Here is a 63,657-nt window from a genome sequence, read left to right as displayed (position 1 = left end):
ATGGAAGAGGAGTTGCTGCAAATGGAAAGGGCAGCCTGCAAATAGGGAGCAACACATGGAACAGGGGAGCTGCGGCTCAAGGGAGCTGTACATGAAATAGAGGGGCTGTTACATATGGAAGTGGGGCTGACATACCATAGAATGAATAGGAGAAGCTGCACATGTAGGAGTGCCGCAAGAAAGTTGGTCGAGCACACTACATGGACAGGACTTCTGCCACGTCTGCAGGTATAACCAGAGATAGAAGGAAGAGGTCATAAAACAATCTTCTGTTCAGACTGCTGATAATAGTAATCATTTAAGGACAGTGCACTCCTATAATAATATCAAACAGAAGGCTGTAAAAGGTCATGAAATACATCTCTTATTCATCAAAGGCCATTAAGCACATCAGAATCAACAAAGGACAGTGACGTAGATCTATAGATAGTCAGTTCTAGGGAAAATTCTCAGGCCTGTACAAATATGGGCCCATTCAATAGAAGAGTTTATTTGTGGGTGAGCTAGTTAGTATCTCTGGCTTCAAAGGAATTTAAAATAAGAGGGATATAGAGACTGCCATATTTATTTCCTTTTAAACAATACCAGTTACCTGGCACCCTGCTGATCATTCTGGCATCAGTAGTGTCTAAATCGCACACCTGAAACAAGCATGTAGCTAAACTTGTCAAACTTTAGTCAGAAACTCCTGATCTGCTGCATGCTTGTTCAGGGTCTATGGCTACTAGTATCAGAGGCAGAGGATCAGCAGGATGCTATGCAACTTGTATTAACCACTTCACAGCTCCAGTACAGTATATCTACTCCCCTGCAGACTTCATTTAACCGCCCAGGGGAGTAAATATACGTACTCCCGCTGCTACCACTGCTGAATGCGCTCCCGCTTATTTGTGCGCTCGTTCATGTTGCCATCTGCCCGCCAGGAGATCAATGAATGAGAAAGCAATTCCTAATCATTGATCTAAGTCCCCGTAGCAATTATCGGCGCCTTTTATGAGAAGCTGCATGATCATTCTAATAAATAAAAGTTTCCCATCTTCAGTACACTTCCTGTAAGCATACATATTTCGCTTACAGGACATATAACAAAAAAAGACTGAGGCCATCTTGTGGCCAAATAGTAAAACTACATCTAAAAGTACTTTTTATAATGCAAAGACCTGTTTTTACATTTTAAATTAACCCCTTAACTCCCACACTCCCTAATAGTTACCAACATTTATTTTTTTTGTAAGAAAATACAATGAAATAAATTTACAATAATAAAAAATGCATTAATAGTTTTCTTAGGGACTGAACTTTTTTAATATGTATGTCAAGACGGTATAATACTGTTACTTTATAAATTATGGGCTTTTTATTAATGATGGATGCAAAACTGAAAAAAATGCAACATTATTTCCTAATAAAATATTGGCACCAGAGATTGTGATAGGGACATCATTTAAATGGTGTAATAACCGGTACAAATGGGCACATTAGTTACGTGGATTTTAATTACGGTAGCATGCATTATTTAAAAATTATAATGGCCGAAAACTGAAAAATAAGGATTTTTTTCCAATTTTTTTTTTATTTTCCTATTAAAAAACATTTAGAATAAAAAAATTCTTGGCATAATGTACCACCCAAAGTAAGCCTAATTAGTGATAAAAAAAAACACATTTAACACATTTCATTCTGATAAGTAGAGATAAAGTTATTGTCAAATGAATGGAAGGAGCTGAAAGGTGAAAATTGCTTGGATGCTGAAGGGGTAAAACCCCTCAGTTGTGAAGTGGTTAAGGCCAGTTTTACACTTGCAGAAGTCCGGCTGTAATGCGCTGTTTCCCCTGCGTCAGCTCGGAGGCAGATCAGCCACTTCCAGCGTGATGTGACACATTGTGCTCTAGGACCTATTGCCTTGCATTGCCGTTGTGTTACCCTGCGGAAAAACTGGGTAACACAATGCAGGTTTTCAGTGCAAGTATAAAAAGGGGCCAAAAAGGAAATAATAGATATGGCAGCCTCCATATCGCTCCCACTTCAGGTTCCCTTTAAGTGATTTTCCATTTCTAGGTTATAGTTTACCATAGAGCTACTGCTGGACATTTCTCGTCAATTTGCAGAGCGCAGTGAGTGATATAGTCTCACCAGCTCCTAACGTCCTTTCCGTCCATTCTCGTCACTGGCCGCTCACTCACCACTTCCTGTTCTCTGCATGTTGCGTGATTACACAGGACATGCAGAGAAAGCAGGCAGTGAGCAGCCGGCTGGTGATAAAACTGGATGGAGAGGACATCGGGAGTCGGTGAGACTATATCACTCAAGCCATTTGCTTTATTATGCGACTGAACTCGCTAGAATTAAGAAATTTTGCTATCAGTGGTTCGGTATCTGGAAAAATATATACAGGTGGTCCCCTACTTACAAACAGGTTACGGCTAATCATTATGCCACCGTGCTGCATAAGAGGACATGGGGACACAATAGATGGAACTGCTCAGTGGGTATGGTGGTGGATCTCACTTGTGGGGGACTCCTTTGTGCCGGTCCAAATCCTATCGTGCAGATAGGACCCCTGTGCTGAAAGGCAGGAGTGCTAATCATTATGCCACTGTGCTGCCTAGAGGACATGAGAACATGATAGATGGAACCACTCAGTGGGTATGGAGAACATGGGGACACGATAGATGGAACTACTCAGTGGGTATGGAGGAAATGGGGACACGATAGATGAAACCGCTCAGTGGGTATGTAGAGGACATGCGGACACGATAGATAGAACCGCTCAGTGCAGGGGTGTACCTAGAAATCTCCAGGCCCCCCTGCAAAAAAAAAAAAATCCGGGCCCCCCCCTCCACTTCCCTAGGGCCCGCTCAGGGACTTTTGTGGGGCAGGAGGGGTCGCAGCATAAGAGGAGAGCGTGACCGCAGATTGGTGGCCCCCCCCATAAAAGAGAGCGTGACCCCCCCCCCCTCCCTCACCTCGGGCTCTCCTCTCAGCGCTCCCCTCCTGCAATCATTGGTGGCAGCGGGCGGCGGCGGCGGCAGGCTGAACACATTCCTCCTTCTCGCCGGAGGTCTTCCAATCACTAAGTGCTTCATGTAACTTCCTGTGTAAACAGGAAGTAAGTAGCATGAAGCTCTTAGCGATCGGAAGACCTCTGGCGAGAAGGAGGTATGTGTTCAGCCTGCCGCTGTCGCCGCCGCCCGCTGCCACCAATGATAGCAGGAGGGGAGCGCTGAGAGGAGAGCCCAACGTGAGGGAGGGGGGGGGGGAAATGTCACCCCTCCCCACCGATCTGCGGCCACGCTCTCCTCTTATGCCTCGGCCCCTCCTGCCCCACAAAAGTCCCTGAGCGGGCCCTAGGGGGCCCCAGGCCCCTCCGTGGCGGCAGGGGTCGCATCCCCTATTGTTACTCCAGTGGGTTGGATGGTCTTCTTGCCATCACCCTGATCTATAGCTCCCTCCACAGATTCTCAATTAGATTCAAGTCAGAACTCTGGTTGGGCCACTCCAAAACGTTAATGTCGTTGTCCGCTAACCATTTCTTCACCACTTTTGCTGTGTGTTTTGGGTCATTGTCATGTTGAAATGTCCACTGGTGCCCAAGGCCAAGTTTCTCTGCAGACTGCCTGAGGTTGTCATTGAGTATTGATCTTTTTTCATGGTGTCGTTTACTGTGATTAGATTCCCTGGTGCACTGGCTGAAAAACACCCCCAAAGCATTAGGTTACCACCTATGACGGTGGTGATGGTGTTCTTTGGGTTAAAGGCTACTCCATTTTTACGCCCAAATAAAGGAAACATAATTGTGACCAAACAATTCCATTTTTGTTTCATCTGACCATAACAGAGAAGACCAGAAGTCTTCTTCTTTGTCCAGGTGAGCATTTACAGAGGGCAAGCAAGCTTTTGTATGCCTTATCTGGAAAGGTGGCATCCTCCTTGGTCTGCATCCTTGGAACCCAGCAGTTTGCAGTGTCCGTTGGATTGTCTGCCCTGAGACATTGCCACCAGCAGACCCCAGATTCACCAGGATGGCCTTGGTGGTGATACTTTTTCACCTCTCTCACTATCCTCCTGGCCAGCACAGGTGTCACTTTTGACTTTCGACCACGTCCTCTGAGATTTTCCACAGTGTGGAACATCTTGTATTTTGTAATAATACTTTGCTCGGTCGCCACTGGAACTTGAAAACATTTGGAAATGGCGTTGAACCCTTTTCCTGACTTGTGAGCAGCCACAATGCGCAGCCGCAAGTCCTCACTGAGCTCCTTTGTCTTAGCCATGACAGTCCACAAACCAACTGCAGAGAGCTGCTGGTTTTCACCTGTTGAGTTGATTAAAACAGCTGTTCCCAATTAATCAGGGTAATTAGGATACTTTAGAACAGCTTGGACTATTTGAAATGGTATAGAACTTTGGATTTTTCCACAGACTGTGACAGTTTGTGAAGAGTATGAATCATTTTGGAGGAATTTTTTCCCCACAATAATGCCTCTTGTACATTGTCTTATTATCTTTTGTGAGACACCTATGTTGTCAATTATGGGCAGCACTGTGTATATATATATATATATATATATATATATATATATATATATATATATACCTCAAATTATTTCAATCAATGAAATGCAAATCAGTTGCTATCTTTTATTTAAGGTTATTTTTTCGATTTACCTCTTGATGTGCTATCTGCCACTGTTAAAATAAACCTACCATTGAAATGATACTGTTCTGAGACTTTTCATTACTTTGTCATTGGACAAACTTACAAAATCAGTGAGGGGTCAAATAATTATTTCCTCCACTATATTATATATATATATATATATATATATATATATATATATATATATATATATATATATACAATATACAAATGTTTTTATTTAATACACACACACACACAAAATCTTCTTCTTTGTTCTAACCTAGATAAAGGTCATGTCAGTTAAACAGTTTATGATATGGTTATTTGACATATCAAGAAGATAAGATTGCAAGATGACTGGCTGGTAATTTCATCAAGTTTCTTCTGAATGCTATATAAATAGAGGAGCTTGCCCAGTTTATTTGTCTTTTCTGTGCATTTTCATAGAAGAAACAAGGCCAGGTAAATGTATTATTATTATTATTTGTACTACTATCTGAATTATAGTTTATAACTTGTGTTTCTTAAAAAAAAACATTTTACAGTGAATGTAACAGATAAGTTCTGATGCACAAAACTTAACTCATAGGTTAACTGACCTCATCTATTTTTGGCCTTATTTGCATAATACAATACTTTTCAATACCTACCAAGGGGAAGGGGGGGGGGGGGGGGGAGTTCTTTGAATATTGTGGCCTAATTACTTAAGTTTGATTTTTTTTTTCATCTGATTTAAAGTATTTCTTTACTTATTAACCTCCTTGGCGGTTAATTTTTTCTGCAAAAATTGCAGAATTCCAATTTTTTTTTATTTTTTTTTTAATGTTTCATGTAAAGCTACCAGAGTGGTAGCTACATGAAACACCACTAGAGGGCGCATGTGGCCCTCTAGTCAGATCGTCGCCGGCATCTATAGCAAACAGGGGAACGCGTATATAACGCGTTCCCCTGTTTGGCTTCTCCTGTCGCCATGGCGACGATCGGGATGACGTCATGGACGTCAGCCGACGTCCTGACGTCAGGCACACCCGATCCAGCCCATAGCGCTGCCTGGAACTCATTGATCCGGGCAGCGCAGGGCTCTGGCGGGGGGGGGGGCCCTCTTCAGCCGCTGCGTGCGGCCGATCGCCGCAGAGCGGCGGCGATCAAGCTGTGCGCGCGGCTAGCAAAGTGCTGGCTGCGCGCACAGCAATTTACAGAACGAAAATCGCCCCACCGGGGGCTGAGATCTCCCCCTGCGCGGCATAGCCCGAGCTCAGCTCGGGCTTACCGCCAGGGAGGTTAAACAGTGAAAAGTGTATATATAGTTAAGATAAGGAAAGCTCCTAAGAACAAGTTTTGAACATTAGGGACCATGGCCAACAACTGTAATTCAGAAATACGAATGTTTACCCAGGTGGATCAATAAAGCGGCTATATGATTGTTTTTATGTCTAGTGTGAGCAACTTCTGCCTTTTATTTTTGATTCAAATAGATTTATCTGATCAAATTAAAGAATTGTTCATACTGTAAATATTGAACCATTAATGGGCACCTGACTTTAATATATGTAAAGGTGGCCATACATCTGGCGATTTGGCTGTACACTCGACCATTTTATTCGATCATTTTATAAAATCGAGAGAGAATCAAGTGATAACTGAGTGTGTTTCAGTATGCCCAATCGATGAAAAGTGGCTGATATCATGTCGAATCGACCAGCTTAGTTGATCGAGCAGGATGCAAGATATTAGTTGATTGCACAGAATTCAGCTACTGTTCACATATCATTCAATCAACTCTGAATCGATTTTTGCATTTAGAGCATGGCGATACAACATCGGTCAGATCAATTAGTGAAGGTGAATCGCATAGGATATTGCCTGTAGTGTGTGGGCCACTAGTCAATTGACTTTCGATCAACCATACTGAACCATACTGAAGCCTGCAGTTGCCGTTACTATATGGAGGGAGAGAGAGCTAGAAGGAGGGGACCCAGGTGAGGGAGCGGGGTTCTGGCCCCCCTCCCCGCCGCTGTCCCTGCTGCCCCTCCTTCTAGCGCTGCTTCCCCTCCTGCTCTGCCTCTGTGGGGGATCGTGGCGACACCCCCTCTCTGTCAGTCACCCGGTGCGCCACGCCCCCCTGCGCCCTATGGTAGGAACGCCCCTGGTTGCCACCTAATTAGACAGGAGCAATTTGCATTTCTTATAGACATATGATCTAGACTATGGGAATTGGAATTAGAGTAGGCTGAACCAGAACTTTTCTCAGAGCTAATCAGTATTTGGAAGCCAATGACTGATTAGCTTACAAAAAGAATGCTGTAAATTAATCAGGCTGATAGTTAACCAATCATTTATGAACTCCCAGAATCTGATTTTGGCAGTGCTCACACTAATCACTGTGAAGTCCAGCTGTCATTTTCCACAGTTTTTTCTTTGCAGATTCTCTTGCTTTGCAATTTTTCCCCGTTTCTTTTTCTTTTTTTGTGTCTACATTTTCTATGTGATTTTTTTTCTGCACACCAATGAAGTTAATTTACATGAAATTGTATCTAATTCATTTAAAATTTGGGTACTTATCTGTTAGCCGGGCGCATCCGGCAGGTGGCGCTAATTACTATTCCCCCTCCAGGCCGACATGGATAGTAGGGAAAGATGTAACTGGTGGAGTTTTGTCGCCACCTAGAGGATGCGCCCGGCTAACGGATAAGTACCAAAATTTGCATATGCGATAAGCACATCTAAACCCAAAAAATAGAATGCAGCTGCATGATTTAAAAACAAAGAAAAATTGCATTAAAAAAATTGCAGTCCAATGCAATGCTTCTAAATTGCATTAGATCTCTTTTCTACAGGCAGTGGCATAGGCAGTGAAATGCCTCTCCAACTCTCACAACTGCTTGCTGCTGCCTGGTAACTGCTGAACTGTGTGCTAAGCAAGCAGTTACCAGGCAGCAGTGAGCAGTTATCAGGCAGCAGCAAGCAGTTGTGAGGCCCAGTGCACACCAAAACCGCTAGCAGATCCACAAAACGCTAGCGGTTTTTAGTGCAGAGATTTTGCCCAGTGCACACCGAGTGGATTTGGATGCGATTCGCTGGCCGCATCCGCCTGAAAATCAGCTTGGCTAATGTATTTGAATGGGCTGGTGCACACCGGAGGTTTGAGGTTTTTAGCAAACCGCAAACGTGCAGCAGGAGGCCCATTCAAATACATTAGCCAAGCGGATTTTCAGGCGGATGCGGCCGGCGGATCCGCTCGGTGTGCACTGGGCCTATGAGTTTGAGAGGCATTTCACTGCCTTTTTCACTGCCGTGGAAAAGAGGCCTAATATGTGCAGTGAATGCAGTTAGCAAGAATGCAAATACAAGCAAATGTTGTGTGTGAACAGCCCCTAATCCTGTGAAAAGTTTCAGATTAGACCTCAGTAGTGCTGGTAATTGTATAGAATAAAAGTCAAGTTTAAGTTACTACTTTGCCACCTAATGATACCCAGCAAATATAGTCTGTATCACATGCATCTGTTCAGAGAATATCTGTAGCTCTAGGTTTTGCCATCGATTTAGTGAGACTTTCTTTACAGTAAGGTCTTGTTCACACCTAGGGCGCTTTGCGTTTTTTTTTAAGCGCTGGCGATTTTCAAAATCGCCCTAAAAGTGATTGTGCAATGATTCCCTATGATGAGAGAGTTCACACCTGAGCGGTTCTTTTCCAATCCGCTCATCTAATCGCTGCCTGTACCATTTTTGGGGCGATTTCCCTATAATGGTAGGTATAGGGAAATCGCAAAATGCTTGAAAAAGTGCTTGGATTAGCGATTTCCCCAGCGGTTTTAAGAATAAATACATTGTATTTATTATTTTCCCGGTAAAACAGTTCACTTCCTGACTTGCGTCAGTCAGGCCTGGTGCACACCAAAAACCGCTAGCAGATCCGCAAAATGCTAGCAGATTTTGAAACGCTTTTTCTTCTTTTTCTGTAGCGTTTCAGCTAGCATTTTGCGGTTTTGTGAAGCGTTTTTGGTGTAGTAGATTTCATGTATTGTTACAGTAAAGCTGTTACTGAACAGCTACTGTAACAAAAACGCCTGCAAAACCGCTCTGAACTGGCGTTTTTCAGAGCGGTTTGCGTTTTTCCTATACTTAACATTGAGGCAGAAACGCATCCACAATCCAAAAAATACCTCACCCCGGGAGTATGCGTTTCTGCAAAACGCCTCCCGCTCTGGTGTGAACCACCCCATTGAGATACATTGACCAAGTGGATCCGCAGCCGCAAGCGGCTGCAGAAACGCTGAAAAAGCTGCTCGGTGTGCACCAGCCTGAAGTGAACAAACAAATCGCTCTGCAAAAGTGCTTAGAAAAGCGCTTTACAAGAAATTGAAGCGCAGGTAAGCGCCGGGAGAGGAAAAAAAATCACTTACAAAATCGAAAATCACTGGCGTCATCGATTTCGATTTTAAATTCGAACAAAGCCTCAGGCCAGAAACCCACTGGGAGTGCTTTTTAAGCGTGAGTGATTTGAAAAAACTCTTGGTAATGCAATGCTATGGGGGATTTTTATAAAATCACATCACTCAAGTGGGATCACACCCATAGCATTACATTAGCTAGAGCTTTTCAAATCACAAAGCGCTCAGAAAAGCTCTCCTAGTGGGTTTCTAGCCTTAGGGCCCGTTTCCACTCTCGCGGAAACGGCCGCGAATCCGCAGAGTTTCCCCGCAGGCAAATCGCGCGGGGAAACTCTGCCATAGAGGATAACGGCGCCGCCGGCCGAATCGCTTGCAGTAGCGATTCGGCCGGAAACCCCCACAGAATTCGCGGCGGAGGCTGCGATTCCCATAGCCGTGCATGGCACGGCTGATGGGAATCGCCTGCGATCCCGCCCACCCGCTCAGTGCCGGCGTGCGTCTACGAGACGCACGCCGCACTAGTGGAAACGAGCCCTCAGAGTTGTTAAAATGTGGAATGTTCCCAGGAAGTAGTTATGACAAATTACATATCTGCATTTAAAAGAGGTTTGGATACTTTCTTTGCATTGAAGGACATCCATGGCTATAATTACTGGTTTATTCCCAGCAGAGTTGATGCAGGGATTTTATCTGACTGCCACCTGGAGTTGGGAAGGATTTTTTCGCATTCACAGTGCCACATTGTGGAGCTGCATTATAAAGTCTTATAACACAGCTTACCGCACTGCAATGCTAATCTTATGGGCCGTTCACAGTGCGAAGTTGTAAAGTAAAAAAATTCCGCTGGGGGATACTTACCTTGGGAGGGGGAAGCCTCTGGATCCTAATGAGTCTTTCCCCCATCCCCCGTAGTGCCGCAAGGTAAACATTTACCAACTGCGATCCTGCGCAGGCGCACTAGCGGCTCTTTGTTTGGGTAAGACGGAAATAGCTGAACCCGATTGTATCTGCTCTACTGCGCTGGCAGGAGTAGAGGAAATCAAGACACCAGGTAAGTATTTCAAGTTTTATTTAAAGTGCAATTGCTCGGTCCCCCAAAGCACTGCATAATTGCTGCGATAAGCGATTTATGCAGCGCTTATATACTTTGCATTGAGCGCTAATGCGCTCAAAATGCTGCCTGTCGTACGATTGTGATTACCCCTAATCGCAATCACACTAATGGGTTCCCCCTCACTTACTTTCATTGGCAAAGCGTTTTTTGGAATCGCCGGCAATTGTTGACGATCCCAAAACGCTGCCAAAAACGCCCTTGTGGGTTCCAGGCCTTACGCAATTTTTGTATGGAAATATATGCAGCTTGATAACGAACCGATTGAATCACACCTTCACATCATTCGATTTCTCTATTTTCAATCTACATAAATTTGCATAAATCCATTGAGGAATATTCAAGCATGTGGTGGACTTGAGTGAATTAAATTATTTTATTGTTCAAACAACTGATAAGCCATCAATCCAACAGTTGGGTTGACTTCTTATCAGTTGTTTGAACAATAGCAAGCAACTTTTTTTGGTTGTTCAACTTGTTTCACAACAAAAGTTGTTTGATAATTGTGCTGCATAAAAGACCACAGTTGAGTGTGTGTATACAGCTTAGAGATGTAAGCGAACAGTTCGCCCGCGAATCTCTATGTCCCTATACTACTTCCGGGTCGCTATGACCCGTAGTAGTACGGCTGCGCTTGGCCGTCGGTGTGCGTGTTTGATCACGTGGCAGTTGCCGGGCACTCTCTGTGCATGAGCGTGACATCACTTATGACGTCACGCACATGCGCAGAAAGTGCCCGGCAACAGGAGCGCGATCAAGGACGCGCACCGCCGGCCCAGCGCAGCCGTACTACTATGGGTCATAGCGACCCGGAAGTAGTATAGGGTGAGGGGTTCGCCGGCGAACGGTTCGGGAACCGTTCACCTACATCTCTAATGGGGCTTTAGCTAGAATTCACTGTTTATACGAGTCTTTGTTATTTTGTATTTAAATATAATGACAAACTAGGGTCAGGTAGACAAACATTTAAATGAATGCCATTCTCTACAAGCAACTGAATGGTCTGTAGCCAAACACACTGAAATGTACAAGCAGCTGAATGGTCTGTAGCCAAACACACTGAGGCCTGGGACCCACTAGAGCGCTTTTTTGAGCGTTTAGGGAACGCTTTAAATCGCTAGCAATTTCCCAAGACGCTCTGCCAATGTAAATAAATGTAACAAATTCAACAGTAGCGATTGCGATTAGCAAAATCACAATCGCAGGACATGCAGCATTTTGGGAGCGTTTGCACTAGAATGTAAAGTATTGAAGCGCTGGCAAATCGATCATGAATCGCTACACATAGCGATTTGTGTGCGATTTTAAATTACCGCAATCTGTAAAAAAAATTATGATTAATTGAAAGGACCAATCAGAATTAAAATCACTGCTTGCAAATCGCTATCACAATCGCTGGTAAAAAGCTTAAATTTTTTTAAATCGCTACCAAAATCACCAGAAAACGCTCATGAAATTGCTTAAAAAACGCTAATTAAAAACGATAGCAATTATGATAGCGATTTGTAGTGGGTTCCAGGCCTGAAATGTATAAGCAGCTGATTGATCTGTAAAATCCTGCATTCACTGACTGTCTGTATATATACCAGGTTTCAAATACATAAATCAGTGCATTAACGTGGTAGTTAGGGTGTGCTTCATTATTGTTCCACGAACTGTTGATTTGTGTGCTCAGCAAGCAGTTGCCAGGCAGCAGTGAGCAGTTACCAGGCAGCAGTGAGCAGTTACCAGGCAGCAGTGAGCAGTTACCAGGCAGCGACACGCAGTTACCAGGCAGCAGTGAGCAGTTGTGAGAGTTTGAGAGGCATTTCACTGCCTAGAAACCGTTGGTGGAAAAGAGGCCTTAGGAATCTGAGGGTGGAGACCAGGAAGTTGAGTTCTTTGAACTTGTAAGTGATGCCGAATTATTCAAAGGGAATTTTAGTGAGTAAAATGACATAACTTTCTTTGGTGCATACATTTGTGGCAGGGGTGATCCAACTACTGTATAGAATGACTTTCCTTGGATTACAATGTGGTAAAAGTTAGATAGGTGGTATAGGCCTCCATGTTCTAAGAATTGGGCTGTAAGGGCTTTACAACATGCTTTAGCGTGGTAGACATTTTAGGTTTGACCGCATGGACTAGAACAAAAGACTTTGACAAAAAAAAAAAACTTGAGCATCAGGCTAGTTTCAGACTACCGGCCGGGGATTACTGTGTTAATGTGCAGTGTCCCCTTCTGGCTGACAGCAAACAGGAAGTGACGCTTGCTTGCGCTTACTTCCTGTTTCAGAAATACGGAAGTGCAGTGAGGGGTATTGTAAAAATACACTTCTGCACATGCACACTGCAATGCCGGCATCGCCATAGACTTAGATGACTTCTGGTCTGCCGAACATCGCCACAGAACCACGCGGTAAAGTAGATCTGTCCTTATGTCGGGGATGCGACGAAAACTTAACTTCCATTGTATCGCGCCGCACTGCATTGGTATGAACAGCCCCATAACCTTTCATTGAGGTGCGGTAAAATTACCGCACTGGCCCAGTGTGAAAGCACCCTCAGGGGTTACTTCCTGTGAACTCCTGACCCTCAGAAGGAGTTTTTCCAATTAGTCAATCACAGAGGCTCCAGAGAGAGGAAGTGAGGTATGCAGAGGGGGTGGGGAGAAGGAAAAATCCTCTCTGCACCATGTAGCTGGGGGCTTTTGTCTTATGCTCGGGTTGGTTGATGGATGATGATCCATGCTGGGTAAGATGGTATGGGTCGGAGTAATGTGGGCTTTATTTTAGGTCTTGGGAAGTTTTAAATGCATTACAGTGAGGAATGAATGTATTCATCATGAGGATTGTTATTGATTGGTTTATGCTTTATATTGTTGAATTGCTCTGTAAATGCTGCTTTCTGTAGTTTCATCGATATCTGTACATGTATTGCAAGTCTTCCATGCAAACTTTATTTATACTGTTGTTGACGTGTATTCCTTTGCCAAACGGCCACCTAGAACTTATGGGAAATAGATTATTGTTATATTTAACCTCCCTGGCAGTTTGATTATTTTTGGATTTTAGGGTATAAAGCGGTTCCATAACTTTTGCAAACCTTTAGACCCTAAATCCAGGAAAAAAAAATCATACGGCAGAGATATCTGCAGCAGCCCTGCATTTACTCACCTTCCTGGAGGTGTTGTTGGACGGATATTGATTTTATACTGCAGATATATTGTGAGAAATGTGAGCAAGCAACCATGTTGTGAGATAGCCTAAGGGTGCATACACACATCAGACCATAATCTTTGGAAAATGAAAGATCTTTGACCAATTTTACCCCCTTCCATGTAGTATGAGAGCCATACTCTACACAGTCTGTTTTATTGAGCTGAACTCCCCATCAGATAGAAATCTTTGCAAGATGCGGCACACAAAGATGCTGTACACATTCAAAAGATCAGTATCTGCAAAAGATCGGTTCCTGCAAAAGATCCGTTCCTGCAAAATGCATTCATAGTCTATGATATCTGCAGATCCTCATACACACCTTGTTTAACAGGCATTCATCTGCAGATCAGATCCACCAGGATGGATCTTCAGATCTGCAGATGATTGTCTGATCTGCAGATAAATGTCTGTTAACTATTTGACATTCCTGGACGTGAAACTCACGTCCAGGAAGCCATGTGCGCTCCTGCGCGTCCACGCGGCCGATCGCGCGCGTGCACGCGCGCTCCCGGCCGGCGGTTTGTTAGCCAGTGAATCAGTGAATCGGGCAACGGTGCCCGATCACTGATTCCTCTCCCCCGCAGAAAAAGCGACAGCTTCTCTCGGAAGCTACGCTTTTTCTGCTTCCTATGTCGCTCTAAGCATACGTGGTACGCTTAGAGTGACGTCACTGTAAACTCATGGCTGCCATCTTGTGGCCAAAAAGTAAACTACATCTAAATGTTAAATAAAAATAAAAATACACATATATTTACAAAAAAAAATACAATTTCAATCCCACCCTCCCAAAAATACCCACATAAAATGTTTAATTAAAAAAAAAAAAAAACATTACAATTAAAAAAAAAAAAAACACAAATATTTACCTAAGGGTCTAAACTTTTTAAATATCTATGTAAAGATGAAATATTTCTTTTTTTTATTATTATTATAAGCTTGTAAATAGTGATGAATGCAAAACGGAAAAAATGCACTTTTATTTCCAAATAAAATATTGTCGCCATACATTGTGATAGGGACATAATTTAAATGGTGTAATAAACGGGACAAATGGGCATATACAATACGTGGGTTTTAATTATGGAGGCATGTATTATTTTAAAACTATAATTGCCGAAAAGTGAGAAATAATGATTTGTTTCCGTTTTCTTCTTATTCTTCCTTTTAAAATGCATTTACAGTAAAGTGGCTCTTAGTAAAATGTACCCCCCATAGAAAGCCTAATTGGTGGCGGAAAAAACAAGATATAGATCACTTCATTGTGATAAGTAGTAATAAAGTTATAGGCTAATGAATGGGAGGTGAACATTGTTCGGATGCATGAAGCGAAAAACGACTGAATGCGAACTGGTTAAACAACGTGTGTATGAGAATCTGCAGATATCATAGACTATGAATGCATTTTGCAGGAACGGATCTTTTGCAGGAACCGATCTTTTGCAGATACTGATCTTTTGAATGTCTACAGCATCTTTGTGTGCAGCATCTTGCAAAGCTTTCTATCTGATGGAGAGTTCAGCTCAATAGAATAGACTGTGTAGAGTATGGCTCTCATACTACATGGAAGGGGGTAAAATTGGTCTGTGATCTTTCATTTTCTAAAGACTATGGTCTGATGTGTGTATGCACACTTAGGCTTTGTTAACATTATAAATCGCCAGCGCTATCACAAGCACTGAACGTTCTACACTTTGAATTGTACAGTGCTTTTCCCAGTGCTTTTCGATTAGAAAAGCACTTTTATAGCTTTTGCTCAGTGATGATTTTTTTTCACTTCTTGACATCAGTCAGGAAGTGAACCCTTTAACCCTGAAATGAATAAATACAATGCATTTATTCATAAAAGCGCTCGGGAAATCGCAATACAAAGCGCTTTTTCAAGCACTTTGCGATTTCCCAATACCTACCATTGAGCCAAAGCGCTCAGAAAATAGTACCTGCAGCACGTTTTTGATTTTAATAAAATCGAAATGCTCACATGTGAACACTCTCATAGGAAATCATTGCACAAGCGCTTTTACAGCGATTTCTAAAATCGCCAGTGCTTAAAAAAAATCAGCAAACACAAGCCCTAAAGCCTGGTACATACCATGCAATTTCCCGTCAGATAGGTCGAATAGATAATTTCCAACAGGTCCGATCTGATTTCCAATCGTTTTTCTGATCGATTTGAAGTGTGAATTGAAAAGACTGTCCATTGTCTTGTTTTGGGGTTAACAGAATGGCTGATGCTGTGGAGCTTTTGCTTGGTAAAATTACACAAGTTAAAGATTCCCAAACAATAGTCAACCAAATACAGGATTCAGGCTAAATACAGAATACAGGCTCTTCCATGGTGTCAGATGCACAATATGCTTTGATATTTCCAGCCTGTTGAATAGCAAATGAGGTTGAATCTATGAGAATAGAGAGAAGAAAATAAGAAAAGAGGGTTGAATATTCAAATAGTACAGTTAGCAGGTTGACCATTTCTGCTTAAAATGCTGTTTCTCTAGGATTAAATAATCAGAACACAATTTGTTCAGGCCCATGAGGTCAAACCTAAAATGCAGTGGCGTAGCTAAGGGCCCACTGCAAGTTTTTCACTGTGGCCCCCCCAGAGATGCAAGAAGGAGATGGGAGAACAGTTTGTTAATGATTACTACCGTACTATTCAAAGCATCTATAGAAGTGATTATTACCAGCACAGGGCCAATAGAGAGCCAATACTGTCGTTGAAAGGCAAGGGCCAAGGCCAAGGGCTTGCTGTGAATCCAATTCAGCCCATTTCTTACAGTGTTTTTGTTTTTTCAGCTACACATTTCATATTTATCTTACAGAAATACCAGAAGATGGATGATCCAGACGATCAGATAGCAATAGTGGGAATAGGATGCAATTTCCCTGGAGGTAAGTGTTTGAAGACATGAAGAGATAAAAACATATGTACATTTCCAATCCTACTTAGAACTAGCCTGTGGTGTTTTATTTTATTCCCCCTGCCCCTTCTACTCCACTGTTAGATCGTAAGTGGTAGTTCTCTCATTTAAGCAGCAGAATTGGTGCATTCAGCGCCTGTCAGCTGCTCGCGTTCACCAGTTGGAAGCTTGTTGGCACTTGGTGCCCCCGCTAGACAGACTGCCCCCTAAGGAGTACTTAAGCTGGCAGAATAATGTACAATCAGCTCAAGTCACAAAATATAAGTAATGTGTAACAAACATTTTGACACCATTACTAGCACTTAGACCCAAATGACAATTTGGTGGAGTTGAGTAAGTTTCAGTGACCCTGTTAGTTTCAGACCCTGCTTATTGTTGTGTAAAGAGATCAGAGTGTGAATTGAATAGAATGGCCATTGTCTTGTTTTGGGGTTAACACAATGGATCATTTCACAAGGTAATGCTGATTGTGGTATCAGTGTTGTCTACAGTATCATCATAAGATCACGGCATAAACCTCCCGAGCGACATTTGAAATATTGGTAAAAGTTTTCTAAAGGTGGCCATACACTTATAGATTTACAGCAGATTCAACCATCAGATAGATTTATCAGATGCCTGTCAAGTCTAATCTGACAGGAATCTATCTGATGTGGGCCACACACTAGGAACAGATTTCCAATAGATTTCAGAATGAAATCTATTGGAAATTAATTGAAAATCAATCTAAATGCATTATTGGACCATTAGATCCAAATTAAATTCTATGTGCCATCAATCTGCTTCTAGCAGCAGATCGACCTAGATATGCCATCCTGTCAGATCAAATCAATCGCAATCAGCTGCAAATCGATTGATCGATTCACAATTCATCGATCGAAGGCTGGAATCGGCCACTGTATGGGCCCCTTAAGCTTTATCTATCCTTACAACATGTGGTGTTGGCTGGAAAGTTGCCTTACACTGTGCTAGGGTCCACCATAAGCCAGCTGGGCAGCACGGTTGCATAGTGGTTAGCAGTCTCGCCGCATACATGCAAAAAGGCCGCCTGGAAAAAAGGGTGCGTGATATAGACGAAATTATACGTCTTTTTCTAAAACAATATTTTTCGTTTTTATATTATAACCTAAAATCAAGTGCTAAATATGTTGAATAAACGGTAATGAAATGGCAAAATACCGTCTACAAAAACGATATTTACACTTGTATTAAGCATAGGAATACAATTGTAGATATTTCAGGTATTTTAGTGCAACTATACATAACTGTACTTTCACACAGAACTCTCCCTTTACCCATTCCTAACCCCTAGACCCCCCTGGTGGTTCCTAACCCTAAAACACCCCTGGTGGGTGCCTAACTCTAACCCCCCCCCCCCCCCCCCCCCCTGGTGGTGCCTATCCCTAACCACCCCACTGCACAAACACCCTTACACACATAGGAATAATAATATATTTGATACCGTAAAATACTTCACTACAAATAACATGAATAGAATAAATTATATATTTATAATAGAATAAATGGCCTTACAATCATGTACGCATTAAAAATCTTAAAATAATGGTAATATCAAAAGCGATATATTAGTAATATAATAAATCTGAAAACTATAATTTACGCATTATAAGTCTGAAAACAAGGTTAATACCAAAAGCAATATATTTGTAATAGAAAAAGCTTGAAAATGATATTTAAGCATTATACTTATAAAAACGAATTTTAAAACGATAAAATAAGTGAAAACAAAAATTTGCTCATTACACTCCTGAAAGCGAAATTTAAAAACGATAAAAGAAGTTCAACTGCTAGTCAAAACAAAATTGTAAACTATATTTGTCATAAACCTTATTCTGTAAATGAAAAGTTTTATCACGATTCCTGCAACCGCTATTTGTTGGGCGCCCTAATTTCTTCTTTGGCTCCAATAGCTGATATATTGCATTGCAACCTATGGTGCCTTTTTTGTCCATTGTCCTTTTTTTCCCTGCTTCCATCTCGCCTTGCAGTGCTGGGTCCCTGGCTCGTATCCCAGCCAGGGCACTATCTGCATGGAGTTTGTATATTCTCCCCATGTCTGTGTGGGTTTCCACCGGGCACCCTGGTTTGCTGCCACATTCCCAAAAACCTACAGATGCGTTAATTGGCTTCCCCCACTAAATTGGCTCTAGACCAGTCTTTCTCAACCTTTTTACCTTGGAGGAACCCTGTAAATAACTTTTGGATCTCAAGGAACCCCTGCAAACTATTTTTTGGTCTCGAGGAACCCCTGCATTTATTTTTCAGGAGGCATGGTCTTTAAATAGGTTAGGTTGCTAATTTCACTATCTCCTATTACACTGCCACTCATTATACTGTCTCCTGACCCCCCAATTTAGTGCTTCTTGTTAAAGTACCACCTATTATAGTGTGCTCTATTATACTCCCCCCCCCCCCCCCCCCCCCCACGATGGGGTAAAATGCCAAGGAACCCCTGCAGAGTCCTCAAGGAACCCTGGTTGAGAAAGCCTGCTCTAGACCAGTGTTTCTCAACATTGTATTGGTATGTACCCCTTTTAAAACCCTGTACTCACCAAGTACCCCTTAGCATAGTAAACATTAGCACAAGTACCCCTTGACAAATATATATTTAAAGCTAGTACATGATAATTGGTTCTAAACTATTTCCAAGCCTTTACTATTGCTTTTAAATAGCTAAAACACTAATTTGTTGTTGTTGTTTAAATAGGATTTATCATTTTCTGCAACTCTAAATTTGTTATTCTTGGTTAAGTATATAAAGCCCGAGTACCCCCTGGAACCATCAGAAGTACCCCCTGGGGTGCGCGTACCACACGTTGAGAACCTAGGCGCTAGACTATAGGCTCATACACACATCAGACCATAGTCTTTGGAAAATGAAAGATCGCAGACCAATTTTACCCCCTTCCATGTAGTATGAGAGCCATACCTACACAGTCTATTCTATGGAGCTGAACTCCCCATCAGACAGAAATCTTTGCAAGATGCTGCACACAAACATGCTGTAGACATGCAAAAGATCTGTTCCTGCAAAATGCATTCATAGTCTGATATCTGCAGATCATCATACACACCTTGTTTAACAGACATTCATCTGCGGATCAGATCCACCAAGATAGATTTTCAGATCTGCAGATTGTCTGATCTGCAGATGAATGTCAGTTAACCACTTGCCGACCGCACACTCATAACGTGCGTCGGCAAAGTGGCAGCTGCAGGACCAGCGACGCAGTACTGCGTCGCCAGCTGCAGCCTAATTAATCAGGAAGCAGCCGCTCGTACGAGCGGCTGCTTCCTGTCAAATCACGGCGGGGGGCTCCGTGAATAGCCTGCGGGCCGCCGATGGCGGCTCGCAGGCTAGATGTAAACACAAGCGGAAATAATCCGCTTTGTTTACATTTGTACGGCGCTGCTGCGCAGCAGCGCCGTAAGGCAGATCGGCGATCCCCGGCCAATCAGCGGCCGGGGATCACCGCCATGTGACAGACCACATCCTGTCACTGGCTGCACAGGGCGGATAGCGTCCTGTGCAGCCCGGAACACCAGGGGGAGGCAGCAGGTAGGAGAGGGAGGGGGAATTTCGCCGCGGAGGGGGGCTTTGAGGTGCCCCCCCCGCCACCCACAGCAGGCAGGAGAGATCAGACCCCCCCAGCACATCATCCCCATAGGGGGGAAAAAAGGGGGGCAATCTGATCTCCCTATATATAGAAAAGATAGTAGCGCTCAACAGGACTTGTGTGCAGGTCACCAATTACTGGGTTCAAAATCACAATATTCTATTATGCTGGGTTCAAAAATCACAATATTCTATTATGCACCAATGTGGTATTAGAAATCTGCCCACAAGTGAATACAGGATTAGATTGGAGATACAATAAATCAAAGTTAACGATTAGAGATCGAACACATGCTTTTGTTGACCTATTATCCCAAGGTAAAAAATACTCTCAAAAACCTCATACACCTTTAAAATTGCCTGTATGGGAGAAAAAGGTTAGCATCATTTTCCTATTGGTCCTCTCCTTAAATACAACGTTCACAAGGGTGTCTTATGGCTAAAACACCTATAAAATGTGAATCCGCAAAAGTCCTAGTTATCAAGTCCCAAATATCAAAGTTGCTTATAATCGAACGAGATTTCTACAACAGCTTGCCCAATCCTCATATAGATAATAGCCGTGCTCACCAGATCCAGGTGCCAATCACAACAGTTGGCAATATTCGCATTTGGCCCAGCCTGTTTAAATGGATGCAATCTTCCTATGTCCTCATCCGTATTCTCAATGGTATATGCAAAGAAAAAAAGATATACACGCACTATGGCATAGTATGTCTGAGACTTTTTCACCCAAACGTGCACCACACTCAGAGAAAGGCTATCGTGACCCAGCACCTCAGATTCCTCCTCGTATGAGGGCTACTTTTAATGTCCTAGCCTCTTACCCTGTGCTATGGCTGACCCAGTGCGATCAGCATGCTCGCTTGTGTTATACTCTTTGTCTTGAATCCATGCAGGTGGTGATAGTGCCTTAGACTCAAAGAGAGGCCAACATAGCATAATATTGTTTTTATTCCGGATAAGAAAGATAAAAATTACACTCACAATTCTGCAGATAAAAATGCGCATATAATATAAAATCCTCGTGGCCTAGCGTCTCCTTCCGTATTAGGGCTCCGCCCTACTAGTTTCGTCAATGATGACTCATCAGGGGCTAGGACATTAAAAGTAGCCCTCATACGAGGAGGAATCTGAGGTGCTGGGTCACGATAGCCTTTCTCTGAGTGTGGTGCACGTTTGGGTGAAAAAGTCTCAGACATACTATGCCATAGTGCGTGTATATCTTTTTTTCTTTGCATATACCATTGAGAATACGGATGAGGACATAGGAAGATTGCATCCATTTAAACAGGCTGGGCCAAATGCGAATATTGCCAACTGTTGTGATTGGCACCTGGATCTGGTGAGCACGGCTATTATCTATATGAGGATTGGGCAAGCTGTTGTAGAAATCTCGTTCGATTATAAGCAACTTTGATATTTGGGACTTGATAACTAGGACTTTTGCGGATTCACATTTTATAGGTGTTTTAGCCATAAGACACCCTTGTGAACTTTGTATTTAAGGAGAGGACCAATAGGAAAATGATGCTAACCTTTTTCTCCCATACAGGCAATTTTAAAGGTGTATGAGGTTTTTGAGAGTATTTTTTACCTTGGGATAATAGGTCAACAAAAGCATGTGTTCGATCTCTAATCGTTAACTTTGATTTATTGTATCTCCAATCTAATCCTGTATTCACTTGTGGGCAGATTTCTAATACCACATTGGTGCATAATAGAATATTGTGATTTTTGAACCCAGCATAATAGAATATTGTGATTTTGAACCCAGTAATTGGTGACCTGCACACAAGTCCTGTTGAGCGCTACTATCTTTTCTATATATATTCCATTTCAGGGCCTACACCCCTGCTGATTACAGCGCACCAGGCAACTAGGACAGAAGTTCATTTCATTAGCTCGTGATCCGAGGAGCGCACTGGTCACCCCAACCCCAATAAAACCTAAATCTGATCTCCCTGCCTGCACCCTGATCTGTGCTGGGGGCTGCAGAGCCCACCCAGCACAGATCAATCAAACCAGCGCTGGTCCTTAAGGGGGGGTAAAGGGTGGGTCATCAAGTGGTTAAACAAGGTGTGTATGATGATCTGCAGATCTCATAGACTATGAATGCAATTTGCAGAAACGGCTCTTTGGCAGGAACTGATCTTTTGCAGGAACAGATCTTTGGCAGATACTGATGTTTTGTGTCTGTACAGCATCTGTGTGTGCAGCATCTTGCAAAGATTTTTTTCTGATGGGGAGTTCAGCTCAATAGAAAAGACTGTGAATGTATGGCTCTCATACTACATGAAGGGTGGTAAGATTGGTCTGTGACCTTTCATTTTCCAAAGACTATGGTCTGATGTGTGTATGAGCCTTTAAACTACTACACCATACGAAAGATGCATACATAAGCATAGGTCTATGGTAAGGATTAAACTGTGAGCACCTCTGAAGGACAGTTAAAGGACTTCCAAGGCGAAGTAAAAAAAATATTTTTTACTTACCTGGGGCTTCTTCCAGCCCCGAGCAGCAGTTTCAGTCCTTTGCCACAGCTCTGGTCCTCGGTGTCCCCGCTGGCTGTCCGCAATGATGGCGACCTGCTGGCGGGGTCGGCTCTTTGGGCACTCGTTCCACATCATCTGACGCATACTGCACCTGCACACAACTACTGCACAGTATGTACCAATGATGTGAACGCGTGCGCACAAGTAGCCGTAGAAGAGCCAGGCACAGAAGAGCTGTCCCCGCCGGTGGGTCGCCATCATTTCGAGCAGCCAGTGGGAACACTGAGGGCTACCGGAGCTGTGGCAAGGGACTTAGACAGCTGCTCGGGGTTAGAAGAAGCCCCAGGTGAGTAAAAAATGGATATATCACTTTGCCTCGGAAGTCCTTTAATTGATAATGTATCAACCTATCGGTAGTGTAAATCTACATATATGAAAAAAAAAAAGAGCAGTGAATTTTATGATGGGGTTTCCAAGGGGTCTGTACGCAGTGCATAATGACCTCCTGGAAACCCAGTGGAAAATTTGGCAAGGCTTTGGTCAGGGATTACTATACAGCTGCAATATGGATGCATAAGGATCCCTGAAATCTTTACCTATTTTTTTTTTTGGCCCATTAAATTTTTTTTTTGTTCAGAGTGTGGGAAATAAAAAAAGAAAATGACATGGGGGTCCCCCCTCCTGAACCTCTTTAACCCCTTGCCCCCCATGCTGGCTGGGATAGCCAGAATGTGGAGCCCCGGCCGCGTGGGGCTTTGAACCAGGAGCTATACCAGCGTGCATGGTCCTTGGTATAGGAAGGCTCTGGAGGAGAGGGGCGGCCAAGCCTCCCCCTCTCCCCCAGAGCCCTTGTCCAATTCATGGAAAAGGGGCTCTTCCCCATTAACTCCGGTGCCCCAGAAGGAGGTGGGGGTCGACGACGCCATGGGAGGAGGGGGGTTCATTTCATGGTGGCATCTGAGATTCCCCTTTAAGTAAGGGAACCTCCAGATGCCTCCCCCCCCCCCCCAGAGTTCACAAACCTATGGGGGCACAATGTTTACACCCTCGCCCAGTAAACAATTTAGCCTAGAAACTGCCCTAATTGTAGGCTGTGAAATGCAAGGCTCTCCAAGTAAAGATGCAAGCATCAAGGCAATGTTACACAATAAAGATGATGATCATGCTATAATATACTGTTGAAAACCAATCGTAACTGCCAGGGGCGCAGCTTGGCCCAGAGAAATCAAACAACCGCTTGGGCCTCCTATACTGTCAGGCTAACCCTGTCTGTGACTTGTTTGGACATTGCTACCTCACCATCACTCACACACAGACCTCAGATCAATGGCTACAAGAACAGAGGGCACACTGACACAGTGACCATGGAGTACACAGCAGATGCGGAAGTGAGGTCATTGGACACTTCCTGCATTTGAAGTGTGCCGCACGGTTACTGTCTACTGTGTGCCACTCTCCTTGCTAAATGTTACCACTGATCTGCAGGTGGCTATTAGCCTAATCTTAATTTAAAAACACTGAACCAGCAGATAAAATCTGCTATCAATTCTTATTATTATTTAGTATTCGTTGTTGAAACAAAAAGAGTGGAGTTAATGATCACTGGGCAGTTTAAACATACTGTAGAATTCAATGATCCATCCCAAGGTAACACTTAGTTAAATGTAGCATGAAGCAAAGGGAGAACAAGGTCCTGCTCAGTCTGCCTTACTGCAGAGAGATTGAACTTGTTCGCTTACTGATGAGGAGCGCAAACACTGATTTGCCGGCCAACATGTACATCGCAGTTCATGTTTGCTGGTAGCGTGCACAGCATACATTGTAGCTACCACTCCAATAGGGTTCCAACAATGTTATTGTAAGTGGGGCGTGTGAAGTGGCAGCACTGATGCAAGCTCGGACCACCTACATGTTTCACAGCCAATCAGCTGGTTTCTCAGGGTGTGAACACTGGCCAAAAGTGTAGTGTCCACCCTTTTATGCATATAGGTAATTCCGTAACTCTAAGTCCGATACACGGAGGGAGATTTGCACTTAATGCCAAACTATGCCTCATTATCTTTGTATGAAAACAACAGAGTTCATTCACGTGATCCAGACCATACAGAGAAGGGACAAGAACTCTATGTGGCATCTCGTGGATCTCCAGTATTAATGGCCGGGAACATTGAGGTTTAGGTATAGCAGAAGGCTCAAAATCACCAGTATGCATTTTCTTCAATAACTCAAATTCAATTCGCACAAGAGGCTCAGAGATCAAGAAGTAGTCCAGATAGAGGCTGTTACTCATAACTGTTGCGGCATACTTTATTATGCTGGCAGGGTGTCCGCCCAGGTCCAGCGCTATGCCTGTGCGACAATCTCCTGCTCCCTCTAGTGCTGGCACCTCACTCACCTCATGTCGCTTGTAATCACACTATGGGCTTGTTTCACTAAACCATGATAACTCATAGCATGTGATAGTGTTTTCTCGCACAATTGCGAATTTTCACGTTCAAATGCACACGGAAATTCGCGATTGCGCGTGAACACACAAAAACGTGTGCAAAAAACGCTAGCGCGGCCGTGCTATGACTTATCACGGTTTAGTGAATCAAGCCCTACATGCGGAAGGAGATGCTGGGCACTAGGCCGAGCGGTGAGCAGACAGGTGGACACAGTGGTGGAGAAGTGAGAGCACAGCTTCTGCTGCGCTATACTCTGCATTTACACACTAGGCTAGCGGAGCGCAGGAAGGGGGTGAGACACGAAATGCGACAGGATTGGAAAGTTGTTTGGATCTCGGGTACGTGTGTGTGTGTGTGTGTGTGTGTGGTTTTTTTTTTTGTTTTTTTTCTCTTGGGGGGGGGGGGGGGGGGTGGCGCCAGACTTTTTGACTGGGTTGACAAAATGGGCTAACAGAAATTCGAGCTTACTGCCACTTTTAGACTTTTATTTTCACAGTGTCTCCATTGCGTTCTGTTGCAACAAACATCCCATTGCGTGCGGTGTGGCAGTTTCCAACAAGATGGCGCCGTAAGAGGGTTGCCTGGCACACAGGGCTCCGGCCTTTCTACTCTTTTGTCCCCTTTCCCCCCAACAGAACCATCTCATTTTCGCGGGATGGATCCCCCCTGCCTCTGGGGATCCAGGGATGCAGTGCTGGGCTTCCTGGACATCCAGGACGCACTGTGAGTCAGCGCTGCAGGAGCTGAGTCAGCTGAACCCTGGCTACGGGATGGCCGCCCACGTGGTCTATAGTCAGCTGCAGAGCCGGATCAGCTGAGCGGGATCAACGCAGAGGGACCAGCGAAAAGCTCCCAGCGGCACCTCCTCAGCTCCAGCATCGGGGAGTGCACCCAGCGCAAGCACGAGACGCCGCTCAGTGCAACCATGCGGTCGCACCACATGCCTGCCAGGACGCGGGCTGGGGATGTCGGAGACTCGCTTGGGGAGCATCACTGGACCAGCTGAGCGGCCGCCACCCACGTGGTGGCCCAGGAGCCTCACTGCCTCAGTCTGGCTACCCACGTGCCCGGATCTCCGCATCGGAGCTCCGTTGCCACTGCTGCCGTGTAAGGGGGACTCCACCTGAGCACACGCAGGCCACCTCTCCCCCCGTCCAGGCTGCAGCCACATTGGGAGGACCTCCCTTGATGGGGCCACTACCAATAAGATCATCACCCCCACATCCAGCCCTCAAATTGCGGCCACATCTACACTCCACCAGTTCCCCTCTGCCTGCAACCATCATAAATAGGGACTCTGGACCTGACCAGCCCAGACCGGGCACCAAGCCAGAACTTTGCAGGACCTGACCTGACCAGCCCAGACCGGGCACCAAGCCAGAACCAAGCCTCAGTTCGGCTAGGAGCACTGTTCATCGGACTGTACACAATCTGCAGTCCTAAAGGGGACTCTCTGTCTCTGTCTCTCTCCTCTTTAGCTATCCATTCTCTCTCTCTCAGTTGCTTTCCCAGTTTCCTTCTCTCTACTTTCGTGGACGATCGGTGCACCTGTCTTGTTGGGAGCGTGTCGCTGTGTAGCGTCCAGTGCCGAAAATGGCAGCGCTCAGATCAGCTCTCAGGCTGCTCCTCCAGTCCCACTCTTTTCTGTTCCTGCTATCAATGTATGCTTTGCTATGTTTTTGTATTTACGTTAAATGTACGTGTATGCTGTAACGCTCTGTTTTTGCTTTTTATTTTTGCTTTTATATTTTATACGTATGACCCATGCTTGACTGCATGTGACGCTGCACTCTGCTTAATTGTACGCACAAGCTGTAATGTTGTCCTATGTATGCTTGTCTCACGTCTATGTATGTGCCATGCTTAACTGTATGCTATTTCTTGTCTCTTCACCAACGACCCTGTATGTGCCAAAACCAATTCCGGGTACAACCCACCGGTTGTACTTGGCGATAATAAATTCTGATTCTGATTCTGATTCTGATTCAGTAACACACAGCATGCTGTGCGTTTACCAGGCAACTTGCACGTTTTACAGTGGCAGCAAAGCATACTTTTATTGTACCGGATGTTTCACTGTATAGTCGCATCGCAAAAGTGCGATTTGACTTTTTCGGCACTGTTGTGATTATACTGCAACATGCACAGTGTGAAAGGACCCTGAGGGCTGGTTCACACTGTGGACGATTGCAATACACTTGTTAAGAAATTTCTTCAAACAAGTATCCAAAGAAGGTCCGCACACGACTTTAACAGGAACTTTTTATTGCTCCATCACCATATACACACAATCGATTGTGAAACAGAAAATCGTTTCGGAGTCCACACAGGGTCCCCACAGTTATGATCAAGCAGCACCCTGTGTGGCCACGTGTGTGTATATGGGTGATGGAGTCCTTCTTTGGATACTGGTTTGGACTTTGGCTACTTGGTCCTGCACCTATCACCTCTGCTGGACGCCAGTGGGAGATCTTTGTACGTACGCAATTTTTTTCAAATTCACAATCTTGCTGCATGTAGTGTTTTTCATAGTGTTTTCGTTAGCCAGAACAAGGTCCCCTAGCACCCAAGGATGAGACACCAAAGTGCGTTCCTCCATCTCTCCCACCCCAGCCATCGCACACTAATAGCTATTAGACTAAGAGCCCCAATACCCCCCCCCCCCCCCACACACACACACACACACACACACACACACCTACCTTAATCTCTAGTTATCTGTCTTGCAGTCACTGCCATGTATCCCCTTTTCTTATTTTTCTCTGCTTCAAACTTAATAGGGGAATGATAGCTGAGTGAGTTGTGCGCCCCTCCTACACTGCGCCCTGAGGCTGGAGCCTCTCTCGCCTCTGTCTCGGCCCGGCGCTGAGGCTTGTTTCCATTTAAAGTGAATCCGAGATGAACTTTTACTCATTGCATAATTGTGTTCCTTTCCTAATGTTTATAGGGCATTCCTCAAGCCAAATACTTTTTAGTTTTTTGTTTTAATACTCTAATTCCCTATAAACTAAACAAGCTTCGCCCACGGTTTTTCAGAGAGCCTTGGCAGTAGCAAGGGCTCATGGGAGCTGTCTGGGCAGGAGGAGGGGGAGGTATTACTAGCCAGAGATTTGAGAGGCAGAGGGGAGGAGGGGGGGGGGATTAGGTTTTTTTCACAGAAGATACAGATAAGCTTGCCTGTTTGTAATGTTTACAAACATGGCTACTGTCATTGTATCACAGGAAGAAATAATCATATTCTATAGAAGATGCTTGCAGCTAGATTTGCTATGTAAACTATCTAAACTTTAGATAAGATATATAGACAAGTTACTTGTTATAGTTAGTTTTTCATCTCGGATCCGCTTTAACCTCCCTGGTAGTCAATTAAAACCGCCAGGAGGCAGCGCAGCACTATTTTTTATTTTTTTAAATTTTTTTTAAATTTTTTTTAAATCCTGTAGCTAGCCTAGCCTAGCTACATGATAGCCGCTGTGCAACGGCATCCCCCCACCCCCTCCGATCGCCTCCGGTGATCAGAGCAAGCAGGAAATCCCGTTCAGAACGGGATTTCCTGCTTGGCTTCCCTCGTCGCCATGGCTGCCTGGCACTGATTGGCCAGGCTGCGTACAGGGGGGGGGGCGGTTAGCGGCAAATCTGTGCGGAGCGGTGACGATCGCAAGTGCTAGCTGCGTGTAACAAAAAAAAATTGTGCAAATCGGCCCACCAGGGCCCGAGCGGTGCCCTGCGGCGGCATAGCCCGTGCTCAACACGGGCTTACCGCCCAGGAAGTTAAGTAACGCAGAAGCTGGTGTGGAAACATGTGCTTCATCAAGTGGATAGAACATATTTCTCTCTTTCTCAGTTCAGACTGGAGTTTGACACAGACAGACACACCGGTAGGCAAGACTGTAACCTTTGCAAGACATTGTAAATACAGTACAATGATTTGTAAATCATTTTAACACTATATTTAATGAAATGAAAATGGCATGAAAACACGTCACATTTTTATGGTTTTATGAGAAAAATGAATTTATAGAAGCAATATACTTTTTTTTTTTTGTTTCATTACATGAACAGGGGAAGGAATTGACAACTTTTGGAAAGTTATTGTGGAAGGAAGAAATTGCACAGTAGAGATACCGGAAGAAAGATTCAATGCCAAACACTGGTATGATTCAGATTCTAACAAGCCGGGCAAAACCTACTCCTGCAGAGCGGCTTTTGTAGATGGGTAAGTGTATGGTATAAATATTCAATATTCAGTCAAGGGCACATGACACGAAGGGTGATCCCTCAGTGCAGGCTGTGTCACAGGAATAGCCAAAATCAACATTAACGAGGAACCTAACTGAACGATTGGGAGGACTGAGAGAGAGACCAAGACAGCACAAAGTAAGAAGACAAAAAAAAAATTAAAAAAATAGACGTTAGATAAAGAAATGATTGATACTGACCATGCACTTAGGTCATGTTTGATCCACCGTGAGCATGTAGGTCATCATCTTTACTGCTGGCAGACATTTAAAAAAAAAAAAAATGAACAGCCCCAACTACACTTATCCATAAACACACCCACTAACGTGTGTGTGTGTATATAACACACACACACACACACACACACACACACACACACACACACACACACACACACACACACACACACACACACACACACACACACACAGTTTCACCACAATATAGGCCACACGGACATCCCTGATTCCTTAGCTATTCGAGAAAAGGTAAAGTGTTCTCATGGAAGAGGTGGTATGTGCTTCTTATTGGGATGAAGTGCAATCCTGGGTTACAGTTCCTCTTTAAAGGAAAATGGCCTTTAACAACAGGATTGAAATATCTACTAGCGGTTGTGTTGCTGACCACATATCCGTCATGGAGTATCATAGCGTTCATTACTAGCAAGGCCCTGCACTTTAATGAAAATTAATTTGAGTTATTCTTTTGCAAGTAATTGGGCTCTATTGGGGATCCTTTCATGTGTCAAGTGGCGTGACCGCAGCGCCAAGTGGCGTGAACGCGGCAGCAGTTCCAGAACTGCTCAACACCAATTGGCGTGAACACAGCGGCAGCACCAGGAGCGATCAACACCAATTGGCGTGAGGTCCTGTGGCGGGGTTTTGCAGGAGATCGCGCGTGCATCTCCGCTTGAATGACGGAGCTCCACTAGGAGACTGTTAGCCTTGACACTCTGCTGTCCCCTTGGGAGGCACAGAGAGCGATCGGCTCTCATAGGCTGATGTCTATGAGAGCCGATCGCTGGGATTGGCGGGGGAGGGAGAGGGTTTTAAAAATTTTTATAAAAAAAAAAAAAGTAATATTTATTAAGAAAAAAAAGAACAAATAAACAAAAATCCCAGCAGGGATCAGAGCCCATGAACAGAAAGCTCTGTTGGTGGGCAGAAAAGGGGTGGATCACTTGTGTGCTGAGTTGTACAGCCCTGCAGTGAGCCTGGTCACTAGGGGGTGTAAGCCTATGGTCCTGAAGGGGTTAAAGGATGCATGAGGCAAATTATAAAAAATCCAATTTACTTGTGTCCCTTCCCATACCGCAGCTTTGCTCTATGCCAGTCTCCCTGGGCCCTCTCCACAGCGGCAGTCAATTTGAAGGTCTTCCTGGTAAAAAGATTGAGGACATGCTCCTCTTCAGGAATGAGTACAACCCTACTGGGCCTGTGCAAGTATGGCTGCGCCAGCACAATAGACCGGTGCCACTTGTGCTCACGCGGGGGCAGCACTGCCATGCTTATGCCTGAAGGGGAGCAAAGTCTCTATCTTCCAGAGGGTCCTGGCACGAAAAGAGGACATGAATACCCTCTACAGCATCCAGGGTCTTCCCTCTTCTCTGGTAAGTATGATTTTTTTTTTTTTTTTTTTTTACTCAAGTTCACCTCAGGTTCTTTTTAAAGGGAAGGTTCAGGGACGCTGCAAAAAAAAAATAAATAAAAATCCACATCCACTTACCTGGGGCTTCCTCCAGCCCGTGGCTGGCAGGAGGTGCCCTTGGCGCTGCTCCACAGGCTCCCGGTGGCCGACCCGACCTGGCCAGTCCGGCGGCCAGGTCGGGCCTCTTCTGCGCTCCATTGTGCGTTCCACGCTGGCGCGCTGACATCATCGGACGTCCTCCGGGCTGTACTGAGCCTGCGCAGTACAGCCCGGAGGACGTCCGATGACGTCAGCGCGCCGGCGTGGAACGCACAATGGAGTGCAGAAGTGGCTCGACCTGGCCGCCGGCCTGGCCAGGTTGGGTCGGCCACCGGAGACCACCGGGAGCCGAGGGCACCTCCTGCCTGCCACGGGCTGGAGGAAGCCATAGGGTAAGTGGATGTGGATTTTTATTTTTTTTGCAGCATCCCTGAACCTTCCCTTTTTAAATTATGTCTATTGCAAAACTGAGAGAAAATCAAGTGTAGAGCAAGAGTAAAAAGAATGTGCACTACTAATGTGGACTTTTGTTTTTCTGCACCCTAGAATTCATGTTTTTGACAACAAGCTATTTGGAATTCATAATTTAGAATCTGATCATATGGACCCTCAGCACAAATTACTGCTGGAATGTACCTACAGGGCCCTGGAGGATGCTGGGTATGCCATGGAGAGCATCAGTGGAAGTAACACAGGGGTCTTCATAGGTAAGGAAACAAAGACTTTCTCAAATGCTGCTCGCCATTTTTCAGACGGGCGGCTAAACAGATGCCAGGCAACTCTGCATCCTGCCAGCCACAAGTTCCATTCAGGTGTAACTAAAATGAAGCTCAATAGCAACATTTGGTAAAAAACTGGCATAAGGAAGGTGGCTTATCTGTGTTGGCCACGGTGGGCCACAATCCTGTCTTTCCTCCAGCACAAGCTAAATCCTGGTTTAAGAATAATAGTTTAGATACTGAACTATTACTGATACTGATGAATTAATTTTATCCATGTAGTGTTTAGTTTGTTGTATTTTCCTTGTGTCTCGTTGTTTCTCCTTTGCATAGATGGTATTGGAGTTATGAATAAAGTTAGGATATAATACTGTATGTGATTTGATAAACCAACAATGATGCAAAATGATTACCTAACCTAAGAGGGTACCTGTGAAGCTTGTATCAGATGGCTGGGTACACATTACAAGAGCGGAGTTGGAAAAATGAATAGCAACATTTGTAAGACTATGCACAGGGCAGGTTCTAGACTTTCTGCTGCCTGAAGCAGATCTTGTAAGGATGGCCCCCAGCTGACATCTGTCTATTTTCACAGCGATCTATAGCAGCACCCAAAATATCAAGTGTGCCGCCTCACATACTGCACAGAGACCTTAACCTTAACCACTTGAGGACCGTGGGCTTTTTCCATTCAGACCACTGCAGCTTTCACGGTTTATTGCTCGCTCATACAACCTACCACCTAAATGAATTTTGGCTCCTTTTCTTGTCACTAATAAAGCTTTCTTTTGGTGCTATTTGATTGCTGCTGTGATTTTTACTTTTTATTATATTCATCAAAAAAGACATGAATTTTGTCAAAAAAAATGATTTTTTTTACTTTCTGTGCTGACATGCAGCACGAAAAATGTGGACAAACATGTTTTTAATAAAAAAAAAAAAAAAAAAACCATTCAGCCTATATTGATTGGTTTGGGTAAAAGTTATAGCGTTTACAAACTATGGTGCAAAAAGTGAATTTTCCCATTTTGAAGCATCTATGACTTTTCTGACCACCTGTCATGTTTCATGAGGGGCTAGAATTCCAGGATAGTATAAATACCCCCCAAATGACCCCATTTTGGAAAGAAGACATCCCAAAGTATTCACTGAGAGGCATGGTGAGTTCATAGAAGATTTTATTTTTTGTCACAAGTTAGCGGAAAATGACACTTTGTGACAAACAAGAAAAAAAAAAAGTTTCCATTTCTGCTAACTTGCGACCAAAAAAAAATGAAATCTGCCACAGACTCACTATGCTCCTCTCTGAATACCTTGAAGTTTCTACTTTCCAAAATGGGGTAATTTGTGGGGTGTGTTTACTGTCCTGGCATTTTGGGGGGTGCTAATTTTAAGCACCCCTGTAAAGCCTAAAGGTGCTCATTGGACTTTGGGCCCCTTAGCGCAGTTAGGCTGCAAAAAAGTGCCACACGTGGTATTGCCGTACTCAGAAGTAGTATAATGTGTTTTGGGGTGTATTTTTACACATACTCATGCTGGGTGGGAGAAATATCTCCTTAAATGACAATTGTTTGATTTTTTTTTTTTTACACACAATTGTCCATTTACAGAGATATTTCTCCCACTCAGCATGGGTATGTGTAAAAATACACCCCAAAACACATTATACTACTTCTCCTGAGTATGGCGATACCACATGTGTGGCACTTTTTTGCACCCTAACTGCGCTAAGGGGCCTTAAGTCCAATTAGTACTTTTAGGATTTCACAGGTCATTTTTGTTTCAAGGCTACTCCTCACGGTTTAGGGCCCCCAAAATGCCAGGGCAGTATAGGAACCCCACTAATGACCCCATTTTAGAAAGAAGACACCCCAAGGTATTCCGTTAGGAGTATGGTGAGTTCATAGAAGATTTTATTTTTGTCACAAGTTAGCGGAAATTGATTTTAATAGTTTTTTTCCACAAAGTGTCATTTTCCGCTAACTTGTGACAAAAAATAAAATCTATGAACTCTCCATACTCCTAACGGAATACCTTTGGGTGTCTTCTTTCTAGAATGTGGTCATTTGTGGGGTTCCTATACTGCCCTGGCATTTTAGGGGCCCTAAACCATGAGGAGTAGCCTTGAAACAAAAATGACCTGTGAAATCCTAAAAGTACTAATTGGACTTTGGGCCCCTTAGCGCAGTTAGGGTGCAAAAAAGTGCCACACATGTGGTGAGGAGTAGTCTTGAAACCAAATGTCGCAAAATGACCTGTGAAATCCTAAAGGTACTCACTGGACTTTGGGCCCCTTAGCGCACTTAGGGTATAAAAAATGCCACAAATGTGGTACCGCCGTACTCAGGAGAAGTAGTATAATGTGTTTTGGGGTGTATTTTTACACATACCCATGCTGGGTGGGAGAAATATCTCTGTAAATGACAATTGTTTGATTTTTTTTTTTTTACACAAAAATGTCTATTTACAGAGAGATTTCTCCCACTAAGCATGGGTATATGTAAAAATACACCCCAAAACACATTATACTACTTCTCCTGAGTACGGCGATACCACATGTGTGACACTTTTTTGCAGCCTAGGTGTGCTAAGGGGCCCAACGTCCTATTCACAGGTCATTTTGAGGCATTTGTTTTCTAGACTACTCCTCACAGTTTAGGGCCCCTAAAGTGCCAGGGCAGTATAGGAACCCCACAAGTGACCCCATTTAGAAAGAAGACACCCCAAGGTATTCCATTAGGTGTATGGTGAGTTCATAGAAGATTTTATTTTTTTGTCACAAGTTAGTGAAAAATGACACTTTGTGCAAAAAAAACAATAAAAATCAATTTCCGCTAAATTTTGACAAAAAATAAAATCTTCTATGAACTCGTCATACACCTAACAGAATACCTTGGGGTGTCTTTTTTCTAAAATGGGGTCACTTGTGGGGTTCCTATACCGCCCTGGCATTTTACGGGCCCAAAACTGTGAGTAGTCTGGAAACCAAATGTCTCAAAATGACTGTTCAGGGGTATAAGCATCTGCAAATTTTGATGACAGGTGGTCTATGAGGGGGCGAAGTTTGTGGAACCGGTCATAAGCAGGGTGGCCTTTTAGATGACAGGTTGTATTGGGCCTGATCTGATGGATAGGAGTGCTAGGGGGTGACAGGAGGAGATTGATGGGTGTCTTAGGGGGTGGTTAGAGGGGAAAATAGATGCAATCAATGCACTGGGGAGGTGATCGGAAGGGGGTCTGAGGGGGATCTGAGGGTTTGGCCGAGTGATCAGGAGCCCACACGGGGCAAATTAGGGCCTGATCTGATGGGTAGGTGTGCTAGGGGGTGACAGGAGGTGATTGATGGGTGTCTCAAGGTGTGATTAGAGGGGGGAATATTAAGCAAAAAGAAGAAATTCCGCTGCACCAGGGCTGGGTAAAAACTGTTTCTTCAACTTTATTGATACATCAGTGAGCAGAGGGGGGGATAGATGCAAGCGATGCACTGGCGAGGTGATCAGGGCTGGGGTCTGAGGGTGTTCTGAGGGTGTGGGCGGGTGATTGAGTGCCCTAGGGGCAGATTGGGGTCTAATCTGATGGGTAGTAGTGACAGGGGGTGATTGATGGGTAATTAGTTGGTGTTTAGGGTAGAGAACAGATGTAAACAATGCACTTGGGAGGTGATCTGATGTCGGATCTGCAGACGATCTATTGGTGTGGGTGGGTGATCAGATTGCCCGCAAGGGGCAGGTTAGGGGCTGATTGATGGGTGGCAGTGACAGGGGGTGATTGATGGGTGATAGGTGATTGACAGGTGATCAGTGGGTTATTACAGGGAAGAACAGATGTAAGTAATGCACTGGCGAATTGATAAGGGGGGTCTGAGGGCAATCTGAGCGTGTAGGCGGGTGATTCGGTGCCCGCAAGGGGCAGATTAGGGTCTGATCTGATGGATAACAGTGACAGGTGGTGATAGGGGGTGATTGATGGGTGATTGATGGGTAATTAGTGGGTGTTTAGGGTAGAGAACAGATGTAAACACTGCACTTGGGAGGTGATCTGACGTCGGATCTGCGGGCGATCTATTGGTGTGGGTGGGTGAGCAGATTGCCCGCAAGGGGCAGGTTAGGGGCTGATTGATGGGTGGCAGTGACAGGGGGAGATTGATGGGTGATTGACAGGTGATCGGTGGGTTATTACAGGGGGGATAGAGGCATACAGTACACGGGGGGGGGGGGGGTCTGGGGAGAATCTGAGGGGTGGGGGGTGATCAAGAGGGAGCAGGGGGCAGTTTAGGGAATTTAAAAAAAATTAGTGTCGACATATAGTGACAGGGAGTAATTGATGGGTGATTAGGGGGGTGATTGGGTGCAAACAGGGGTCTGGGGGGTGGGCAGGGGGGGGTCTGAGGGGTGCTGTGGGCGAACTGGGGGCGGGGGGGAGAAATCAGTGTTCTTAGGTGCAGACTAGGGTGGCTGCAGCCTGCCCTGGTGGTCCCTCGGACACTGGGACCACCAGGGCAGGAGGCAGCCTGTATAATAGGCTTTGTATACATTACAAAGCCTATTATATGCAATGATCGGCGGATATGTGTATTCCTTCGCCCGCCGGCGCTGCTAAGTGGCCGGCGAGCTGGAGGCTAAATCCCCGGCCATCGATCCCCGGCGGAGGATCACGTCACGGATGACGCGATCGCTCCGCCCATGCCCGTACAAGGACCGCCGCCTCTGTGCATGCGGCGGTCCTTGCGGGATCCACTTTCCGGCCGCCCCTGTGCAGTGGGTGGTCGGGAAGTGGTTAAGTACACACGTGAGCATTGTTGCTCTCAGGCATCGGGAAACAATCACTCAGGCTACAATTTGAGGAACGATGTAGTACAGACTCATCCCTAGCCTTGAGGCTAGCAATGTGTTCTGTTGCTATAGAGTGGAGGCCAAGGGGCGACAATCGGCATACAGCGGAGCGGCTTCAATCGGTCGGTGGGGGTTGAAAATAGCATTGCGATCGGGGGTCATTAAGCATCCAACAGGATAGATCCTTAATGATGCACGAGCAATGTCGATCGGCGGCCCTTCTACACACATAACGATCATCGGCTGAAACCAGTGTGAGCTACTCTGAGGAAAGTCAGTGACGTGATTAAGTGCTGCAGAAGTGCTACATAAATACATTATAGTAATAATATGATATGACTTTAGACTATGATGAGTCATGGGCGTCAGCAGAAAATTTTCTGGGGAAGGGGAAATGGGGGTAACAGCGCAGTGCGCTTAGCACGCCACGCCAAAAGATGGGCATGGCCATGGACCAGGATGTGGGTGTGGTCATGGGTGGAGCCAAATTTACATGAACTTAGCAATGGTAGGACATTAGACTAGGACTACAGTAGGAATTAGATTTTGAGTGCCTCCGACACAGGTGCCCGCAGTTTAGGTAGTGATAGGGACCCCCATATTTAGTGACAGGGACTAGATTAGGTGATGACAGGCACCCCCAGTTTTAGGTAGTGACAAGGACCACTCATGTTAAGTGGCAGGGACCTCACCCCTAGTTTAGGTGGTGACAGGTGCCCCCCCCCCAGTTTAGGTAGTGACGTGCACCCCAATTTAGGAAGGAAGTGACAGGTGCCCCCCAGTTTAGGTAGTGACAGGTGCCCCCTAGTGTAGGTAGTGACAGGTGCCACCCATGTTTAGTGACAGGGACCCCCACTCGCTGTCATCCCAGCGTCAGACCTCAGAATCAGCCGGCGACCTGTAAGAGCGGGCGCACGGTACCCTCGTGGACACCGCGCTGCATATGCGGAACATGATGACCTCACAATACTACAATTACAATAAAGTGCCGTAGAGCATTCAACAAATAGATGAGCCTAATGAAAGGCTGTAAAGTAACAGTGGAAAGGAGGAAGTAAAATGGAGATCAGGAAACAGTTCATGTGCTTAAAATAATAAAATAATATGCTTGTCTGACCAATATTCTACTATGCGCGTAGCAATCACCCTTGCGACCACTGCCATTAAAGGGGGACCTGGAGGCTTTGGGGGCCCCTCCTCCTTCCTCTCCCCAACCGCAAGTGCAGCCAATTAGCAAAAGAAATGAAAAAACCCTTTCGCTCACAAAAACTGTCCCCGCCACCTCCTCCTGCCATGCAGAGTAGCGGGAGCATCTGTAATTTTTTTTCCTGCTTCCAGACGCTGCTTCAACACTCTCTGCTGCCATTAGCCAGCTACCAATCACATGACCCTCATAGGGTTTGTGGACCAGGGGGGCCCCATGCTACCATTTTTGCAGGGGGGCCCTATTAAGTCTAGCTGCGCCCCTGTTTACTATTGGCTTCATGCGGCACCCAAATGGGAGGAAGCCTTTTTTCATTTATAACGGATCCAATCAATATAATATTTCACTTACTGATTCAAGCTGATTAATTCACCCATAAATCATTAATCAAAACAACTGAGAAGATTTAACCTTTAGTAATGTTTTTTCTTTTATAGGTCTCATGAACAGAGACGCAGAAATTCTTTATCCTAATGATCCTGAAAACATCAATCACTTCATTGGAACAGGCACATCGATGTGCATAGCAGCCAACAGGCTATCATATTTCTTTAACCTAACTGGACCTTCCATGTCAATTGATACCGCCTGCTCCTCCTCCCTCGTGGCTTTACACTGTGCATACCAAGCCATCCGACAAGGTACTGTGCAGAGAACAGAACTAAGGCTTACTGAAATGCTTAAAGGGAACCTGAACTTAGCTAAAACTGGCCACCTTTTAATTACCTGGGGCTTTTTCGAGTGGGGTCCCTTGGCGTCCTCTGAGTCCCCTGGGTTCTCCTGCTGCCTGCCACGTTAAAACCTGCAACCCGAACGGGGAATGTAGCGAGTGTGCATACACTATGCCCTATCCACGCACCCATCTCAATCACGCTCCCGTCAATGGGAGAGTTCTGAGCATGTGCGGTTCTCAAAAGAATGAACAGTGTGTGCACAGAACTCTCCCAGCAACAGTAGCATGTTAAAGATGGGTGTGTGGACAGGGCCATGCATGTGCACTCGACACAACCCCCGTTCGGGTCGCAGGTGTAACGTGGCTGCCAGCGGGAAAACCAAGGGGCTCAGAGGATGCCAAGGGACCCCATGGACTATGGGGGACAGGAAGAAGCCCCAGGTAAGGACATTTTTTTTTTTTTAGGTATGTTCAGGTTCTCTTTAAAGAAAATGTTTTTAAAAATTAACACTGTAGTTGAATTTTGGAAACTGGTATTGTTAACTTTTGAGATGTAAAAAATCAGTTTTTTCCAAACAAATATTCCACATTTTTAAACCATGAATGTGCATACTATGAATGAGAATACCTGTCCATCCTGGGGGCCAAATGTGGCCCGTCGGGCCATTTTTGGTTGCCCCCAAAGCTCTCTACAGTTGTTAATTCCATGTGGCCCACAGGGCGTAGCTGTGGTGCCACATGCAGGGGCCAGAAGCCACTGATTAGCAGCTGCCACTGTGGCAGCAGCAACAGCCACTTATTAGCAGTTGCCACTGTGTTACACTGCACTTCGTCTATGGGTTATTCCCAGTCAAAATGTTTTATTTAACAAAATGTCACAGTAATAGTGTTCTTGACGGCAATCAGCAAAAAATTATGTTTAACTTTGCTAGTTTGGCCCCCTAGCACACTCAGGAACGACGATATGGCCCTTGGCCTAAAAAGTTTGGACACCCCTGATTTAAGTGAAACCATACTTTACAGAGTATAAATGAAAGGTGCCCATTAACAGTACAATATTTTCCTCAGGTATGATCATTCGATCAGATTTTTATGATGAAATTGTACAGAAAACCATTCCACATTTTGATAAAATTGCAGTGAAATGATTCTATGATCTGTTGGCATACAGAAATTTGTCAGTCGGAATGTTGAATTTTTTGATTGTATCTGAAGAGAGAAAGTGCCCGAATCGTCCCATTTATGGAAACAATAATTGCCTTCTGTTTACTTATAACCCCACAAATCTGATCGAATGATTGCATTTGTGAAAAATAATGTATTGCTAAAGGACACCTTTAGAAACCAATAAAAAAAAATAGAGGAAATGTGCTTTTGAAGGGCCATTATCAAGAAAAAAGGGTAACATTTGAAATAAATGTGTACACAAATGTATTATTATTATTATTATTATTATTATTATTATTATTTAGTATTATATAGTGCTGACATCTTCCAGAGAGCTTTACAGAGTACAGAGTTATGTCAGTTTACTGTGTTCTTTTCAAAAGCAGTTCCAAGAAAGGTTTACTAAGATGCCAGCAGCGACCCAGCCTGCCTAGTCGTGTATATGTTACGGCCAGAACCCGAAGTCTGGCCACTTCGGGTTCTGGCCGGTCAAAACGTGCAGTGGCCGTCTCACTGCAGACAATGTTAGAAATAAAGATTCCCATCCGCATAAATGAATTAGGTGGCCGTCTCGCCACGGGCACATGTGTTGAAATCCTGGCGGCGTAATTGAATCCATTCCCCTGGCAGCAATGTGACCAGATGAAGCCACCTCTTCGGCTCTGCCTCCTCCCCCTGCCCCTCTCCTATGCAGCTTTGGCAGCGTGTCCCCCTAGAGTAGTGTGTAGCGGCAGGGAATCCTGCTGTTCATTCCTCTGCAGCTTTGGCAGCGTGTCCCACCAGAGTCGTTTGTAGAGGCAGGGACTCCTGCTGTTTCTTTCCTCTGCAGCTTTGGCAGCGTGTCCCACCAGAGTCGTTCGTAGCGGCAGGGAATCCTGCTGTTCATTCCTCTGCAGAGCAGGTGCTGGCAGAAGCAATGTCTGCAGCCTTCCTGCTCTGCTTCCCTGCCGCTACGAATGACTCTGCGGGGGTCACGGGTGGTCCCAGGCTGCTACAGCTGCATAGGAGAGGGGCAGGGGGTGGAGAGGCGGCAGAGCCGATGAGGCTGCTTCATCTGGTCAAATTGCCGCCAGGGGAATTTAATTTACGCCGCCAGGATTTCAACACATGTGGCCGCATCGAGACTGCCACCTAATTCATTTATGCGGCCGGGAATCTTTCATTTCTAACATTGGCCGCAGGTGCACGGCCACTTCGCGCTTTGACCGGCCAGAACCCGAAGTGGCCAGACTTCGGGTTCTGGCCGTAACATATACAACATTTTTAGAATCCCCCCATAAGTAAAAGCTACATGGGGAAAAAGACATTTATAGTGCACGTTATTCTGGAACACAGGGGTAGTGCTAACTACAGTGTAGCCCCCCTTCCCGAAAGCGATATTAGGGACCCCTTTGTTGATGCCAAATGTATTTCCTTTTAAACATGCTTCCTTTTTTTTTTTTTTTTAAATATCCTGCTGATCATTATCATGAAACCTTTTCCCTGCACAGGAGATTGTGAGATGGCGATATGTGGTGGGGTCAGCTGTATCATGGAGCCTCGCATCTTTGTCTCTCTTAGTAAGGCCAAAATGATCTCCCCAGAGGGAATAAGCAAGCCTTTTTCCAAGAAGGCAGATGGTTACGGAAGAGGAGAAGGATGTGGCATTGTTGTCCTCAAACCCTTACATAAGGTAACTTATAGTCATTTTCACAGGCAGGGGCATAACTACAGGGGAGCAGCCCCTGAGACTGCAGGGAGGCCGAGAGCTTTAATGGGGCCTCAACTACTACTTCACTCCCTCGGGGTAAATTCTTCAGATCAGGTGTTTTTGTGGCTACACTTGTTATGAGTGTGAAGAGTATGATGTCTATATTTGTTTTATGACCCTTGCAAGATGGGCCTTCTGGCTGTGAAAGTCACCAGGGGGTAGGCAAGGAAAATGATGAAAACGCTGGAGGGGAGGAATCAATGTTTTGCTGGGGGTCCCAAGATTTTTAGTTATGCCCCTGTTCACAGGCCTCCTGTTACTCTTTACTTAAAGTAGAACTCTACCCAGCCATACAATGAAGTGGAAGTGAGTAGGCACATGTAACTAATTGTTTCCCGGGGGCATAATTGGAACATACTGGGCCCCCCAAGTAAAACTCTGAAGGCCAGGCTACCGCCTACCCACTTGCTGACCACCCACTACCTATGGGTGGCGGCAAAGTGGCATGCCCAGAACCACGTAACGCCGATGTGCGTCGGGTCCTGGGACTCTTCTGTGCCGGGGCGCGCGCATCCGCTGGCAATAGGCTCCGCCCACCCGCGACGTCAACCATGGGCCGTTCGGAAGCGCCGGCGGGTTGTTAACCCCTGGATCGCCGCATCTAAAGCATATAATACGCTTTGTAATGTATACAAAGCGTATTATACAGGCTGCCTCCTGCCCTGGTGGTCCCAGTGATCGAGGGACCACCAGGGCAGGCTGCAGCCACCCTAGTCTGCACCCAAACACACTGATCTGCCCTCTGATTGCCCAGAGCACCCCTCAGACCCCCCCTGCCCACCCCCTCAGACCCCTGTTTGCACCCAAACACCCCCCTAATCACCCATCAATCACTCCGTCACTATCTGTCAACTCTATTTTTTAGATTAACCCCTTAACTGCCCGCTGGGGGCTCCTGATCACCCCCCCACACCTTCAGATCCTCCCCAGACCCCCCCCCCCCCCCTCCTGTGTACTGTATTCATCTTTCCTCCCCTATAATCACCTGTCAATCACCAATCAATCACCCCCTGTCACTGCTACCCATTAGAACAGACCCTAACCTGCCCCTTGCGGGCGTCTGATCACCCACCCACACCCTCAGATCGCCCCCAGACCCGCCGTCAGATCACCTCCCAAGTGCATTGTTTACATCTGTTCTCTCCTCTAAACACCCACTAATCACCCATCAATCACCCCCTGTCACCACCTGTCAATGCTACCAATCAGATTAGACCCTAATCTGCCCCTTGCGGGCACCAAATCACCTGCCCACACCCTGAGATTGCCCCCCAGACCCCTCTGATCAACTCGCCAGTGCATTGCTTGCATATATTCTCCCCTCTAATCACCCATCAATCACCCCCTGTCACTGCTACCCCTCATACCCATCAGATCAGACCCTCATCTGCCCCTTGCGGGCACCCAGTGACCGGCCCACACCCTCAGATCGCCCTCAGATACCCCCGATCACCTCTTCAGTGCATTGCTTGCATCTATTCCCCCCTCTAATCACACCCTGAGACACCCATCAATCACCTTCTGTCACCCCCTAGCACACCTACCCATCAAATCAGGCCCTAATTTGCCCCGTGTAGGCTCCTGATCACACAGCCGAACCCTCAGATCCCCCTTCCGATCACCTCCCCAGTGCATTGATTGCATTTATTCTCCCCTCTAATCACCCACTGAGACACCCATCAATCACCTCCTGTCACCCCCTAGCACACCTATCCATTAGATCAGGCCCTAATCTGCCCCCCCCTGCGGGCTTCTGATCACCCGGCCAAACCCTCACCTGCCCCACCGCAGTGACAGAATTTTTTTTTTCTGATCACTGCTGGTACGACTTAATTGTGGCGAGACCAACCGTTATGCCACACAATACACAATCGCCAATCCAAGAAGCTACTATGCCCAGCCTTTACGGTGGAAGCCACTCCCAAGATTCCGAATGTAACATTTTTTTGGGGCCTTCTCCTTAATATGAGTCTAGTCAAAAAGAATGTATTGCGGTCTGATTGGTCTACGCACCCAATACATCACATGCCCATGTTCTCTGCTGCCATGTCCAGGTCACTCACGATTTGACAACATCCTGCGCTTCCTGCACTTCAGTTCCAATACAACCTGCCCTCTAAGAGGCCACCCTGCTTATGACTGGTTCCACAAAATTCGGCCCCTCATAGACCACCTGTCATCAAAATTTGCAGATGCTTATACCCCTGAACAGTCATTTTGAGGCATTTGGTTTCTAGACTACTCCTCACGGTTTTGGGCCCCTAAAATGCCAGGGCCGTATAGGACCCCACAAGTGACCCCATTTTAGAAAGAAGACTCCCCAAGGTATTCCGTTAGGTGTATGATGAGTTCAAAGAAGATTTTATTTTTTGTCAAAAGTTTGCAGAAATTGATTTTTATAGGTTTTTTTTTTTTCACAAAGTGTCATTTTCCACTAACTTGTGAAAAAAAATAAAATCTTCTATGAACTCACCATACTCCTAACGGAACACCTTGGGGTGTCTTCTTTCTAAAATGGGGTCACTTGTGGGGTTTCTATACTGCCCTGGCCTTTTAGGGGCCCTAAACCGTGAGGAGTAGTCTAGAAACCAAATGCCTGAAAATGACCTGTGAATAGGACGTTGGGCCCCTTAGCACACCTAGGCTGGAAAAAAAAGTGTTACACGTGGTATTGCCGTACTCAGGAGACGTGGTATAATGTGTTTTGGGGTGTATTTTTACACATACCCTTGTTGGGTGGGAGAAATATCTCTGTAAATGACTTTTTATTTTTTTTACACACAATTGTCCATTTAGAGAGATATTTCTCCCACCCAGCATAGGTATATGTAAAAATACACCCCAAAACACATTATACTACTTCTCCTGAGTACGGCGATACCACGTGTGGCACTTTTTTGCACCCTAACTGCGCTAAGGGGCCCAAAGTCCAATGAGTACCTTTAGGATTTCACAGTTCATTTTGAGACATTTGGTTTCAAGAGTACTCCTCACGGTTGAGGGCCCCTAAAATGCCAGGGCAGTATAGGAACACCACAAATGACCCCATTATAGAAATAAGACACCCCAAGGTATTCCGTTAGGAGTATGGTGAGTTCATAGAAGATTTTATTTTTTGTCACAAGTTAGCGGAAATTGATTTTTATTGGGTTTTTTTTTTCACAAAGTGTCATTTAACTTGTGACAAAAAATAAAATCTTCTATAAACTCACCATACTCCTAACGGAATACCTTGGGGTGTCTTCTTTCTAAAATGGGGTCATTAGTGGGGTTCCTATACTGTCCTGGCATTTTAAGGGCCCTAAACCATGAGGAGTAGTCTTGAAACCAAATGTCTCAATGACCTGTGAAATCCTAAAGGTACTCATTGGACTTTGGGCCCCTTAGCGCAGTTAGGGTGCAAAAAAGTGCCACATATGTGGTATCGCTGTACTCGGGAGAAGTAGTATAATGTGTTTTGGGATGTATTTTTACACATACCTATGCTGGGTGGGAGAAATATCTCTGTAAATGAACAATTGTGTGTAAAAAAAAAAAAAAAAATATCAAAATCTCATTTGCAGAGATATTTCTCCCACCCAGCATGGGTATGTGTAAAAATACACCCCAAAACACATTATACTTTTTCTCCTGAGTACGGCGATACCACGTGTGACACTTTTTTGCAGCCTAGGTGCGCTAAGGGGCCCAAAGTCCTATGAGCACCTTTAGGCTTTACAGGGGTGCTTACAATTTAGCACCCCCAAAATGCCAGGACAGTAAACACACCCCACAAATGACCCCATTTTGGAAAGTAGACATCCCAAAGTATTCAGAGAGGGGCACGGTGCGTCCGTGGCAGATTTCTTTTCTTTTTTTTTTTGTCACAAGTTAGCAGAAATGGAAACTTTTTTTTTTTTATTTATTTTTTTTGTCACAAAGTGTCATTTTCCGCTAACTTGTGACAAAAATAAAATCTTCTATGAACTCACCATGCCTCTCAGTGAATACTTTGGGATGTCTTCTTTCCAAAATGGGGTCATTTGGGGGGTATTTATACTATCCTGGAATTCTAGCACCTCATGAAACCTGACAGGTGCTCAGAAAAGTCAGATGCTTCAAAACGGGAAAATTCACTTTTGGCACCATAGTTTGTAAACGCTATAACTTTTTCCCAAACCAAAAAATATACACTTATTGGATTTTTTTAAAATCAAAGACATGTAGCACAATAAATTTGGACAAAAATGTATATAGAAATTTTAATTTATTTGAAAAATGTCAGCACAGAAAGTTAAAAAAATCATATATTTAAAAAAATTCATGTCTTTTTTGATGAATATAATAAAAACTAAAAATCACAGCAGCAATCAAATAGCACCAAAAACAAGCTGTATTAGTGACAAGAAAAGGAGGTAAAATTCATTTAGATAGTAGGTTGTATGACCGAGCAATAAACTGTTAAAGCTGCAGTGGTCTGAATGGAAAAAGTGTCTGGTCCTTAAAGGGATACTTAAGTCAAATAAAAAAAATAGTTTTACTCACCTGGGGCTTCCCTCAGCCCCCTGCAGCTTTCCAGTGCCCTCGCAGCATCGCTCCAATCCTCCTGTCCCCGCTAGCGGCTCCTTCCGGTTTCGGCGACAGCCGCCGGCAGGCTGGGAACGCGAGTGATTCTTCGCGTTCCCAGCCACAATAGCGCCCTCTATGCTGTTATTGCGGCAAGAAGGCCGCAATAACAGCATAGAGGGTGCTATTGTGGCTGGGAACGCGAAGAATCACTCGCAGTCCCAGCCTGTCGGCAGCTGTCGCCGAAACCAGAAGCAGCCGCTGGTGGGGACAGGAGGATCGGAGCGGTGCTGCGAGGGCACCAGACAGCTGCAGGGGGCTGAGGGAGCCCCAGGTGAGTAAAACAAATTTTTTTTGTTTGACATAAGTATCCCTTTAAGGGGTTTTATGACTGCAGTCCTTAAGTAGTTAATAGTGCACCCGATTTGTCTCTTCAGTGCAGCCCCACGGTGTATAGCTCATCTCCATGTGGCTTCCATCTCCGTATCGTAAGCCACAAGGTATTAGGCAGAGTATGACTGCACATAAGAGAAGAGTGAGGACCTGTCCTACCGCTGGAAGCAGGTAAAGTATGCCACAATGGCAAGGATCGTGGGGACTATAGCTACGCTCCCAATGCCACGACTAGGAACATCCAGGATAAAACACTTTAATGAATCACTTTAAAATCCAAATCCACAGGTACATAGGTAACAATGGAGAGGTAGGGAGGTATAAGCAAGGTACAGTGGACAGCTGTTTCGCACCCTCAAGAGGGGCGCTTCATCAGGACGCCCAAGCTCCCCAAAGAACCCCACCAAACGCCGTCAATCCACACTAGCAGTAGCCGCCATGCCACTTCCTCATAATTTTTTTTAAATTTTTTTTTTAAGTTCCCATTAGCATTAACTTCTGAAATAGATTAGGACCACATTTGATGTAAAATGCTGCAGGCCACAAGATCTTTAGTAAAATATTTTGCCTTCAGTGTTTATTTTTCATGTTCTCTTCTTCTCAAGTTATATTTTCTTCTTTGCAGGCTAAAGAGGATTGCAGCAAAGTATGGGGAGTGATATGTGCATCTTCACTTAATCAAGATGGTCGGTCAGTAACGCCAATCACGAAACCATCTCTGCACCAGCAGGAGAAGCTGTTACAACGGATCTATACAACAATTGACCCAAGCTCTATACAGTATGTTGAAGCTCATGGCACTGGTACACCTGTTGGGGACCCAATAGAAGTCACCAGCATAGGCAACATCATTGGGAAAAGGCGTAACAGTGGAGTGAAACCCCTGAAGATTGGCTCAGTTAAAGGAAATATTGGCCATACGGAATCAGCTGCTGGGATGGCTGGACTGATAAAAGTTCTGCTCATGATGCACCATGAGGTCATTCCACCCTCTTTACATTATTCCAAAGAAAATGGCATCAAACAGATTGAAGACTCTAAACTAATTGTTCCAACAGCTCCTGAAAAATGGCACGAAGACAACAAATTTGGAAGAATGGCTGGTATTAATTGCTTTGGCTTTGGAGGAACCAATTCTCATATCGTCATCAAGCAGCATAAAGTGAAATACCGTGAACATGACTCCAGCAGACCTGTTGAACTCTTCATATTATCAGCAGCTTCCAGACAATCTCTTCAGCTCAGTATTGAAGACACAAAACAAGCAATAAACAAGACTCCGTCATCATTGTCTCTGGAGAACCTTGTGTACACAGCAGCTTGCAGGAGAAGTCATCTTAACTATAAATACAGAGCAGCATTTCTGGCTTCTTCCTTATCCCATTTGCAGCAGCAACTTCAGTCTATAAATACAGAGACCATTGCCACCAAAGGAAGTCCTCCTCAAATCGTGTTTGTGTTCTGTGGGAATGGGGTTCTTTCCAAGGGGATGTGCAAGGTGTTGCTAGAACGTGAGCCAGTATTCCGAGAAAAATGTTTAGAAATAGACAAGATGTTTCAAGTTTACACATCACTTTCTGTGGTGCAATTGCTGGAGAATGAGTTTGATGACTTCTCTAGTGCTGATGTTGCCCAGTTGTTGCTCTTTGCAATCCAGGTGTCACTAGTGGGTCTTCTAAGACATTGGGGGGTAAACCCAGACTGCATTGTAGGACATTCGGTAGGAGAAGTTGCTGCAGCACATTGCTCAGGTATACTTTCACTTGAGGATGCTGTTAGAGTGATCTATCATCGGAGCACACTACAGTGTAAGGTCACTGAGGGAAAAATGTTAGTTGTTGGCAATGTACCTGTAACTGAAATATCAAATGTGATTTTGCCCTTCAATGGAAAGCTATCCATTGCTGCTTATAACAGCCCTACCTCGTGTACAGTATCTGGAGATGGAGAAGCCATTCAGAATTTAAATGCTCAATTACTCAAAAATTACAGCAGCAAGAATATATTTCTTCATGCTTTAGCTGTTCCTACTGCATACCACAGCCACTTAATGGATCCAATATTGGATGAGATAAAGAACAAATTGCATAACTTACATGAACAAAAATTACAAACTGCGCTTGTTTCCACAGTGTCTGGCAAACCAGTTACAAAAGGAGATTTTACCACAGGAGAATACTGGGCTAAAAATATTCGTGAGCCAGTTGCGTTTCAAGATGCCATAAAGGCCTCTGCAAATGAGAGAGAACACATAATATTTATTGAAATTGGGCCCCGAAGAGCACTTCAACGAAACATTACCGAAATTCTTGGACCAGGTACAACCATTTTGCCAGCTCTGCAACCTAAATATGAATATGAATCTCTGTTTGCTATGATGATGGCACTTTTTAAAAAGGGATACAATCCCAACTGGAACAATCTTTTTTCAGCCTATAAATCTTCTCCATCACCAATACCAAGATATCAGTTCGAGCATAACAAGCAAGACATCAATTTTGAAAAAATCAGGCAGGGAAAGCAATCATTAACCTCTGCCAGTCATCCACTGCTGCAAAGTGTTAGTGGAGATTACAGTGAGTTCAAATGTACTATTTCAAAGTCAGTAACCCCGTATGTCTATGAACACAAGAATTTGGGGTCTGCCCTTGTACCTGGCGCCTTCTATGTTGAACTTGGATTGGCAGCTGCAGTTACAAGCTCAAAGCCTAGAGTGCCTTTACGGTCCTTGAACATTAGTGCGACTTTTTTGAACCCCTGTATTCTTCAAAAGGAATCTCAAGAGCTTAGTGTGAAATTACGCCAACAAGGCCAAGTCACTCACTTTGATATCCTGACACAACACGTTTATGCAAGTGGAACAATTGAAACAAATAACATTATAACCGACAGTGACAAAAGAATTTACATTCAACACATTGTTAAGAGGTGTCAAACAGTTTTCAAAAAGGAAGACGTTTATGAATTACTTAGTAAGTATGGATTTGAGTATGGGAATTCCTACCAGCAGCTGTGTGATGTCCTCTATGGGGATGAACTAAAAGAAGGAATTGGCAAAATCAAAGTGAGTGAAGAGGTTAAAGAAACCATGTATGAACATCACATTCACCCAGTGATTTTGGACTGTTTCCTTCAAATGGTTGTTTGTGTGGTGGGCTCTGGAACCAAAGTGTCAGCAGCAATCTTTCCTTCTTCTATAGAAGGCTTGACAATATTTCAGCCTCTCCAGGAAGAAATGATTATCTACATGAAAATCATAAACACAACTGAAAGCTCCTTTGAACTTTGTGGGTGCTTTGCAGATATGAAGGGTCTAGTTTTAGCAGAGATCAAAAGTGCTAAGATGAAATCCATGAGGCAAGCAGTGGATGCACAAGTTAATGTATTTTTCCAAATGAGCTGGACACAAATCCCACCAATAGCAAGTGAACCAGATGATCATCCAAGTATGCTAATTTATGCCGATAATTGTGGAATTGGCCAACAGCTATCAAAGTATATTAATAAGGGTCTAAGCTTCATTCACTTTAACAGTTGGGATTCAGAGAGCCAGATCCAGAAACTACACAGCAGTGAGTATAACGACGTTGTGTTCATGTGGGGGATACAAGGAGTCAATGATGTAGTTCCAAACAATCTCTCACAACATTTAGCAAAGTGCTGTGAGGTCTACCGTCAGCTCATTTTAGCAGTTAGACAGAAGGAATCTAGAGCATCTATTAGGACTGTAACATACAGAACACACGAAAGCACAGTAGATCACATTAACCCTGGTTTTGCTTTGGTTGGGATGACTCGAGCCTGTACAACTGAGCTGCCTGACATTCTCTTTCAGCTTATTGACATTAGCTCCTCCAGTCCCCAAGATGAAGAAGCCCTTGTTCAAGTCCTCCTTCATTACAAGCCAAGTGATTATCCAGAAATATGGATCAATGAAGGCCGTATATATGCAGGAGAAATAATGCCCACTGACATTGAAAACCATAGACCGCATACAACACCGATAGAAAATTCAGATATTTTTACCTTGTGCACTTCAGATATTAATACCATGTCTGGACTTTCTGCTGAGCCAGCTAATTCTGGTACTGTTGAACTCTCAAGCAAAGACCTACTGATTAAAATTAAAAAAATATGTGCCCACACTGAGGACTATTTCCCAGTAAGTCTTTCAAGCTGGAGATATGGCAATACTCTGTACTGGAATGGTATGTCTCCTGACAAACATAAACTCGTTGTTCTGGATTTTGCAGGTACCGTAATGGCTGTTGGAAGAGATGTCAAGAAAATAAAAGTTGGCAACACAGTTGCTGCGTGTTATCCAGTGGTTGCAAACTCCAGAATAAGGATTCCAGAAACTGTATGCTATCAAACTAAAAAGTTTCCCATTTTAAGAGAGACGCCCTGCATTTCACTGTTTGTTCTAGCCTGGGAAATTTTACATAAACGGTTACCACGTGCAAAGAATAAACCTAAACTGACTATTGTAACACCGGAATCAAAATCAATCCTATGTACACTTTTAGTGAAAGCAGCAAAACACAGAGGCTGGGAGACGGTAGTATCTCTGGGAAGTAAAATCAAAGGCCACCACTGCAGTGCCATCATCATTCTTCCTTCAACAGACTTAATCTCAAGAAAAGACCTTTCCCAGTTACCCCATCTCAAAGATGTAGTTGTCATATATGACCAGAAAAATGTTAAAACATTTCAGAATCTTACACTGAATCGCAAAACAGACACACACATGCACCTGTTAGACCTCAGTGTCATCTTTCAAAGGACATACTTACAAGAAACCTCAAAAGACCTTCACAAATGGTTGAAGTCACTTACTTCAGAAAGCCCCAACATACTAACAAAAGAATTAATTGAACCATTTCAACAAAGCTCTGGCATGGACAATATAGTCTCCAGCTATTTTAATGCCCAGTCCTTACCACTCATTGAGCTAGACATTAACACCATGAAAAAGATTCCAATGTCCAACCATAGTTCAGTACTTTTCAGACCCCATGCAGTCTACATAGTTGCCGGTGGTTTGACTGGTTTAGGGTTTGAAACTGTCAAATTTATTCTTCGGAATGGGGGAAGCCATGTTGTGATTCTATCAAGAAGAAGCCCCACAACAGAAATGAATCAAGAAATAGCTACAGCCCAGAGCGAAAAGGAAAACTGTAAGGTTATCACATTGCAATGCAACCTAATCCATTATACTGACGTAAAAAAAGCAATTGAATCCATTCAAAAACATTTTCCTAATCTTCCAATCAAGGGTGTCTTTCACAGTGCTGTTGTTTTACATGATGGCATCCTGCAGAATTTAAATTTGTCACTTTTTGAGAAAGTCTTAAGCCCAAAAGTGGAAGGCGCTCTCAACCTTCACAATGCTACGCTAAACCAAAAACTGGATTACTTTGTATGCTATTCATCTGTGGCTTCGTTTATTGGGAACCCAGGACAAGCCAATTACGCTGCTGCCAACTCCTTCCTGGATATTTTCTGCCATTACAGAAGAAATATTGGCCTTCCTGCCCAATCAATTAATTGGGGAGGTCTCAATATTGGAGTATTACTTAACCAACACCAAATTCATGAACTTTTACAAGCAAGAGGGATACTTCTTATAAATGAAGATGAAATTCATACCTATCTGAAGAAAAACCTCTTGCTCAACAACAGTCAACAAGCAATAGTCAAATTTGATTTTAAGATGATGCATCACAAACGCATTTCTTTCAACCCCATTTTAAGGCAGCGACTCAACAAACTGATAATGGAATATGTGAACCCTGGAGAGGATAAAAGCCAAATCAACCAATCCATAGGTAATGCACAAAAACCAGAGGATTACACTTTGTCATTATTAAGTGAACTTACAAATGTCACTCCAAGTGACCTCAAAATGAGTAGTCTTCTAACTTCTCTGGGAATTGACTCCATGCTGGCAATGACGTTACAATATCGCCTCTTGGATGAGAAAGGTGTAAATATCCCTCTCGTCAGACTTCTGGACCCAAACACCAGTATTTCAGATGTAGTGTCATGGGTTAGAGAAAGTTCACCAGATAAGGACGAAATTCAACAAACTGTGTTATAATTGAACGCTAAAAAATAAACTTACCTGCGAGAATAACAGAGATTTGGCTTGACTGGAAGAAGCTTTAAATAGAAATTTCAAAAATGTGCATAAGAGTTGCCCCGAACAAATCAAAACCTTCAAAACTATTTAAATGAAAGCTGTAATGAAAAAAGTGCTCTAAATGGGTACTTACCTAGGGTAGAGGGAAGCCTCTGCATAATCCATAGGCTTCCCTGCCTTCTTCCTCCTCATTATTTCAGTGCTGAGACCCCCGCAAGCCCATTGACAAGCCTTACCCTGTGCAGGTTCAGACAGCCCACGCATGCGCACCAGCACAGAGCCGAATGGATTAGATTTTTTTTCTGCCAAACCCAAGCTGCAGCTTTGTGCTTCTGCACAGATGTGAGCCGACCTGCTCCTGTGCAGTGGGGTGGGGTCATGCTAGTTCTTGTACGGGAGCTCAGCCGCAAGCTTCGCCAGCACTAGAAGCGGGAGGGGGGAAGCCTCTGGATCCAGGAGGAGGCCATCACAAAGGTAACACTTCAGGCATTAAATAACCTTTTTTTTTTTTCAAGACAAAATAACGGCCAGTCATTTCAGATATGAAACATCCCCAAAATGCATCCTACTGTTTGCAATCTGTTTGACTTTTGTTCTAATATTCTTTGCTGTTTTTATCTATTTTTAAGTCCTTGATTTTAACAGTAGGTTCCTGCATATTCTATTTCTATTACTTTCTGACTTTGATGGACATTGTGAGACTTAAATCTCCACCCCTGCCCCTATGTGTCCATTTTGGATCATCCCACCCCTTTCTTTAGGCTAGATCCAAAAATGAATCAGGATGGATGGGGATTGTGGAGACCCTGCCTCATGCGCACAACTCTTATTTTACAGATTTTAGATTTCAGGATTCTGTTCTTGAAAGGAAACCCCAGGGGATAAGTGATATGGAGGCTACCGTATTTATTTACATTTAAACAATGCAAGTTGCCTAGTTGTCCTTCTGATCTTGCATCTCTAATACTTTCAGCCATAGACCCATAACATGTAGACAGATCAAGCGATCTGACTCAAGTCTGACTGTATTAGCCACATGCTTGTTTCAGGGTTGTGACTCAGACACTACTGATGCCAGAAGTTCAACAGGACTGCCAGGCAACTGGCATTGTTTAAAAGGAAATAAACTGGTGAACAGTTTGTTTGTCACAGACTCACAGCCAGCCAGTGTGCTATTGTGTTGAGCTGCAGCATGTCATGTGAGAACATTAAATGAAGCAGAGTAAATTGTCGGGTGCTGCGCAATCATTACGAATCTGGAAGGGGGGGGGAGGGGCACATTCTCTCATGCTTGCCTCAGGCAGCAAAAAGTCTAGAACCGTCCCTGGGAAGAAGTGTAACAGAATCCGGGCACCGACCACAAAAGCAGTTCAAGTCACCTTTAATTAATTCCCAGCATCCTGACAGTACACACAATATTAAGGCCCGACAGCCGTTTCACAGGCTAAATGCCAGCTTCGTCAGAGGCAAGAGATACTAATTAAGTTAGTATCTCTTGCCAGCGGGCATTTAGCGTGCAAAATGGCTGTCGGGTCTTAACATTGTCTGTACTATTGGGAAGCTGTGAATGGATTAAAGGTGGCTTGAACTGCTTTTGTGGTCGGTGCCCGGATTCTGTAATGGCCCATACTCACGGGCAGCAAAAGTTGCCTGTCACCAGTACACGTGAGCGTGTGGGCGACAGGCCGGCAACAGCTTCTCGCCAGGTCCCTTCGCGTACACACGCGGAAGAGGGACCAGCGGTGCGACGGAAGCTGTCGCCGACGTTCCTCCTCCCCCCCGCTGGAAGCTCTGCATTCTCAATGGAGGTTGCTGTCGCTAGTCCGCGTACTCACGCGGACTAGCGACAGTTGCGGCGGAGGTGCGGCGGCGACTGTTGCCAGGCGATTGAAACTTTCAATCGCCTAGCGACATCAGCGGCGGGCGACAGTTCGGGGTGCGCGCTCGTGCGACGGCCCATACTCACGGGCGACCTGTCGCCGCAACACGCGCGCCCCGCGTGTTGCGGCGACAATTGTAGCCCGTGAGTATGGGCCATTACTCTTCTCCCTTTCCTTTGATGCTGGTCATCCGGAGGCACAGCCATTGCACCTGTTATCTCAGCCTGCCTACTATCTGGTGCTCTTCTCCTACTGCTATTCAGTTGTACACTATTTTGGCTATTGGACTGAGCAACTGCCAGTCAGTTAGTGCTTTTAAAAATAAAGAAAATCCCATGAATATCCCCTGAGAAAATGGACTAATCCAAAACTTGTCAGATGTGTCAGATATTTACAATCTACAGTGATATAGGAAAAAAGTCATTAATAGTGCATTTTACCCTGGGAGAAACGTTCATTGCTATATTAAAATATTTTGCGCTTAATAAACAGCTTAGGCCAGGCATGGGCAAACTTGGCCCTCCAGCTGTTAAGGAACTACACGTCCCACAATGCATTTACCTTTGAGTCATGACTGTGGCTGTAAGATTCCTGCAATGCACTGTGGGACTTGTAGTTCCTTAACAGCTGGAGGGCCAAGTTTGCCCATGTCTGGCCTAGGCTCAGCATATCTTGGAGGGCAGGACTACATACCAATATACAGCTATATATGGCTATTTACTACATCCTACTATAGGTTGTTATGGTACATCTTAAACTTAAAGAGAACCCTAGGCAGTTCCTTCGGGGGTACATGGGACACAGAGCCATGTTCTCTGGCTCATGACATGCTTCTGCCCCCCCCCCCCCCCCACCGCCGCTCTCTGCCCCCCTCCACCGCCACGCTATAGCCCCCTGAGATTAGTGACAATATTTGTCGCTATCTCAGAAGTTAAATGGAGGAGAGGGATTCCCTGCTCAAGAGGCCCACTAGGGCATTCCTGCAGGCTTCCCAGAGCTGCCATTGGGCAGCTCTCCCTGGCCGCACCCCCTGCCGCTCCCTGTCTGCTTGCACGCTGCTGTGAGAGACAGATCTCTCTCCTTCCAGCGTCCTGACACAGAGGTCATGAAAGTGGGCCACACTGGCCCACGAGAGCGGCGGTTTTGGTGGCTACCTGAATCGCCCAGCCCCCTGGATCATGTAGCATATTTATTATTTACATTTTATGAGCCCACCTCTGGCTCTCTTTAAGGTTCAGTGAGGCAGCGAAGGTGACGAAACAGAAGGGAAGGTCTGTGAGCTTATAATATGTTTAACTATGTAACCTTGTTGTACATATAACCCACCTTATCATAGCAGATGGGGAGAAGTCAAAGCATGGTTTAGTTAAGATTCCCTATGATCACTGCAGTCCTTACAAGCAGTCCTTGCAGTCCTTACAAGATGGCCTGCCAGAGTATTTCCAGAGAAATATGGCGAGCATCCATTGCCAGCTACTCAAAGTACAAATCCAAACCATCCTATTTTATAAACCCTGGTTATATTTTACCCACATCCGGACCTTGATGATTGAAATCTATGCCCTGTTTTATCCTGTTATACCTGCCAGGGCATAGATTTCAATCATCACGCCGCTCTCTCCCCGCTGCAGATTACTCGCCCCTTTTGCCAGTATGACAGCAGAGCTGTGTGAGTTGGGCAGGAGCCGACTTCATTGGGTCCTGATCCTGTCATCACTGTAAGCCAATCCCATTGGTTTCATATTGATGGACAGCATCAAGAGGCAATGAAAGTGGGTCCTGACCTGCTCACTCATAGCAACGGCAGAGAGAGGGGCCTACGGGGATGAAGGAGGGGCATGACCAGTGAGAGCGGTGGGTATCAGAATGAGAATTTATTAACATAAGTTGTACCTGGAATTGGTCTCGGCACAACAGGGCTGGTGGTGGTACAGTAGCAGTAGTACACAGTAGATGCACACTAAAAACATACAGCATACAGATAACATACAGTGATGTAAACACTGGTACAATGCATGCACAAGCAAGAGTAGCAATGCAAACAATGATACAATGCATATACAAGCAAGCGAAGCAAAACGTAGTGATCCAAGCAGTGGTCCAATGCATATACAAGCAAGCGAAAAGTAGTGATCCAAGCAGTGGTCCAATGCATATACAAGCAAGCAAAGCAAAGAGTAGTGATGCAAACAGTGATACAATTCATATACAAGCAAGTGAAGCAAAGAGTATCAGGCGTAGGAACAAGGATGGACCCAGGAGAAAAGAACCAGGGGAAAGAACCAGGTAGAATCTCCTGCCATCGATGGCCCTAAAAACGCTTTGCAGCAATACTTTGAATCAGATGCCTTCTTGTCCAACTCAGGGAAAAGAGAGAGACAGAGTAGAGGAAAAGGACAGCAAGTAGAGAGAGAGAGAGAGAGAGAGGTGAAAGAAACAGCAAAAGTGAGAGTTTGACCCCTTGGGATTGCGGTTGTGGTCAGTTTGTGTTCTGTTTGGCTGGCTTGCAGCTATGGTGGAACCGCTACTGCCGGTCCAGTGACATCTTAGTAAGCAGGACCGGGGTGCTAGCCTGAGATGCAGGTGGAGCAGGGCCCAGCAGCCGAGGGGCCAGGAGGGCCCTAGCAAGCTCAGTGCTGCGATTTGTCGGATGGCACCATTCTGTGGTAGCAGCAGGCTCTGGTCCTTAAAGAGAAACTCCAACCAAGAATTGAACTTTATCCCAATCAGTAGCTGATACCCCCTTTTACATGAGAAATACAATGATTTTCACAAACAGACCATCAGGGGGCGCAGTGTGACTAATTTTGTGCTGAAACCCCTCCCACAAGAGGCTCTGAATACCGCGGTACTCTGGGCTAACTGCCACAATGTAACAATGTTCACAGACAGGAAATGGCTGTTTAAAGCTGTCTGTAACAGCCAGAGCAGATAGAAACAGCTACATAACTTGCCCACAGTAATTATGTCACCATGTAATACATGTCAGAATGTGAATCTGGGAGAGGAAAGATTTTACAATGAGCAAACACTGACTGCTTCATTTTTACAATAATTATGTATAAATGATTTACTTTTTTTTATTAAATTATTTTCACTGGAGTTCCTCTTTAAGGGGCCATGAGACTGCTGGTATGGAAGTGGTTAACCAACACTCCAGACCTAATAAAATAATAAGTATTTTATGGGATGTGTTTTATTTTAATATTTTACGATTACAAATGTTTGAGTGATGTCAAAGTTCCTCATATGCTGCAGTGACTAGCCCCTCAGTTTCTATTGACTGAATTTCAGGTTCCAGAGAACCAGCTGTGAAACACTTATGGTTGGTGCGCAGTTAAACACCAATTATGATGTTTATCAAAGTGGCTGATTATCAGTGTCAATAAAAAGGTAATCTTCTGTGTGTGGGAAGTGGATACAATTTTGTTTTTTGGCATTCAATAATCACAAAAATGTTCTGCTGATAAACAGATGATATATAGTACCTAGTGAGATGGAAACGTGTTTTAAAGGGAACCTGTAGTAAAAGGGATACAGAGGCTGACACATTTATTTCCTTTTAAACAGTATCAGTTTCCTGGCAGTCCTGCTGATCCTCTGCCTCTAATACGTTTAGCCGTAGACCTTGAACAGGCATGCAGAGCAAAGGTTTTTGACAAATAGCAAATGAATGCTTCTTTCAGGTGTGTGATTCAGACACGTTTGCAGCCAAAGAGATGAGCAAGATGCCAGGCAACTGGCATTACTTAAAAGGAAATAAATATGGCAGCCTCTATATCCCTTTCACTTTAAGTGTGCTCTGGTCCAAATGTTTTGTTTTCATCTTACAACTGTACAGTAGAAGTAAAAAGTATGTGAATCCTTTGGAATTATATGGATTTCTGCACAAATTAGTCATAAAATGTGATCTGATCTTCATCTAAGTCACAATAATAGACACTCACAGTCTGCTTAAACTAATACCACACAAATAATTAAATGTTTCCATGTTTTTATTGAACACACCATGTAAACATTCACAGTGCAGGTGGGAAAGGTACGTGAACCCCTAGACTAGTGACATGTCCAAGAGCTAATTGGAGTGAGGTGTCAGGCAGCTGGAGTCCAGTCAATGAGATGAGATTAGAGGTGTTGGTTACACCTGCCCTGCCCTATAAAAACCACACCAGTGTGAATGATTTCTTGCAGAAAAGAGCGCTCAGAAGACCTACTATTAAGGATTGTTGACTTGCATAAAGCTGGAAAGGTTTATAAAAGTAGCTTCAAAAGCCTTGCTGTTCATCAGTCCATAATAAGACAAATTGTCTATAAATGGAGAAAGTTCAGCACTGCTGCTACTCTCCCCAGGTGTGGCCATCCTGTAAAGATGACTGCAAGAGCTCAGTGCAGAATGCTCAATGAGGTGAATTTAAAATCCTAGAGTGTCATCTAAAGACTTACAAAAGTCTCTGGCATATGCTAACATCCCGGTTAGTGAATCTACGAACACTAAACAAGAATGGAGTTCATGGGAGGATACCACAGAGGAGGCCACTGCTGTCCCTAAAAATCTTTACTGCACATTTAAAGTTTGCAAAAGAGGACCTGGATGTTCCACGGCAGTATTGGCAAAATATTCTGTGAACAGATGAAACAAAAGTTGAGTTGTTTTGAAGAAACACACAACACTGTGTTAGGATAAAACGAGGCACAGCACACATCAAAACCTCATCCCAACTGTGAAGTATGGTGGTGAGGGCATCATGGTTTGGGGCTGCTTTGCTGCATCAGGGTCTAGGCGGATTGCCATCATTCAAGGAAAAATAAATTCCCAAGTTTATCAAGACATTTTCCAGTGGCGATAATGACTTTTGATCTGCGCTTCATTCTTATATTTTTAATGTTTAGGATAACAGTTGCAAGAGCATTTTCGCAGGATGGTATGTCTATCTCTGGGGAGAACAGATTATTGATTATTTTTATGCATATTTTCTGATTTAATATTGTGATTATTATGAGAAAGATGTACATATCAGTAGATTTCTACCATTGTTTGCATATGTTTGGTGTACAGTATAATCCTTATGTATATTAATATTTTTATCTTTTTGTGATTCACCTCATAGTGGGGATTTGTTCCACCCTATTGTGGACTTTAATATTAATACATTACATCATAAGGCACGCATATCACTGATCTGATGTATCAAGGATTGTTTTAAATGTATTTATGAGCTAAAGAATTCTACATTTTGTAAACAAATACAATTATGTACATCTCTATTTACAACTAACTGTGCATTGAATTGTGATAAAAAACTTTGACACGACATTTAATAAAAATGTGTTTTTCATTACCCATACAGTTACCATTTTTGCTGTTTACAAATTACAAGTTCCCAAAGTACAGATTATCTGCTCTGAAAGCTGCCATTGCATTTTATGCATAGCTGCTGTATTAATATATTAAAATCTATCTAGTGATAATTTCTCAGCTCTCTGCTTCTTAGCTCAGTACAGTTCTGTTTCGGCACATACTGCTGGCTGTATACTAATTGTAGCAACAGGAAAATGTAAACAAAATACAATGTTATCACCTCTTTAGATGCACTTAAGGGGCTTTCCACTGAAGAACAAAGTGTGTTTAACTGTTTGAATGCTGTTCTACTACAATTTTTTTGTGGTAGTAGATTTTATGTTGTAAATAATCTTTTAGAACAAAGAGGAAATGCTGTGTTTCAGACCACTATAAATCTGTTTATTTACCAGCATGTTCTTCCCATTCTGTGACACCTGTGTTTATTCGTGGCTGAGTTTTGAGCCATGGGTGTCACAACATAACGCACAGCTGCACAAGCAAGCCTTGGTGACATTGTGACTAGAGAGCAACACATCGTCCACAGGCTGCTCCCTCTCTTGAGCTGTACACTCTTATGGTTAGATTGCTCATGTTAAGGTCTTTCATTGCTCTGTTTCTTCAGCATCTTTTGGGGGATGAAGAATGGGTGGGCACTACTGCAGCTTGGTTCCAACTACAGTACCACCCATTAGAACAGTGTTTTCAACATTATTATAGGCATGGACCACTTAACGAGAAAGGTGTTGAGAGGGATATGGAGGCTGACATGTTTTTTTACCTTTAAATAATGCACATTGCCTGGCTGACCTTATGATTCTCTTGCCTCTAATACTTTGTCATAGACCCTGAACAAGCATGCATATTAGGTGCCTATGACAAATCTGACAAGATTAGCTGCATGCTTGTTTCAGGTGTGTGATTTAGACCCAACTGACCAGAAAGATCAGCAGGATACCAGGCAACTGGTATTGTTTAAAAACAAATGAATAGCTTCCATAGGTCTCACACCTCGGGTTCATTTTGATTAACCTCCCTGGCGGTATGGACAGAAATGTCCGTTCAAAAAAACATGCTGTGAACAGTATAAACATGCATACACATCAATACTCTCCTGCACTGCATACTAGACCATTGCTTGACACATTTTGGCAAGTTACAGGAAAAAAAAAGTTTTAAAAATAAATGTTATCACTGTTTGCACAGAAATCCTGGGGAAATTGAACGCTGGGAAGGTTAAAGGCTGTGTTTCTCTAGTACTCCTTGATATAGTGTTCATGCTCGAATTCAGAACATAGTTCCAAATTCACCCAAACACCACATTTCAGCACCATTCAGCACTGATCCTGCGGACAGGGAAATGGGGTGTCCACTTACTTGTGCTTCACGGCTCATGTTTCACGTGACTCCATATTTCCGCCTTCCAAAGCCAAAAGCAAGAAGTAATGGAGTCACGTGAAATGTGCCATAAGGTGCAAGTAAGTGAACTTGTAAAACCCTTCAGTTTGTCCCAGTTTAGGTATGCTTTAAAATGCTTAAAGAAAACCTGTAATTAAGAAAAAGTCCCCGGGGGGAAGCCTCGGGATCCTAACAAGGCTTTCCCAGTTCTTCTCTGTCCCTCCATTGTCCAGCTGCAGCCCCCCCAAGTGCGGCAATGTAAATATTTACCTTTCGGGATCCAGCGCAGGCGTATTAGCGGATCTTCCTTTAGGTTAAGGCCGAAATAGCCGAACGTGATCGATCCGCTCTACGGCGCAGGCACAAGTCCTTTTGTGCCTGTGTAGTGGAGTGGATACGATCAGGTTCGACTATTTCCGCCTTACCCGAAGGAAGAGCCGATACTGAGCCTGTGCTGGATCCCGGCAAGGTAAATACATCAGCACTTGTCGGGGGGAGGATTGCGGGACGCTTTGGGGGAGCCAGCGCTGCATCGTCTGCAGCTATAGGGATGGGGGAAGCCTCATCGGGACCCTAAGGCTTCCCCCTCCCGAGGTGAGTACCCCCCAGGGGATGTTTTTTTTTTAGTGCAGGTTTTCTTTAAAGGACAACTGAAGTGAGCAGAATATGAAGGCTGCCATATTTGTCTTTTTAAGCAATATTTATTTCTTTTAAGCAATACCAGTTACCACCAGTTGGCTTCCAGCAATTGCAAATCACAATGTTTTAAAAGCAACTTCAGCTCCCTCTTCTGACGGCGCCGAAGTTACTGACTGTGCGCCACTATAGCTGTAATTCCTATTGCGGCCTATGGTGGCGCCGGCTGTGCCCAAATCTCTTGCACTCTAATTACAATGCTCGCAGGCGATGGGTGTTGTTTAAAAGGACACATAAATATGATAGCATACATACATATTCTTCTCTATTCAGTTGATGTTTAGGCTGCTTTCACAGTGGGACGTTACAGCAGCCTGTAACGCAGCCCAACTCACAGCAATTAAAAATCAATGGGCTGTTCACAGTGCCCACGTTGCGTTACAGTGTAAAGCTGCACGTTCAATGAAAGTGCAGCATGCTGTGCGTTATACCCGGTTTTAGCCACGTTAGACTGTTTGCACATGCTCAGTAATGTTGTTTTATTGTTTTTTGTGTGCAGGAGAGGAGGAGGGGAGAGTCTGCTATTTTGTCTAGCCACATGGCTAATTAATATTCACTGCACTGCAATGCTGGTTCTCTTCCTGCTAGCAATGATTCATATGAATCATTCTCTGCCTGCTAGCAATTATTCATATGAATCATTCTCAGTTCTCTGCCTGCTAGCAAAGATTCATATGAATCATTGCAGGTTCTATTTAACGAAAAATGGTGCACCAAGAGCCGCATAACACGGCTCTATGTAGCATCCACCTTTAGCACCACCATGTGTTGCGTTAGGGGACGGTTATGCGACCTTAACGTCCCCTGCAACACAATGTCCCACTGTGTAAGAGCCCTTAAAGTGAACCCGAGGTGAAAATAAACTGATAAACAATTATATTTATCCACCTTCTCCTAAAAATTATTTTAAGTACCGCAGGGTTTTCTTTTATATTTAAACATCCACAAAGTAGGTTGAATGTTTTAATCAGTCTCTGTCTCTAATCAGTGGCAGCCTATTAAGTGTCCCAGAGACATAGGTCAATAGTCATGTATTTTATCTTTACCTGCTCTCAGAAGTTGTATTCTGCCAAGATAACGTTTATGGCTGTAATCTGCTTATCAGTGATGTTTACAATATTCCTGACAAGGTACCAACAAGACAGAAGCTGTCACTTAAGGCCCATACACACGTCGGATTTGCGCGAACGACGGGTCGTTTGAACGTTCCGTCCGCACGTTTCCGCATGAAATCCGGCGTGTGTACAGACTATCGTTCGGGAGATAAGACTGGTTACCAACGATCCGCCGGGCGGATCGCTGGTAACCAGTCTTATCTCCCGAACGATAGTCTGTACACACGCCGGATTTCATGCGGAAACGTGCGAACGACGGAACGTTCAAACGACCCGTCCGCGCAAATCCGACGTGTGTATGAGCCTTTATGCTGGGGATACACGGTACGTTTCTGTTAATATTCAGCTGGTCCGATCACGCTGCTCGACCCTCGCCTGCTCGATCCCCGCCGGCGGACAATGGCAGGGAATCGAGCGGCTGATAAGGAGCGCCGGCGGGGACGAGCGGTAATCGATTCATGCAGACGAGCGGGGACGCGGCTGGGGTCGATCCGGTGGCTAATCGGCCGCTGGATCGACCAGTGTTTACCCAGCATAACATGCCTAGAAATTATCTCTTTCAAGCAGCAAAAATAAAGCAAGTAAAACAGCCTAGTTATTAATGTATATGTACAACAGTACAAAATATAGGTTTATCTCATCATGTCACATATCGCCTCTGGTACACCTGTTTAAAACCTGACAGGGCCTTATCAAAACTTTACTATAATCTACATAAACAAGTAAAAAAGCCATGTCAAAACAATAAACACCAGCACTCCAGTAATGGGAAGAGGAGCTAGGTGTCATGATTGGGGAAGTAGAGCAGATGCAATCATGCAAATACATCAGGGTAATTGGAGTTCTTCAGGCTTTGCAACTGAATTTAATAAATACATTTATCATTGTTGGAGGTGCAAATTAAGTTAAGAAACAGGGACCTATAGCCATATTTGGTGGTTCTGTTTTAAACTGAACAGATTCTGGTCAGAGATGTGAGCATTATTTTTAAACAACAAAAAAAGACAAACTAGAAAAAAAATCATGTTACAATGGCTTA

The 63,657-nt window shown here is 44.4% G+C and overlaps 1 protein-coding gene across 1 annotated transcript; it reads left to right on the top strand.

The window, feature by feature from the left end:
• The first annotated feature begins 25,145 nt into the window (after window positions 1-25,145).
• On the top strand, window positions 25,146-52,149 carry LOC137519313 (mycolipanoate synthase-like). Its single transcript, XM_068238259.1, has 6 exons — window positions 25,146-25,179; window positions 28,904-29,057; window positions 31,313-31,473; window positions 37,959-38,162; window positions 40,852-41,033; window positions 46,675-52,149. The coding sequence occupies exons 1-6, from the start codon at window positions 25,146-25,148 to the stop codon at window positions 52,147-52,149; spliced, it is 6,210 nt and encodes a 2,069-aa protein (XP_068094360.1).
• Window positions 52,150-63,657: the final 11,508 nt, after the last annotated feature.

The sequence above is a fragment of the Hyperolius riggenbachi genome, chromosome 5 (genome assembly GCF_040937935.1).
Source record: "Hyperolius riggenbachi isolate aHypRig1 chromosome 5, aHypRig1.pri, whole genome shotgun sequence".
NCBI lineage: Eukaryota > Metazoa > Chordata > Amphibia > Anura > Hyperoliidae > Hyperolius > Hyperolius riggenbachi.
The sequence above is the reverse complement of the archived record's forward strand: the minus strand, read 5'-3'. Positions and strand labels throughout refer to the sequence as shown.

Excerpts from the sequence above, each read along its gene's own strand:
- LOC137519313 (XM_068238259.1), top strand. The coding sequence starts at position 25,146 with ATGCGACAGGATTGGAAAGTTGTTTGGATCTCGG. Across the intron at positions 25,180-28,903 it reads GAAAGTTGTTTGGATCTCGG|GGGAAGGAATTGACAACTTT; the intron begins GTACGTGTGTGT and ends TTACATGAACAG. Across the intron at positions 31,474-37,958 it reads TAACACAGGGGTCTTCATAG|GTCTCATGAACAGAGACGCA; the intron begins GTAAGGAAACAA and ends TTTCTTTTATAG.